We start from the raw sequence: 71889 nt of genomic DNA, 5'->3' as shown, positions 1-71889 counted from the left end.
AAAAAAAGGAACAAACTACGTAAATCTAATAAAGACTAAAGTCACGAATCTTCCTAAGTTTACTTGGTGGGCTTCACTTAGCTATCTAGACATTTTGGGGATGGTCTTTCTTTTTTCTTCTTCTTTTTTTTCTATTTCCTTTTTTTTTTTTTGATTTAAACGATAGATGGTGGTCTTTCTTTCTTTCTTCTTTTTCTTCTCTTTTTTCTATTTAATTTTTTGTGTGTGGAGTGAGTTTGGCCCTCAACATATACATATTAGTTAGCTCATGAAATAGTTTTCCCTGATATTAAATGAAAAGTAGGTTAGGCTCAAGCATTGATAATTGAACAAACTAGATCAGGACTCAGCCTATCTCATTATTATAATGATATTAATCTATTTTACAACACGAATTATCCTTCAATTTTTGGTTTCTTTCAAACTGTTTCCAAATTATTATTATTGATTTTAATATCTTTAATTAGTTTTTGAGAAAAATGTTATCTAAATTAACCATATTAGAATTGAAACTTCTAATTATCCTTCTGATGGATGATAACTCCTGCTAGTGTGTAGGGATATGATAGCTTAATCATAGCTTAAGCAATAGTATAATGCAATAGTAAACAATAAGATAAAGGAATATGATAGCTGCATTATTAACATGCAATATGGATCATGTCACATGAAATTGTTGGACTCGTTTGGCCATAAATTTTCTTGTCTGCCAAATAATTTGGAGCTTGAAACTGACATGCCTTGTATTTGCTACACCGCCAGCTAATATATGATTATGACGCAATTCTAGTGAAATGCATGTCTTATACATTTTACAAGTTACAACCTAGTGCTTATGTGTATTTACAAAATTTGACTCTACCATTTTTGCCACTCTTCTATCTTTTTTCTTCTTGCTTCTCTTTCCCTGCTCTTAACTAAAATACCCTGCTGAGTGCTGAGTTCAACCATGCCTCTTCATGGTCAACTAATTTTCACCTTAAGGAGATTTGTGTTTCGTAATCTAGCATAGACATAGCTTATTAAATGCTGAGGTACCGTTAAAAATGATGATATTAGAGATATTATAAATTTTACCATACATACAGCAAAAACTAATTAAAAAATTTATTTAACGTTAGTTTGTAAGTCTTTTGAAATAAACTAGTAGTAACTTCAACATCTTTATTAAAGATTATATGATTTTCTTGACAAACATTATTTGGCAGGTATTAGACTTACTAAGAACTCAAAGCAAGCTAGACAAGAAATTCATAGAGATTCTACCAGGGGAGCAATCTACAGTTGAGACTGATATCTTGCCTCAAGCTACTACTCAAGCTGGTAAATTTGACTTGACACAACCACAACAGTCAGATCAATCTGCAGAAGATAATTCCAGTACCATTTGGGAGAGTGTACAGGAAATGGTACTAGTTGTGGCCAGTTTGATTGCAACAGTGACTTACCAAGCAGGACTGTCCCCTCCTCAAACTATTTTTAAGGAAGACAAAAAACTAGACCCCAAATGCATCTTCCATCGATCAAACAGCGCAACAAATACATGGCCATGTGCAACATATTACCTATTCATGTCTTTCAACACTGCTGGGTTCTTTTCCTCTGTCTTCCTCATATTCTTTTATGGAAACAAAACTTATGTGAAAGTCTTACTACCAATTGCCCTAATCTCCATGATGATAACTTATATAACACTATCAGTCACCGTGTTGTCAAATGGTCTCTCCTTGCTTATTGTATACTTGATAACTGTGGGCATTTTCGCTTATTGTGTCTTGGCGATTGAAGTAGTCAAAAAAATTGTTCAAAGTATCTATGGTTTTGCGGCAGAAAGAGTTAGTCATATATCGACATTAGCTCGAAGAAAGTGGAAGCCATCTTCTGCAGATGTCTCCAAAGAAGAAGCTTGACCAGCTAGGTCTCATGATCATATTGTGAATTTTAAGTCTCCTATGGATCCTAATATACTCCACCTTGTTTATTTATTTTATTTTGGTTAAATATTTGTAAACATTTTAGGAAAGCCTACTTTAAATTTTTAGTTTTTACTTTTAAAGGAGTATCTAGTATATATATTTGTACACATTTTACAATTTGTGTTGAGACTACCACGCCTAGTTGCATTTTCTATTTCAAATTATATTGTTCTTAAGTGCTCTTCAAAGATTCTAAGTGCTCTGCAAATATTTCTAGGTGTTATTGTTTTTCAAAAGTGCTCTACAAAGATTTCAAGTGCATTAAACATCACTCGCGTGAATGACCAGAAATCATTGTGGAAGCAGGCATGTTTAAGAAATCAAATGTAGAAGAACACTTCGAATACATAAATAAGCTTCTTCTTTTTAATAATTCAGTTTTTTTCTTTCTTTCTATCCCAAATAATGTATCTTTCTCAGATTGAAAGCAGTAAATAAAAAGAAAATTAGGTTATCTCTTTTTCTCCTGAAGTTGTCAAAATTATTTGTAATAATTTATTGGCTGCAATTGAAAGGTCTTATCAATATCCATTTATCCATATCTAGGCATAAGTAACAATCCATTATACAATTTCTTTTATTTAATTACCTCTTGTGAAAAAATGGTCCCCAAAACAAAGGAATTAATTGTACAGTATGCAATAACACAAGTCATAACAGAAGAGGGATTAGAATCATAAGCGTTTGTTGGAAATATCAGTAAGTGTCAATTGAGCTATAAGACACTTGATAATACGAAAATAAGCATTTTTAAATTCATAGTTATGTTGTCACAAGGAAAGATGAATACACCAGCTCCTGAGTTATAATAGAAGGCTGAGAATCCAATTCAGATTAATTTACATTTTATTTCAATAATAACAGGCCTTCGATGTTTTAATATACTTCTTAACTTGGAGTATGGCAAGATTCATCCAATCTTCAGTCACCTGAATATACAATGAAAGTATTATTAGTGAGATAGATTGAGCTACACCAGAACCATATACTACTTAATCCGATTCCGAGATATTAACGTAATAAGTTTGTACAGAAGTACCGACAGATCAATAAGTACACCATTGTTGCTATATAGATTAATCTTAAAAGAACTATATTTTAATTTACAAAGCTAAATAAATCTTAAATGACAATAGTTGTGAGGAAAGAGTTTAAATGACAATAGTCGTGAGGAATAATACGGGAGGGGGTGCTAACTGCTAACTATGACATTGAAGCAATGTGCATCTCTGCACCACACAACACACAATCATACAATCAAAATTGATGAGCACGTTGCCCACCTTTTTTAGGAGTATGTTTCTTACCTACGAAAAGAGAAAAGAGCATGCCAATACAGAGCAGTGATACCATATTATTTGAAACTAACAAGTAACTAAAGTAAACTCTAATGCCAGTTACCAGCAAAAGCGTATTCTAACAAGCATTTGAAATGGTCAGAGACTCAGAGTACAATCAATGGGGGCTGCTATTTAATCCAATTATAGAGTCAATGATGTCCTAAATTTTATCAAAGGTAATTCATGTTTTTCAGTAAATATATATATAATTATAATCATCAATTCCAACGCTCTATACAGAGTTTGGGGTTCCACTAAAACACTATATAAGAGGGTTGTTAGTAGATGCTATTGATTGATAAACGAATGTAATATTTATCCAAAAACAAAAAGATAAATGAATGTAAGCTTTCTATAGGATGCTATGGTCTCAGAGCTCCTAAAATGTTTCATGGCACAAGGGGAGAAGGAAAGGGAAGAGAAAGGTTATCATATTTTGTGTCTCGTTATCTAGGAAAAGTTGAGTAGAAATCATATAGAGGGTTCCACTACATTTAAACTCTCTCTCTCTCTCTCTTGTCCATTCCTCTGTTTTCCTCAAATTTGGTAGGAAACTAATGATGGGTCCATAGAAAGGGCAGTCATTCAAATGACAATTCCTTCTCAACAGTATTCAAACTCCAACTCAATTCTACATGAATGAAACGCGATGCAACAAAAACACAACTTAACTTTTCACATAATCCCAATTCCTTTTTCTTTTTTCTTTTTTTCTTTTATGTGTTTTTATTCAAATAAGCTGATGTAATGTCAGTTAAGTAAAATCTGAAAAGGAAATAATAGAAATATATCTAGATATACATAATTGAAATCCACAAAAGGATAACACATATTTATAGCATTATAAATCCTCAAGAAAATGATACCACAAATTGAAACAGGACAACTGTGTTCTGAAACGAATACCTACTTAAGCACTATGGTGTGTAGGGGCATCACCAATGAGCTTAAATTCCTGCACCTCCTTGAAGTTCAACCATGGCTTCTCCCAAATCTTGGCTTCATAAACTTTCTTCTTCCCGCCATCCTCCACCTCCAACGTTAGAATGTATATTGTTCCAGAAACCACCTGCTGTTTCGCATTCACCACCTTCTTAAACTGCAGCAGTGTATTCTACAACACACAGCATAACATAATTAGACAAATGAACATTTAAACAAATATTAATCCCACCACCAAAATTTCAGCAAAACCAATCATTCATCTATGCATATGTGTGTATATATATATATACATACATATGGCGTCTCTTTACCATCAGGCCAAAGAGTTTCTTTTTTGTGCAAGTGGGAATGCGGAATTAAATCCCATTGAGCTGATTAAACCCCCACACATAATTGAGATGCATATAACTTTTAAGGTCGTGAAAAATTAACTCATTCCCATATTCTCAAATGGAAATTTCACTAACAAACAAAAACAACAACAGCTTATGAAAACTTTTGTTGAAAGTACGTATAAAAAAAAAAAAAAATCCTGACTATTGGAAATTGGAACAGTAGGACTACAATACAATGGGACCCACTTTAAGAGTAAAAATAAAAGGTAAAGTATGTCATCGTTTTTTCCAATCCCAAAAGCAATCTTAATCTCAAAATTTTGGGTTCATTATGAATCCTTTGGACATATGTATTCGTTTCCTCCGTTCCATTCTATTTAAAATCATATTCACTCCTTAATTTCATTAGTCCTCTTTTAATTACTTGTACTAATGAATTAATTGGAAACTTCACAAACAATTGTAAAAAAAAAAAAAAAAAATCACCAATAAACGACAGACGATCTAGAATAAATAAAAATCCCTATGTTTGTAGAGGTGGTAAAGAACTAGCATATATAAAATTCCCTTTTGCTTAATTTCGGTATAAATTGCAAAATATAAACAAATAAAACATAATATGAAAGATGATAACAACGTTAAAACATAAAAGTGATATAGATAAAGTACCGCTTTCTTGTTGTGGTCGTCGACAGCAAAACGAGCGAGGTCGTCGATCTGCAAGCTGTTCTCATGTCCCTTAACATCTGACACTCCTCCAACTAGTGCTGCCATTTTTCTCTTTCGATAAACAAACAACCAAACACTCTTATTAATATTTATTTTTTTTAAGCTTCGATTCGATATGTGTATCTATTGGTGCTTGTATATAGGCTTTAAATAGGGAAAAAGAGAGGCTCTCCTTTTTCTTTACTTTATTTTATTATTATTTTTTTTTTTTGAATGGTATTTTTTTTTTTTATATTATTATTATTATTATATATCCAAATAGAGATTCACAAATCGCAGCGCAGGCAATTACAGGTATTATTAACGCGTTTGATGAAATCGTGTACGACCGACACTTCTCTTCTTCTTCTTCTTATCGCGACGTGACGTGGCATGGGGGTCAACGTTGATTAGTACAGTAGTATAGGAGTTACGTGCGGCATTATTCCTACGAGTTGTTCCTAATTCCTAATTCCTAATTCCTATCCTTAATGCCTAAGAATTGGAAAAGTCAAAACGAGAAGCCCATAGGCCGACGTGGATCAATTTGCCAAATATTATTGCTGTTTGAGCCGCAGCCCACAGGATTGGGTGGAGGCGCAGGGCAGCAAAGTAAAAAACACTTTACACCCAAGATTTTTTTTTTTTTTTGGGTATGATAGTAAAACTTTTCAAGCAAGCCACCAAAACTGTTGGCTCAAGGCCCATTTGGTATTAGTGTTTAAGAATTATTGTTCAGTTTTCAGTATTGTAAAAATATGTACTTAAGTATTATAGAAATACATGTTAGAAGTATTATTATTGTTTAAACATTAAAAATGGTTGTTTGAATAACATTGTCATTTGCCAACATTGAATTTGCTAGTGATAAAGATCTGATGATTGGGCCACCAAAACCAACAACAAAAACGATGGCTTCAACAACCTGAATATTGGTACCTACCTGGCCATCCCTGATAGTAGATACACAGATACACCCATGCCCAAAAAGAAATACCATACACGTTCGCCAATTTCAGGCCTAAAACCACTTTAACTCATAGGTTGAATCCTCGCTTACATCAAAAATCAATCGATGTTTTGGTCTGAAGATAAAAAACTATTATCAAAAGCGGACGCTATAAGTTAAAACTCTCTCAAAAAAAAAAAACATTACAAGAGAATATCAGTTGCCTAATAGTACATACCTTACAAAAGATTTTTTTTTTTTTTTTTGAAAGCAAAGAAAATAAATGTTGTCTACAAAATTTTCATAATACTTTCACAATAGATTATAAGTGGTAGGTTGTTATTTTATATTTAGCTATTATTGATGGGTAAAAAAGTAACGTTAATAGTAAGTTCAAATTATAATTATTAACAATTTACCACCTAGAATAGAATTCGTTGTAAAAACGTTGTAAAAATATTGTGGATCGCAAAAGAAAAAACATATATATATACACACACACACATATATATATATATATATATATATATATAGTTTTTTATATGAGTAAAATGTAGTTAATGATACTTTTTTTTACAAGTAGTTGGTGCAGTATATTAACAATTAAACTCAATACATAATTTTATTGAATTAATTATCTTCATCTTTAGTCTTTATACATGATAATATTGTTTGTGTTTTAGTAATCAATGTAGTTAGGTGTTTAAATTTAATTGGAGATTCTAGATATTATACCTAAGTTTTGTCATTTTTCTTATTAATGATATTATAAAAGTAGCAATGTATATTACTTTTACTAAGACAAAAAAAAAAAAAATGACAATGTATAGGACACGTATAAAATTCTACTACAGATGAACCACCCAACTAAAAAAAATTACATTATGAAAATGTGAACTTGATATATGCAAAACATTATAACAGCATGACAAGGTACATTATGAAAAAAAAATTCCACAAATGTGACAACTAACAAAATGTATAATATATTATTAATATCACACAAGTTAACCCAAGTTTGCCTTTATATAATATGTTTGTTTGTTTAGACCCCTTAAAATAAATTATTTTACCTAATATATTAGCTAAGTGTTCGCTTAGGTTAATTATGAGATCTAGGTTAAACAGTAATAAATCATATCATGCACAGCGAAAAAGAAAATAACGCACAGATATGATTACCTAAGAAAACCAATAAAACGAATTGTCTTAAGGTAAAAACATAGGGAGGATTTAACCTAATTATCCTCAAGGTAAACAAATCCACTATAAAGAATTGAAGTTTGCAAAAGATTTGACCCTAAATCTATTGCTACCACTAGTAGAATTTACTGTCACGACCACGTGCAAGTTCCGACTTTACAGACTCTTCTCTCTTGGATTTGCAATACACAAGCTCCCATGCTTATGACTATGAGATCTCATTCAAAGGTTTGGATCACCAGTTGTTGATCTTGTAGCAGCAGGGACGGAGGCATTAATTAACTAGGGGGGCAATGGCCCCCCCTAAATCTTTTTTAAAAATATATTAGTATATATATATATATATATATATATGCATTAATTTTAGCAATTTTGTTCTATAAAATTACATTTTGCCCCCTTAACAATATCATTGATTCTTTTTAGAGTAACGTTACAGTTACAAACTTATCTACAATATTTTTATAAACTATTGAGGTACAAATTCTTATTGGTTTGCATCTGGGTCTATCACTTACATCAATTTTTTACTTACTAATAATCATTCATTATATCAGCAATATACCTTTAGTACTTTCCTCATTTTAAAGGCCATCAAAAGAATTTATAAATCTAAAATCTAAAACAACATATAATAGCCCAAAAACATTTGTGCAACAACAAAAATCACCAATAGCAAAACTAAAAAAAATTAAGTTCAATTAACCAATTTTACTCAAAGAAACAACTGGCTCTTTAAAAAGTTTTAAACAGAATAATTTTTTCTTTACCCAGTAAACGCACACATCAAAAACTCAAAAAAAAAAAAAAAAAACCTTCGCAGTTAAGAAACCGCTGAACTAGAGGTCAGAGTCGCCCCCCTTAACTCAAAGTTTTGGTTTCGTCCCTGTGTAGTAGCAACTAGATTTCACCAACACTTGATTGCAAATCTTATTCCAGTAGACACTTGTAGAGTTTGAAGGTTACAGAACTTCTCAAGTCTCACAAGAGTAACTCACAAGTCTTGCAAGAGTCTTCAAAACGTAGTTAGAGTTTTGTTTTTATACTTAGGAGTGTTGGACTGAAACCCTAAATGTTTTCATGGGCTTGGGTCTGATTTAAATTTTGCAAAAACTAGTTAATTTTCTATGATTTTCAATCAATTGAGTTTCACTCAACTTGAACTCTTCTTTCTGCAGCTTGAATATTCTTTAAACTTGATTTGTACCACCTTGAGCAATATCTAACACCTAATCTAGACATGTTTTTGTTCTCGGTTTGCCAACATAAACAAAATAAAAATCTAAACATTTATAGTCCGTTTGGATTGAGAGGGAGTAGAGTAGAGTAAATTTAACTCAAAATTAGCATATTTTTAGCTAACTCCACTCTACTCTACTCCCCCTCCTTCCCCCCCTCCATCCAAACGAGCCTTTAATCCTAAATCTTTAGAACCTAACATAATCATTGATAAAGAACAATAATGTTCACTAAGGAAATCGATTGTTTCAACTAATTTTTTTTAGATAGGAACTAAATTTGTTCTTAAGAGACCAATTGGCAATTGCTCTTATGGATCATCGAGAAAAAGATTGTGTGTGTGTTAATTCATAATAATTTATTTATTTTACATGTTATATGATGTTCATAACAACTTATGGGACTAACAGATATAACCACAAGACATACTACATTATTCTGACCTGTTATTGTAAACTCCCTTGTACTAACTTTGGCATCGGAGGCGTTGTGGTAGACACCACACCGGTGACCATTTTAGGGAGTTCTTACTTCCACCGCGATGCAAGCGAGCACCCAACCCCATCTGGACGAACTCCCTACAACTGACGAACCTTTGCTTCATCAGTTTAGCGCTGTCTGTGGGAAACGACATTTTCGTACTACAGTTCGAAAACATAGTTTCTACCAACTTCAATATTCAGATGGAGTCCAACCAGGATTCAGCGGCCTTGGCTCAGCAAGTCCAAGCTCTTGCGGCCACTGTTGAAGAGCTCACCAGGCAGAATCAGGAGATGAGACAAAGGCTTCAGTAGGAGGAGAATCGGTCCAAAGCTGTCGAGGAGGATGAAGGAGACAACCATGGGAGAAGCGACCGACGAAGGACCACTACTCTAGGCGAACAAAATTCAGATCTTCTTCAAGAAATGAGGAAAGAAATGGACAAGCTAAGAAATGCCATTAAGGAGAAGACAGATCGGAGCCTGGATAGAATGGTCAAGACAATAGATTCTCCTTTCACCGTGGCAGTTCTGGAACGACCAGTGCCAACGAAGTTTCGGTTGCCTTAGCTTGAGCCTTTTGACGGGCTTAAGGACCCCCAGGATCACCTTAACACCTTCAAAATGACATTGGGCCTCCAACAGCCCCCTGATGAAATAATATGTCATTCCTTTCTTACCACACTTAAGGGAGCTGCAAGAGAGTGGTTCACAAGATTGCCAACCTCATCCATTGATAGCTTTGAACAATTAAGTAGCACCTTTCTGCGCCATTTCGTCGGAGGACAACTTCCTAAGAGACCAGCGGACCACCTACTCACTATTAAGCAAGGGGAGAAAGAGATCTTGCAGTTATACGTGAAACGCTTCACTCGAGAAACCCTAGAAGTGGACGATGCTGACAACAAAGTACAGCTAATGACTTTTAAAGCAGGGCTGAAGTCTAGAGATTTTGTGGTTTCGGTTGCAAAGAATCCACCTAAGACGATGGCAGAAATGTTCGTAAAGACGCAAAAGTACATGAACGCAGAAGATGCATTAGCAGCCATAGTGGACGAAGGAAAGCCAAGAAAAGAAGGAAGGAAGGAGGACGAACGCAAGGGACAAAAGAGGGAACGTCCAGGCCGTCAAGGCAGTGACAGAGATAAACTGAAGGACGAAAAAGCTTCATGAACGGTAAAATTCACCCTTCTAATTATGTTTGTTGACAAAATTTTGACGCAGATTAAGGATGAACACTACCTCTAGTGGCTGAGACCTTTACATTCATTCCCTAACGTGTGTGACAAGAACAAATACTGCCGGTTCCACAAGGATTATGGCTACTACACGGAGGATTGCCGGGACCTGAAAGGACAAATAGAAGAGCTGATACAGAAAGTAAAACTGCAGAAATATGTGAAGAAGGGAGAGTCCAACAGGTTCAGAGACGGCAATAAGAGCCAGCGCGAATCCTCGTCCAAGAATGAGGATCGTCCGTCCCAACCACCCCAGGATGTGATCGGGGAGATAAGTACGATCGCAGAGGGGCCATTTACGGGAGGATTATTCAAATCCCTTAAGAAAGCATGCCAGAGGCAAGTGAATAGCATCCATATAATACCCCCATTCAAGCAAAGACGGACGAACCAGGATATGTCTTTCAACGAGGAGGATGCTAAGAGAGTGAAGCAGCCACATAATGACCCCTTGGTTATAATGCTCACGATTAAAGGGTTCAATACCAAGAGGACCCGTAGACAATGGTAGCTTCGCAAACATCATCTACCTACCGGCCTTCCAGCAGCTAAAGCTAGATCCTAGAAGATTACGCCCATTTGACTCCCCCCTCGTTAGCTTCAGTGGGGACAGGGTATACCCTAAGGGCATAGTGACGTTGAAAGTCACAGTAGGGACCTACCCGAGGCAATTGACCCATCAATTGGACTTCCTGGTGGTAGATTGCCCCTCCTCTTATAATGTAATTATTGGAAGGCCTATGCTTAACCAGTGGAAGGCAGCTACGTCCACCTACTGCCTAAAAGTGAAATTCCCAACTGAGGACGGTGTTGGTGAGGTGAAAGGAGATTAGGTCTTAGCCAGGGAATGCTACCAGGCTGTGCTGGCTGCAAAGGAAAACCATACATGGACGATCGAGGAGAAAAAAGAAGACAAAGTAGAAGCCTTGGAAACAGTAGAACTGGTTGAAGGAGAAGCAGCCAAGATGACGAGGATAGGAACGACTTTAAGCCCCAAGATGAGAGCAAAACTCATTCAATACCTCAGGGAAAACATGGATGTCTTCGCGTGGAGTCACGAGGATATGCCCGGTATATCCCCTAAAGTCGTCCAACACAAGCTGAACGTGGACCCTGAGAAAAAGCCCATCCAACAAAGACGACGAGTCTTTGCCCCTGAACGAAACCAAGCGATCGCGGACGAAGTTAACAAGCTGTTACTAGCAGGCTTCATTCGGGAGGTTTACTATCCTGAATGGCTGGCCAACGTCTTACTGGTGAAAAAAGCAAATGGAAAATGGAGAATGTGTATGGATTTCACGGACCTGAACAAGGCTTGCCCAAAGGACAGTTTCCCACTGCCAAGGATAGACTAGCTTGTGGATTCTACAGCCGGAGATAAGCTACTGACGTTCATGGATGCTTTTTCAAGATACAACCAGATAAAGATGGTTGAGGAAGATCAAGAAAAAACTATTTTCATCACAAGTCAAGGGCTCTATTGCTATAGGGTGATGCTCTTCGGATTGAAGAATGCAGGGGCAACGTACCAAAGGTTAGTAAACAAGATGTTCAGTAAGTAGATTGGCAGGAACATGGAGCTGTATGCGGATGATATGCTCGTCAAGAGTAAGGAGGAACTAACACATTTGGAGGACTTGAAGGAGACATTTGCCACCCTTAGAGAATACCATATGAAGTTGAATCCTAGCAAGTGTGTCTTCGGCGTAGCCTTGGGGAAGTTCTTGGGATTCATGGTGTTCCAAAGAGGGATAGAAGCCAACCCGGAGAAAGTTCGGGCCATCCTGGACATGACATCTCCCAAGACCGTCAAAGAGGTCCAAAAACTCACAGGAAGAATCGCAACCCTTAACAAATTCGTCTCTAAAGCAACGGATAAATATCTTCCCTTCTTCAAAACATTGAAGCAAGCTTTTTCCTGGACTGACGAATGTGAAGTAGCATTTCAGGAACTCAAACGTTACCTGAGCAATCCACCCCTCTTGAATCCATCCATGGAGGGAGAAAACTTATATTTAAACCTGGTAGCGTTAGCCTCGGCCATAAGCGCAGCCCTAATTCGAGAAAAGGACAAGAAACAACTCCCGGTTTATTATGTTAGCTAAGCTCTTCAAGGAGCAGAAGCCCAATACCCCAGGATCGAAAAGATTGCGTTCGCCTTAATAGTAGCTTTGCGCAAGCTGCGTCCATATTTCGAGTCGAACCCTATCGTGGTAATAACGGACCAACTCATCAAGAAATCCATGAACAAGCCTGAGGCGGCAGGGAGGATGGTCTAGTGGGTAGTTGAGCTCAGCCAGTTCAACATTAAGTACCAACCCAGAACAGCCATTAAGGCACAAGCTCTGGTGGACTTCATTGTTGAGTTCACCCTCCTAGAAGATGACAACCCCGACAATGAGACAGAACTATGGACGATCCAGACTAATGGTTTGTCAGCTCAAAAGAAGAGGGGAGTAGGAGTCATCATAAACACCGCTGACGGAGAAATGCTTAGATCCGGAGTTCAACTGAAGTTTCCAGCCACCAATAACGAGGCCAAGTACGAAGGAATACTGACGCGGTTGCGACTCGGGAAATCACTCGGGGCTAAGAACTTGATCATCCAGAGTGATTCGAAATTAGTAATAGGGCAGATCAAAGAGGAGTATGAAGCAAAGGAGGAAAGAATGCATAAATACCTCAAGCTAACGAAACATCTAGCCCGGGAATTTGATAAATTGGAGTTCGTTCAGATCCTAAGAGGCCAAAATATGGCAGCAGGTGAGATCGCGAAAATGGCCTCGTTAGAGGAAGGGTTAACGGGTGTGGAGTTAGACATGGAGATTTAGAAACGACCCAACATTGAAGAAGTTCCAGCATTTGCAATCCAGAGCATAAACAGCTGGATGATACCGATCGTGTCTTTTCTCCAAGATGGGCACCTTCTTCACGACGCCATAGAGGCCAAGAAGATCAAGAAGAGGGCTGCCAGATTTACGATCCTAAATGACACTTTACATAAGAGGGGCTTCTCTATGCCTTACTTGAAGTGTGTCGACGAAGAAGAGGCCAAATACATCCTTGAAGCAATCCACAAAGGAATTTGTGGAGACCATGCTGGCCCTAGATCCCTAGTAAGTAAAGTCATTCGAATAGGTTATTTCTGGCCAACTATGTAGGTGGACGCGGTGGAGTTCGTTAAGAAGTGTGATAAGTGTCAGAGGTTCGAAAATGTCCAACGACTCCTAGTAGAGAAACTGATGACGATAGCTTCCCCACGGCCATTCGTGCAATGGGGAATTGATATCGTCGGCCCGTTTCCCCTGGGAAAAGGACAGGTAAGGTTCCTACTCGTTGCTATTGATTACTTCACAAAGTGGGTCGAAGCAGAAGTGATAGCGACCATCACAGAGGCACAAATTCGTAGCATCGTGTGGAAGAATATAATTTGCAGGTTCGGGATTCCAAGGACGATCATATCAGATAATGGGCGGCAATTTAACAGCTAAGGCTTCAAGGACTTCCGCTCGGACCTAAGCATCAAGAACTAGTTCTCATCCCAAGGGCATCCCCAGGCGAATGGGCAGACGGAGGTGACGAATTGAACATTGCTCAAGATTATCAAGGCCAGGCTGGACAATGCAAAGGGTGCCTGGCCAGAGGAATTACACAATGTCTTGTGGGTGTACAAAACCACGGCAAGAACCCCAATAGGAGAAACTCCCTTCGGGCTTACTTATGGCACTGAGGCGGTAATCCCGGTCGAGGTAGGAGTGGCCAACACCAGCTGGGAAGTATTCCATGAAGAAAACAACGATGACCAGCTACGAATCAACCTGGACTACTTGGACGAAATAAGAAACAAAGCTTCCGACAAGATGACGAAGTATCAGCAGAAGAAGGCCGAATACTACAACAAGAGGGTCAAGCTCAGACGACTTGACATAGGCGACCTCGTCTTGCGCAAGGTCACTACAGCGACTAGAGATTTTACCCAAGGAAAGCTCGGCCCCACATAGGAAGGACCCTATCGAGTCGTCCATTACTCCAGGCAAGGCAGTTATCACCTGGAAACCCTAGACGGACAGAGACTCTCACGACCATGGAACATTGAGCACTTGAAGAAGTACCATTAACAGATGTAACAAATAAATGTACTCATTCCTGAAGTTAATAAAAGAATTGTTCAGCTAATATCTTCGTGCAAACAGGTCTGGTCAATTGTAAGTCACCAAAAACTAAAGATGGCTAAGTAATAAGATTCCGTCTAGACGGATGTACATTACTGACGAAACCAAAAAAAAAATAAACAAAAAAAAGGGAGCCTAAGTAATAAGATTCCGCTTAGACGGATGTACATTACTGACGAAGGCAAAAGATAATCTCAAAAAAAGCCTAAGTAATAAGATTCCGCTTAGACAGATACACATTACTGACAAAGGCAAAAAATAATCTAAAAAACGGCCAAGTAATAAGATTCCGCCTAGACGGATGTACATTACTGACGAAGCTAAAGATTATCTCAAAAGGGTAAAGTAATAAGATTCCACTTAGATGGATGTAGATTACTGATGAGTCAAAGAAATTGACAAATCCCTAAAAAGTGTAAGTCACAACAGAAAGACGACAAGCAAAACTCTCGGGAGCAATCGCGAGGAAAAGGAAAAGTCACTGCTAAAAATACGGACAAATGCAAAATACCACAAGTATAACACATGTATGCAATCACAAATGCAAGTAAGTACATAGCCATAAAAGCCCAAAAACAATGGGCAGTTACTTTTGTTTTTACATCTAAAGGCTCATAAACACTGGGCTAAAAATATTGTTCTCAAGGTAAATTAAAATAAAACTGTTTTGGAATTTGAGCCCAAGACACAACGGGCACCCAAAAAAAAAAAAAAGAGAAATTTTTCACAAGTGTCAGGTTCAAACGTTCGCGGCAGCATCGTCATCAGCATGGGCATCAACGGCATGGGCATCAACGACTGGTGTGTCAATGGCAGCAGCATTCTCGGGGGCGTTAGTCTTAGTTGTCAAAGATTGAGTAGCCTCGTCAGCAGCCATCTTCTTGTCCACCTCTTCCATGTCCAACGTCTCCAAGTCTACTCCAGATAGGTGCTTGATACAATATCTCCTCTAAAGCTCAAACCCCTTGAAGTACCAGCTGAAGAGCACAGAATTGTACTCCTCAGTTTGCTGGAAGCCCTCAGTGGCCCTGGCAGCAATGACTTTGATATTCTCCCTGGCGGTCGCAAGCTGCTCGTCCTTCTCCAAAACCAACTGCTGCTTAATTTTGAGGTTGTCACTTAGTTTCTTGGCCTCCTCCTTGGCATGATTAACATCACCCATCGAAGCTATCAAATCTTTCTTCAACTTCGAGTTCTCCACCTCTAGAGCCTTTATCCGAGAGAGCGCAGACTTGACCTTAGCCCCCTGAGCAAGATACTCTGAGAAAAGATGAATGCTCTCCCCCAACACCTAAAAATTTTTAATAAAAAAAACGCGCAAGGGAATCGAACCTCAGAACACGTAAAAAAAAAAAAAAGGGAATAGAGAAGAGATAAACTTGCATGAACACGTTACATGGACAAGCTTATGAAGGTGACGACCCACCAGCTTATTTGGAGACGAACCCGAGAATACCTTCAAATCTTCTGTAGTCACGACCCTATGAGCCTTGTCCATCGCTAGCCTCTCATCGTCCCAGATAGTAGACGAGCAAACACCAACTTTCCTCCTATCAGATGTGCGCGGCCTCTTAGAAGCGAGGGTAGGGATCTCTTCAATCGAGGTGGCAGGGAGGCCATCCTCGTTGTCTCGATGCCAAAAATAATTGGAGTGATGGAAGTAATCGGAGTGTCGGAGGGACCCGTCCCTTTGACACGTACCACCTTTTTTCCAATGTTGGACAATGGCTCGTCCTTCTTGGACCGCATCTTCTCGTACATATCTTTGTTGAACTTGGTTGTCATCTCTGCAAGAAGGAAACACTTGCAAAAAAAAAAATCAAGTGCCGATAAGGGGGTCAATACTGACGAACTTAACACTTACTCTTCTTTCCTTCAATGTCGATAATCCGCAGGACGTAGGGGGACGGGTCAGGACCAAGATTATAGAAGGTAAGCGTCCGCGGGTCTACCAAATCGTCACAGTTTTCGATCGTCTGGGAGTATTCAATTGCTTTTTCAACACGATCCTTGTGCCTACTTTTGAGCTTAGGCCATCTCTTAATCGCACAAGACAGTAAGCAAAGAAGTTAGTGACGATAACAGCAGACTCAATGAAATTAAAAATAACAAGAAGAAATACTAACGCACCTAAAGTCGAGGTTCCCCACCGACGGAGCAACCTCGAGACATCACCCTAGTCCCTGCTAGAGGGAGTCTCAAAATCGTCCTCGGACACAAAGAAAAATCTGGACTTCCAATACCTGAAGGATGAAGGTAAACCCCTAACAATCCTTATTCTCCTCTCTCAGGGTACTAACTCATAGTATCCATACTCTCTAGACTCTTTCAAATGGTACAGATAGACGAGTTCACTCACCTTAATCATATCTCCGTTAGTGGCCAACCATATTTCCATACAATTGACCACTATCCTCCATGAATTGGGCATAAGTTGCCCGGGAGTAATACCAAAGTAATCTAAAAGCTCCATCATGAATGGATGGATAGGGAACCTAAGTCCACAAGTGAAAGCGGCCTCATAGAAGCACACTTCACCAGGAGAAAAGTGGCAAGCCCTTTCCTCGTCATTGGGCCGATGAACATGAACCCGCTCCGAAAATTGGAACCTATCCCTAAACCTACCCACAGTGTCAGCGTCTAGCCCACACACCTCCACGAGGGCGTGAAAAGCCGTAACCTCTCTTAGGGTCGAAACGGTCGTATCTCCCCCTTCCGGGTCACCACTAGACGATAACTCAGTCTCGAGTTCACTGGACCTAACCTCAGACATTAATCCTTGCTCCCTCACCAAACCCTCGAACTAGTCAATCGATTGACAAAGCAAAGGAAACAACTCAGCCGAGACAACGCCCAAGCTATTACCCTAAAAAAAAAATTCTCAAGGTGTGGGAAAACACCTAAAGACACCCCCAAATGCACGAAATGGAAGGAAACTGAAGGGCAAGCTATCCTAACCTCAGAGTTACTAATCATGGACACCCAAGAAAGACACAAGAAAATAGGAAAATACTAAAATTCCCAAAAAACCAAGAAACATAAGCCAAAAGAGAAGAAAAGAAAATTAGATGTTTACTACCGCCAAAGAAAGAAAACAAGAAGAAAAAGAGAAAGAAAAACATAACTCAAAAAAGAGAAGGCGAGAAGCCCAACACCAAACACGCACCGGCTCTAAAGAGAGTGGCAAAGAAAAATTGAAGGAGAAAATGCTCAAAGAAATAACTGAAAGCTTGGGGAAAATGAAAAATAAAGTAAGGAGAAGAGAAGTTTAAAAAATCAAGGCAAAAACTGAAAACCAACGGGAAACCCAAGAGTCATACAATGAGAACATAAGCCCCCTCCAACCAGAACATGCCACGTGGCCATGACTAGTGTGACGCTGCCACTACGCATTCAATGCGGCATGAAATCCCAAGAGTCGCCTGCAGTTAAAAAAAAAAAACCTTTCATCTTCTATGGTCGTCATGACACATCATAACAACCACAGAATCCAGGGGTAGCTAATGGGACTGACGGATATAACCACAAGACATACTACATTATTCTGACCTGTTATTGTAAACTCCCTTGTACTGACTTTGGCATCGGAAGCGTTGTGGCAGGCACCACACCGGTGATCATTTTAGGGAGTTCTTACTTCCATCGTAACGCAAGCGAGCACCCGGCCCCATCTGGACGAATTCCCTACAACTGATGAACCTTTGCTTCAACAACAACAACCTTGCTAATTAAAATGGTCATGCATGTTGTTGCTTAAAAATATTTTTACAGATTAAAAAAAGATATAATTTATAGTTCGTTGGTGACAAAGTCACAGAATTCATCATTGAGTTTAAGGGTCCAAAGACAGTAAGTTCAATTTTTTTTTTTCCATAAATTGTTGTATTATCATCATATAAATTAAAATTTTGGATTTAAAAAATATAAAAATGATAATTTTTACTTCATTTTCTTATTTACTTCTAGGTCTTTACCAAGGATTTGTTTGGAAAATCCGTGTGGACCTCGAAGAAGGATATCCAAACAAACCACCAGTCATCAACTTTGTAGACAAAATCTTTCACCCAAATATTGACATTGAGTAAGAATTTAATTTTAAATAAAGTTAACGTTTTTTTTACTAATGAGCTTTACTTTCATCATTTGAGTTCTGGGTTCATGTGTGTGGACGCGTTGGAAATTGAAAATTGGAATTCAGACTTTGGTAATATATATGGGTATAGATGATTTCATAAATTCTAGAAGTTTTAATTTAACTTGATTTTCTTTATAAGTGATTTTTTTTTTTTATGTTTTTTAATTTAACTTTGTTTGGCGTGTGAGTTGGAGAATTGGAACATGTTTTTGAGTTCGTAATCCCTCAGATTTTGCTCCAACCAAATGTGGAAGATGCCTAAAATTTTGAGGCTGCTGATTTGTACATCTGATACCTAAAGGAGTACAAAGAAAAGAGAAATGATATATCTACAACATTTTTACAACAAATTTTAAGTGGCAGGTTGTTACTGGTTGTTATTGTTGGGGCAAAAAAGTAATCTTAGTGTTAGGTTCAAATTTGAACCAATAATAACCAACCACTTACGATTTGATGTAAAAATGTTGTAAAAATATTGTGGACGTAATTTTTCTTGAAAGTAATTTTTCTTTTTCTTTTATTCAAAAAAATTTTAATTAAAAAGTTTATCTAATTACATTAATTTCTTTCTATGTTTATAATTGAAATAGTGAGTTCTCACTGACTTAAAAATTAATAATTCTTGTAGGTTATTGCTACCAGCATGCTAAGCCCATTTGATGGTTGATTTGAGAGTATTATCAGGAGATGATTTGGTCATATTTCTAAATTAATAAATGACTTACTAGTAGTTATAAATTTATAATAATACATATACTAATTTTGGGAGTCAGGGACCCAAGTTTAGTATCATGATTATCTTAGTATTTTAAGCTAGCTATTGATAGCTCTGATTGTTCTTGAAGTAATGGTGATATGACTTATTTAAGTGGAATGAGAATTCATAATAAACTATTAATAACTTTTGTTGTCTCGCCTTAATTAATTCAATCAGCATCTAGCAACTTTAGAACTAATATATGTGATTTTCTTCTCAAAAAAAAAAAACTAATATATGTGATTTGGAGCATAATGATGCGTTCAATAATACAATAATGCATCCCTTTCCCAAAAAAAAAAATTCCCATTAGAGTTTTGCCAAGCTTTTGCCTAAACTATTGTAACTTAACTAAAATCTCATAATCTTTCTAAATTTCTAGTGGAGACATCCCCATTCTTTTAAATTCTCAATAAATATATGCGTGTGTGACCAAGTTTTGACCAACTAGGTTGTCTATTAGTGGACGAGACCCAGCTAGGGATGACTATGAGCTAGGTTTGGATTGGATATACATAAATCCGACCAGAAAGTTTTACCCTGGATACTTGAAACCCAAAACTCAATTACTGCCTGTACCCAAATTTCTTGCTTGTGGATGCAAAGACCCTAACCGAATCTTTTTTTTCTTTTTCTTTTTTTTTTGAAATTTTTATTTTGGCTTTAATTTTACAAATAAATAAATAAATTTTAAGTTTAAAACGTGATTTTCCATACCAACCTCTTTAAACTAAAAACTATTTTTCTTAATATTTTTATAATGGATGTATACTTTTTTCTCCATTGGTTCACATCATGGAATGTTAGGGGATGATATTGGGCTCAGGTGCCTAGCTAACAGGATACAATGAAAATCGAGTGAGTTTAAACTTTAAATTAATAACTACACGGGGAGATAAAGCCAATCTCTAACAGAGTAGTTTAAAATAAGCATTACGGGTCCGTTTGGATACAGCTTATTGCTGAAAATTGAAAACTGAAAACTGAAAACATTGTACCAAAATAATTTTTAAATGTATGAATAGTGTTGTGGGTCCCTTTTTTAATTTAAAAAAATCTGAAAAGTGAAGTTTGTGAGTCCTGTGAACAGTACACGGGACCCACAAATTTGCTGAAAGTCAACAAAATCGGCTACTGTTCATGCACAGTAGCATGAACAGTAGCCGCTTCTCCTATGAAACGCGTGAAGCAGAAGGGCAAAAAAAAAAAAAAAAAAAAAAACGCTGAACGCAGACGCCCCTTTTTTCATCCGTATCCAAACTCAGCCTACATATGCCATTACATATGCAGAGCACCATTGAAGTATGGGATCACCAACCAGCTCGTCAAAATGAGCATTGCTTATGGCCAAAAAGAAACCCTGCCACATAGATTTACAAAATTCAACCTGAGCCAAGGCTATTACAAAAACAGTTCTGTGTGAAATCTGTGAATTACAACAATTCGAATGCTTAATAGTTAATACAATCTGGTACATAACATAAAAAGATAAAAACGGTTACACACGCCTTATTATACAAACATTTGTTTGAACTGAAGCCGTGAGTTAAAACACGATTTCAATTTTAAAATCGTATCTTTAATCATAATTTTAGTTCCAAAAATGGACGTGGAACAGAGTGTGTAACAAACACTACCCTATCATAAAATCCTTACCGTATAATGATAGTTCAAGCCTAACACCATCAAATTTTCCTAAAGCAGTAGTTTGATTAATTAGAGAGTTCTACAAAACTACCAAAATTAACAGAAAATTAAAACATTTGATGCTCTGCTGAAACAGCATAAAAACCTAAGGCTAATTAATCTTCAAATATATGGACCCTTGTTATATTATATTTATAGTCGTGTGGTCTCAGATTGGTCCTCCTCAAATATAGTAGATTTTATTTGTTGTTTTGGGACTTGGAAGGTGGTTGAGTGGTTGATGTAAATATTTTATTGGTTTAGTGCTACCATTCAACACTTAAGCTTAACCTTCAATTTAGTTGGGAAGTATTTCAATTTGTATAATAGTCATTGTTGTGATTTATATAAATTTCAATACTTTTTTTAGGATGTTTCTCACATATGCTATTTATTTTATTATTATTATTATTATTATTATTATTATTATTATTATTATTATTATTATTATTGATGAAGCACGAAAATCAGTAGGCTGAGCATGCAGTTTTGGTGTTGGCGTGTGAGTGTATTCTCTTATCTCATCCCCCTTCCCCTATATATGTGTGTGTGTGTTTCTCAACAAAAAAAAAAAATCAGTAGGTTTAAATACTTCGGGCTACGGTAATGGTTGTGAATCCTGAAAAGAAATAAATGACTGTCAAAGGTGACCGGTGTGACCCGGTTAAGGACCCTCCGATAGTTAAGTCAGTTTTCTTTCTAAGACACAAAGAAAGAATATAGTAAATGGTTAGAACTTACCTTGGATGAATGAAATTTACTCCTTTTATAGAGAGTTAGACACGGGTCGACTTGTTTGGATCCATTACTATCATGGGTAATGTTGGCGGTTGACAAAGAAAATGGGTTACATGGGGCGTCATACATGGAATTTCTTCCACATATCATGCACGTGTCGTATTTTGCCCATGTGAATCTAATGGGGGATTTTCTTCAAAACTCACCAAGTATGATTCACTCACCCATGCACAACTCGTCTATAGATATATCAATCTATGGAGGGTTCCCTTCATTGTATGACTTGGTTGTTTATGAACGAGTTCCTCCATATGTTCTTATTCCTGGACAAGCTAGTGTAGTTTCTTCTGTGTTGTGGACAATGACACAAGGACGAATAGTACTTAGTTCTCATCCTCATCATTTACCAATAAATTAAACGAACTTTCATATTAATTTTGACCATAACAAACATATATTTCATTTTAAAAAAGAATATATATTTATTTCTAAATGTTATTATTACTCTCTCAATAATTTATAGAACTGAATTTGTATTTTTTACTAAATTTATTTGTGATTAAGAATTGTGTTTTATGTGAAAATGTATTGTTTATGAATTTACTTTTAATATGATCTTGTGAATTATATTTGTAGGATAAATGTCTTTAGATAGTATTTTCAGTCAACTTTGTTCAATTTTACAAATTTTATATTTTAATTAATTGTTAAATTAATTATAACATTATCATAGTTCAATATCAAATCATCATTGAACTTTAAAATATAAAACCTATCATTTAGATCAAATTTTAGAATATCAATGTAAAAACAATAAGCTCCAACTGATTATATAGCTATGAACAGTCACGAGACTATTACATCCTCAATCACACCACAGAAAATCTCGAGTATGTTAAATTGTTGTATCTCGCACAATTTTAAACTGTAAAGGAACAAAAAAATTTCAAGTTACATCCCTATTGTTCCCTTAGGATGTTAGAGTCATCAACAGACATTAAACGGTTGTCTTTGCATTCATTCTCAAAGATCGGATGTATTCTTCACCCGTTTCAACAAACTTCAATATACAGTACACAAGTTGATATGGAGCGATACTAGAAGATGGCTCATTTTATGGATTTAGCCTAAGCTTGAATGATGAAAAATTGCCAATTTCTACAAGACATTAGACGCCTTCATAAGAGTCTACTCCGTGTTTTACTAGTGGCCTTTTTGACACGATTCATTTTAAAATATGATTCTGCCATGAGTATGTAATGAGAGTGATGTTAATGTGAGTGAGCAGAAGAGGCTGTGACTATAAGTAGTTGGGTTTTTCTCTAAATTAAATTTGAATACTTTCCTAATTCATGTACAACTTAAGAATTATGGATAAAATTCCTCTTTTGAATTGTCCAATTTTCTCTCAATTTTATTCAGACACAATATTCATATTTTAGAAAATGCCATGTGTCTTATATTTGAGTAAAAATAGATAGAATTTGGAGAATCCCATGAAAGGAAGAATGGGGTGTAGATATCAGGTTATACTCAAATAATTTTCTCTTTTTACACACAAGTGTGTGTTGGCATTATCTTAATGGCTAGAAAAATATTTAAAAAATAAATAAATAAAGAAGTGCAATTTATGACCTAGCTAGTCGCGAGATGGTTGCAACTTGCATAGTCAACACTCTGATACAGTTCTTCTAGCATGTGTCATATTAGGTTATACTCAAATCACTCTCTCTTGCCATGCACAACACTCATGTAATGTGTGTTAGCATTATCACAATGGCCAAAACAAAAAAAAACAAAATAGAGTAGTGTAGTTTGCTAGGTATCGTGACCTAGCAAGTCGCAAAATGGTCGTGAATTGCATTGTCAGCAGTGGTGGCTCCATAAAATTTTCTCAGAGTATTCTTTAAAAAACATAAATTACACAATTTAGTAAAAAGAGATAGAGAAAAAGTCACTTTACTCCCTTGGCCTGGCCCCCATCCACCCCCCACTCAACAGACAAGGTCACAAGAGCCAATCAACATTACACACAAAACATTAAAGAATATAAAATATTCACAATGCACAAAATTCACAATACATAAAACGAAAAACTCACAAACCGATAAATTCAAAATGTCAAATAAAGGCAAAGCTATTCAATTCCAAAGAAAGAGAGTCTCATTTTTCAGTTCAAAGAGAAACAAACTAACAAAGAGAGAGAGAGAGAGATCCACTCTCACTCTTAGAGCATAGCAGAGATGAGACAGAGAAAAAGGGAGAGAACTGAAATACCTTGAGGGGCACTGGGCAGGGGCATCGGCAGCACGTCGAGGACTAGAGGCCAAGCCTTTCTCCAAAGTCCGATCCGATCTTGCCATCACCGATCAACTAATGTGCTTTGGGACCACGGGCGAGGTCTTGTCATTGCTGAGTTGCTTTGTTGTTGTTGCTGTCAGCGGCAAAGCCATGGAGGCGCTACTTGCTGAGAGCCTGAGATGCTGGGCTCAGTGGGCTTAGGATGAGGGTTTTTTTTTTTTACCTTTTAGGTTAGTGTAAAGTTCTGTTTTTACAACTATTGTGTGTTGGCTTTAATTCTGTGCCAAATTTGATTGTAATTCTGTTCAATCTTATATACCTTGTATTTTATGTGGGATGTCTTTGTAAGGGTTGTGTGTGAGAGAGAGTGTGAAGACTTAAGGCAACATTGAAGACCAAAGAAGTTTTTGTGGGTAGCTCACGAGTAGCCTTCTTGCGAAGTGAAGCATGTGCTTAGCACATGACTGGAATGCGAAGAGTCATGACAGATGGTGACAGCTAATTTTCGCGTCTTGCGGGTAAGCTTTTCCACGAAATACCCGCGAAACATTCTGTTTTGCTATTTTGTCATATCCGTTCCACTACATCCTCACCCACACTATATATATCCTCATTACCCACATATTGAAAGGAGTATTTTTCAGAGAGAAAACCCTAGTCACAACCCTTGAGAGATAGAGATTGTTATACCCACAACAATCTACACAATCCATTGTGGTTTTCCTCAACTCCTACCTCTCTATATCCATATCTTTGAGAGTTTGATAGCCTAATAACTTACCACACCCATTCTGAGTGTCAAGTGAGGTTTTGGTGCTGCTGGGAAGTATTGGAAGAAGCCAAGCTTTGGTGGATGCAATCGGGCGCATTGCGAGATCCGAAAAGGTAGACAAGATACGGTTCCAAGAAGCCTTGTTGGAGTAGGAGCTTGGAGGACTTAGGTGTACTGGGTAGATTAGGTTTGGAGGGTCTCTTGCTATTTGTGTATCCCAACTTATTGTCTAGTGGATCAATTTACGGCTTGGAGGATGGCGAAGAGGTTTTTCGCCGAGTTTTTCGGTTTCCTCTTCAATAACACATCGGCGTGTTATCTTGTGTTTGCATTTCTCTTCTCTACTCTTTTAGCTTTTATTTTACTGCTGTGATATGATGAATATGGCTTAGAGTAGCTTTTTTGTTTGTTCGCTCAGATTTACTCTATTATGCACTTAGTTTAAGTTAGAGTAAAATCGAGCCGTAATATTTTAATTTGGGGTCTAAACTGCTCTTGTGTTTTTAACACAAATCCGAGCTTTTAGTTAGGATCTCAATTTTGAGGTATTGGGTATTTAGGATCTGAATTTCCTGAGGTCGAGGTATTGGGTTTTTTTTTTTTTTTTTTTTTTGTGGCGCATTAGGTATTTAGTTTATTAAAATTTAATTATTATTATTTTTGTTGATTTAAAATTCTGTCTGAGTAGTGAGTGAGATTGATCTTGGGCTTTTTTCCTGGATCTATTGGGCATTTGGGCTTGCTAATTGCTATGTTATCATTTTTTTTTTCCAGATTTTAGTTTAAAATTTCTTTTTGGGCCTTTTCTTTTTGCTTGAAAAGCCCCAATATATTGTTAAATAGAACAAACTATGGAGCAAAGTTTAATTTCATTGGCATAAAAAAACTGAGGGTGTTCCCAAATTTTTTTTTAAAGGGTAGACAAATATAAAATTTTATATTATTATATATAAATTTTTTTTTTTCAGGTCAGGGTGGTCCTGTGACCACCCAGTCCTTCACATGCTGCCGCCCTTGCTTCTCAGCACTCTGATTTGGTTCTTCTGTTATGCTTCATATTAGGTTATTGCCACGCACAACACTCATAGAATGTATGTGTTGGCACTATCACAATGACTAGGAAAAAAAAATTAGAGTACTGTAGTTGGCGACCTTGTTGCGAACTAGTTGATTGCAAAAAGGTCGCGACTTGCCAAGTCATGCACTCTGATCAGAGAAAATGGGTGAGTTTTGATCGGTTTCTTGATAAGGGGAGAAGATAATATTGGCCTAAAGACCAAACTAACTAGAGAGTCTAGATGTCAAATATTAAGAATTAAGTCAAAAAAATTCAATTGTGGTGAATAATGAGAGTCTTGCCTATCTATCTAATGTCGATCTGTTGGAGACTGGTGTGTACAGTATTGTATTATATATATATATATATATATATATATATATATATATATATATATATGAGATAATTTTAAAAATAACTATGTATTCATCATTCATTTTTTAATGTTTAGTTAATTTAATTTATATTAGTGATACACTTAAAATAAATTCTATTACCAATTGATTATTCTATTGATAGGGAGATAGTGGAGGAGGGGAGGGGAAAGGAGTAGGGATTCAAATCATACCATAGACATAGGGAACCATAAAAAATATTACTTAGTGAACAATAAAAAAGAAAAGAAAAGAAAAGAAAAAACAATGACTATCACTTGAACCCATACTAAGCTTCCTATTATATGATACGATAAAATTGATATATTGCACACACATATAAATGTATTTATTGTGGGTTCTAATTAATTTAACTAGTAAAGTATTTGATGGTTAAATAAAAAATCTGGGGTTCAATTCTCACGTACATAAAAAACTTATTGGTGTCTTGGTTTAATGATAAAAAGTTATCATCAAGAGCGAATGTCATAAGTTGAAAGTATCTAAAATAAATAAATGTATTTATCATATGTTGTAATATATACATATATATATATATATATATTTTATATCTATACTACTATTTAAGGGGCTTTTTGTATTTCGATTCCTCAATTTAGATGCCCAAAATATCCTTAAACTCATCTGTTTCTAAGGCTTAAATAATAGGGTTAGACATGTAAAATTAGTAATTTAAAAATTCCTAATTTTTAGCTAAATTAGAAAAAGAAAAAAAGAAATGATATGTCTACAACATTTTTACAACAAATCCTAAGTGGCAGGTTGTTACTGGTTGTTATTGTTGGGTTAAAAAATAATCTCAATTTTAAATTTGAACCAATAACAACTAACTTCTTGTGATTTGTTGTGAAAATATTGTAAAAATGTTATGAACATAGTACTTCTCAAAAAAAAAAACTTTTTTTCTCCCATCTCCACATTTCTCTCTCACGTTAGTTTTCCATTTTTTTTTGGGATAACTTTCCACTTTTTTTTTTTTTTTTGATTGAACGATTTTCAACTTTTTTAATTAAAAAAACCATTTTTCCCCTTTTTTTTAACCGATTAGATTTACCATGTTTCACCCCTAAAAAATTGCTTTTCCAACCACGTTTTCCACTTATACAATTACTAAACTCAATTTTTTTCCTTCTACAACAAATTGTAAACCAAATTCATTGTAAAATACATTTTTCATTAGTTACTTTTCAATTTCGCAGTTCACTCTCTCCACTAGCCACTATTGATCAGTTATTATGTAGCTATATCGCAAAATAACTGCACTTTCTTCTCTAATAAATTTTTAAAAAAAAAAATAACTGCACTTTCTTCTCATCTCTTTTTTATCCTGTAACTATTCTGTTTTTACGTGGAGAGAAGAAGAGGCTGCCAAAAAGAGATTTGGCCAATGGAAAAAGAAAGCTAATCTTGGCCATTCTTCTTTTCTATCGCCACTCTAGAGTCTAGATCTAGAGCCATTCTGAATCCACTCATCTACTTGACTTTGGTAATTGGTAATGTCCTCCCATTGAAGAGCCTCTTCTATTTTTTTTTTTTTTTTATAAGTATTTTATCTAGCCTTATGACATTTCTGACCATATTAGCAGTTCTAAATGCGCAATTTTTGTGAGAAAAAGTGTAAACCTCAAATTGAAATAAGTTAAAAATATATGATACTAAATCAAAAAAAGAAGGTCGTGCATGTGACGAGACTAGTGTATGTGTGTGTGTTATGTGGCTCATTAATCATTCATTACTAATATAGTTTTATTTATAAGTTTTGGAAAAGTTGGGTTTTTGTGAAAAATGGATACATTTGATGATGGTATGCATCACCACTGCATAATACTCTGTGCTAATTAATGGTGAACCTCATGGGGACATTATTCCCTCACGGAGAATCCGCCAAGGTGACCCTTTCTCACCATACTTGTTCTTGATGTGCACATAAGGACTAAATGGACTAATCATGAAGGCAGCCACTTGTGAAGATATTCGGGGGTGGCTATCTGTAAAACAAGACCACGACGAATCCATTTGTTTTTTGTAAAAGATAGTTTGATTCTTTGCAGGGCCTTTGAGAATGAATGTCAAGCATGGTTGGATATTTTGGCCACCTATGAAAGGGCCTCGGGTCAAAAAATTAATAGAGCCAAAACTACTCTATTTTTTAATAAATCAACTAACCATGATATGCAGCTTGCTTTTAAGGATGGGAAGCTAAACTTTTGACCCAGGAAGAGGAATCTTGACCAAGTCAGTTGCTCAAGCACTCCCCACTTGTACAAGGTCATGCTTCAAGTCACCCTATGCCATGAAATTGAAGCTCTCATTAGCAAATTTTTTTGGGGGCAACGAGGAGAAAGCAGAAAAATTCATTGGTTGAAGTGGGAAACTATGTGCAAGCCAAAGTCACAGGGTGGCTTGGGCTTTAAAGACCTGGCTATGTACATTGATGCTTTTTTAGCAAAGCAAACTTGGCACCTCCTACATTACGCTCAATCCTTATTCTACCAGGTCTTCAAAGTTAAGTTTTTTCCAAATTGCTCGGTGATGGATGCTAAAACACCAAACAATGCAAAGCATCATCAAAGGCAGGGAAGTCATACAACGTGGAGCTTCTTGGAGAATAGGAACAGGTACCTCAGTTAATATTTGGGGGATAACTGGCTTCCAAGTCCAACCCGATGTAACCCACAGATTATTTCTCCTGTCATGTCGGGGCTGCCTTCACACACTGTTAGTACCCTCATTGACTAGGAACAACGATTTTGGAGAGATGACATTATTGATAGGTGCTTCTTCGAGTTTGAGGTAGCAGTGATCAAAAGAATCCCTCTATGTAATTCAATCCAAGAGGACATCTTTATTTGGTCGTGGAATCTAGATGGGGAGTACTCAATGAAGTTCGGCTATCAGTTCCTGCAGCGTGCCTCTTAAGTTTAGCAGCCCAGCCACTCCACGGTTGGAAACTTAAAACCATTGTGGATGAAGATTTGGGGATTACATGTCGCTGCAAAGGTAAAAAATTTGGCGTGGCATGCTTGCCAAAATTCATTACCCACGAAGATCAATCTGATGAAGAGAAGAGTGGTGGCAGATGGTATATGCGATGTTTGTAAGCTTCACCAAGAAGACATTGTCCACGCTCTGTTTCACTGTCCGAAGTTGGAAATCCTCTGAAAATCAACACCATCATGGAATCATAGCACTCTTAAGCAATGTGGTAATTTCATTGATATGCTCGGTTTCGTATTTGCAGAAAGCATGACCCGGACGTGTTCATCTCTGTGATATGGGCAATCTGGAATAATCGACGCAACCATCTGCGCTTGAGCAAACCTGTGATACCCTTGAACTAGTTGCTACAGGTGGCTCGAGACAGACAGCAAGAACGTGACTTACTCCAGGTGAGCCCCCCGACGTGTCGACCTCAACACTTACCAGCTTCTTGGATGCCTCCAGTACTCCCTGCTACAAGATCAATGTCGACAATGCTACGTTTGATGATGAAGGCAGCGCTGGCTTGGGCGTCGTAATCCGAAATGGGGATGGGCAGGTCATGGCAGCGCTATCCCAGCTAATATCGTTGCCCCTAACGGTCATTGAGGTGGAAGCTATGGCAGCGCGCCGAGGTGTGACTTGGCTACTCTAATAAGCATGGACGGAGGTAGACTTGGGCGTTGGGGGGGGGGGGTGGCGGCCCCGAATTTTATTGCTACTTATTTTAACAATTTTATTCTATAAAATTACACTTTCTCCCCTTAATAATATCATTGATTCTTTTAAAAATAATACTATAATCACAAACGTGTTTACAACATTTTTACAAGCTGTTGAGGTAGTGAATTCTTATTGGTTTACATTTGAATCTACCACTTACATAACTTTTTTATTTACTAATAACTACTCATTACATCAACAATTTGTAAAAAAAATTGTAACTCTAGCATTTTCCTCTTTCTAGGGGCTATAAAAAATTTTATAAGTACAAACCCAAAAAAAAATTAGCCCAACAACAAAAATTACCAATGGTAAAGCTAAAAAAAATTAAGTTTAAACAACCAATTTTACTCAAAACAAACAATCTAACCCTTTAAAAAATTTTAAATAAAATAACTTTGTCCTTACCTAAAAACAACACACACATCAAAAGCACAAAAAAATAAAAAATGAAAAATAGAAAATCCCTTAGCAATTAGTTAAGCAGCAAAGCCAGAGGCCAGAACTGTCGCACATAGCCAACAGCAAAGCTGCCCCCTAACTCTAAGTCCCGGCTCCGTCTGCTAATAAGTACTCTCAAGGAACATCACAAGTCTCTTGCTCACTATGGCCATATTGTAGTTGATATTCACTATCTTGCTTCACCTCTTTTTTTTGCTTTTGTTTTTGTTTTCAAGCTATCTCTTGCTCGTAGACTTAGAGGGTGTTTGGATTCAGATTATTTCCGCGTTCACGTTTTGTTTTTTTTTTTTTGTTTCTACTGCAGAGGGGGACATGCGCGCACTGTGTGCGTACTGTGCGCGCACTGTTCATGTACTTTTTCATCAATTTTTTATTAAAAATGGGTCCCGCATCACTATTTACACATTTAAAAATTATTTTGCTACAGTATTTTCAGTTTTTAGTTTTTAGTTTTCAACAATAAGTTCTATCCAAACGGACCCTTAGTAACAAGATGGCTCATTCTCTGGCGAGAAAAGCAATCTTTCCCCCCCCCCCCTTTTACAGGCTGACTTTAGCAGTCTTATGAAATAATACGTGTTCATCTTGATTCTAATATATATGAATATAATTTTTAATTAAGTCATAGCAACATAATAATTAATGTTAGTTTGTGTGTGTATTATATGTTATAAAATGAATATATTTTTGTCATATGCTCACTAATTATTAATATTTTTTTCGCTTTATTTACATGTAGTTTTTAAATAATTCGTGGATTGCAATGTTTTATCATATTTTATATAATAAAAGTTGGACATCAAATTTTACTATACACCGTGTTTGTGCAAAATGGCTCAATATATGTATGTAATCTAACTATATGTCATAAATTTAGTGTGTTTGTGTTATGCATCTCATTAGTTATTAATTAATATAGTTTCAATTTTTTACATATAACATTTAATTAAGCGATTCATAGTAGAGACAAAATACTAGCGTATAACTTATTTTTAAATTTACCAAATAATTGTCTTGTGGAATTTATATAGTATAACTTTTTTTTTTTGGCTTATAAAATCAACTTAAAATGTTAAGCAAAACCCAAATGGAATAAAGAAAAGTGAAAATCTAAAAGAAAAATGTTAAAAGCACAAAATATTTTACAAATTGATGATGTGGTAGGTTATTGGTAAGTAAAAATGTAATATTAATAATGGACCTTGAGAATCAATTCTTCTCCAAAAAAAAAAAAAAAATCAATTTATTGCATCAACAATTTATAAAAATATTCTAAAATAATTTGTCCCGTAAGATAATTCAAGATATAATATCCAATATCCATGCAGTCAGCTCCCAAACGAAACGGGAATCCAATATGATTTCAGTTGTGACAGTATCTTTAACTTCATATATAATCCATGTTCGCATACATATGAGATACGTGACTCTCCCTCAGTTTATAAGGTTTGTGATTTTCAATTTAAAATCCCTGATATTGTAGGATCGATTTCAGTGTTACCAGACTTGGCGACCGAATCAGGTACATGTTACTTGCTTTGTTTTATTTTAATCGACATATGTGTTTGTAATTTATTTTTTACATCGATTTCTTATAGAAAATTTTGGAATTCATCTTTCTGAGAACCATGGTTTGATTTAGAGTTTTGGTCTTACATAGACAATATTAGAATTTAGAAGCACAGAAAGAAAAGAAAAAAAGAAAAAGAAAAAAAAAAAAAGCACTGATAATTGCTTGGTACTTTAAGGTATGGTTGTGGTGTTAGCCTGCATAATTTTAGCAATATTTATGACTTGAACTTAATTGTTAAATTAATTTTCAAACTTTAAAATCTAATTTACAAATTTTAGCTTTTTGTTTTTTCTTCTGGTTTTATACTTGGGCTAAGCTTAGGCGTGCACTAGACCTAACCCGTGTCCCTTAAATTAAGCCCTCTTCAAAGGCGGCCTGTGCTGAGAGTGAGACCCCAAGCTAAGGTTCCCTACATATTATGGTCGAGATTCCCTTATGGCTTGTTTGGAAGTTTAGGGAGGGAGGAGAGTAGAGGGGAGGAGAGTAGTGGAAATGAGAGTAGAGGGAAATTAGGATGGAAGAGGAAGGGAGTAATTAGTAAGAAGAAGGGAGTAATTAGTCCTTCCTCTTGTTTAGATGTTTTAAAAATTAGGATGGAAAAGAGAGAAAATGATTTAAAGTGACAAATTTACTCCTATTTAAAAATTGACTTACAACATTGGTCTATGATTAATTTATTAGATTAAATAATTATTTTTAACCAATCACAAAAACAAACAAAAAATCACAAAAACAGCAACAGTACACATTGACACGGTTTTGTACAATACTACAATGGCGATCTTCGATATGCTGGAAAGCACTGGCACAAGAGTGACTGCAGCGATGACCAACACCATGACTACGACCACAACAATCTAATGTAGGCTCAGATGTTCGAAGGAGGCCTAGCGCCACGGTTGTCAGGGAAGTGTCGGATTCAACATCCAAAACGAGCTTACCGGAATTGTCAAATAATTCGGCGTTCAGAGACGACGGGAAGAGCTGTGAGTCTACGATGATGATAGGAATCAGAGTACCGCCGTAATAGAGTCGACGAAGCCGACTAGTATTGGTAATGGCAGTGGCAGCGGTGGTGGTGATAATAAGATTGGAAGCGATGACGATCGCGGAACTGATTTTGCTGCGGTGAAGCTCGTGTATCAGCCATTGACTCCGGAACATCGGAAAAACAAGTAGAGTCCGCTTAGCTCTGACGCTATCTTCAAACAGGTGCAACTAGCTTATTTAGCCGACTTCTTCTTCGCATATAAATTTCTAATCAGAGATTAGAATTCTATAAATTTTGAAAATTGCTCAGGTTTTTGAATTCCAGAGTTGAATTTGGTGAGAATTGTAGTGGTTGAATGATGACTTTGCAAATCAAGTTGTTGTTTTTGTGATTGGTTGATTAAATAATTAATTTGTTAAATAATTAATTTGCAAATTTTCCTTTTAGTAAGTCGTGAATTTATTTTTATTTTTATTTTTTTCATTCACTTTAAATTTTCTCAAGAAACAAACAAAGATTATTTATGTAATCGGTTTGTAATTTTTTTAATTTAGAAAGGGTAAATTAAATAATTTATTTGGTCAATAATTTATCTACTCTATTCTCCCTCCAAATCTCTCCAATTTGGGAGAATTAAAAATGAGAGGTTAGAGGTAGTTGAAATCCCTCCCCCTCATTCCTTAAAAAACTTCCAAACAAGGTAATTGAATTACTCTCCCTCCTTTTACTCTACTCCCCCTCCTTTTTTAAACTTCTAAATAGGCCATTAGTTTTGTAGGGTTAATCAATTCTTAGATTTTTTAAAATCCTTTTTTAAGTGTTGTTTTATGATAACAATTTTTTTTTTAAAATGTTGTACTTGTACCCACTGATTTTAGTTATGATTTTTCATAGGTTTGATAATTTTTTTTTTTTTTCAATTGGGCTTTTTAGGTATTCCATTGACTAATTATGCATGCATGTATGTTAAACGCACTTTTTTTTTTTTTTTTTTTTTAAAATTTTATGTTAAATGGATTTCAGATTGTTTATCTAACTAGTACCCCTGCGGCTCTGCTGTTATTCCAGGTTGAACTGGTCAGTTCAGTTTGGTTTTTAAAAATTGCAGTTTTCTTGCTTATAAGACATTGATGTTTTTTTTTTGTTGTTGACAATATTAGATCTAAATATAGTAGTTAGTACAGCTACAATGGCATTTTATTTTTTCTTCTATAATTGCACTGGATATTCTCAGTTTTCTAATTTTATTGACATAATGTTTAGTTATAGTAGCAGTAGCTCTGTGCCTTTTGTATGGGATTTTTTTTTTTCTTTCATTTATCCTAATACTGAATTTCAACACTTTTCCTCTGTTCTATTATGAGTTTCTATCTTATGTGCCAAAAGAGAGAGAGAGCTTTCCTAGTTGGAGAGCTGAGTATAACTATCAAATTATCAAAATCTAAAATATAGTTAACATTATAAAAATGATATGATTAAATACTTTATATTCAGCCCTTATTTAATTATTGAATTATCAGATACTTTTTTTTTGAGAATGATAATTATCAAATACCTAAAACAGAATTAACATTATATAAATATGAACTTGATCCAAAACATTATAAAAGCATGACATGACACACATACAATGATACAATTCTACTGCAAATGTGCCAACTAAATATCACACAATTTAACCCACATTAGCCGTTATTTTAATCATTGATAGACCACAAAAATGTTAAACTGTTCCACTTCTTACATAAGGCAGCATAAGAAGGATACCCAAAAAAAAAAAAAAGGCTCGGTCATATAATTACTTTAAAGTTTTTAACTTTTTCCTTTTTTTTTTTTCATTTCTCGAAAGATGCCGGTTTGCATAGTCTTAAAATGAAAGAACATAAAGAAAAGTTAGACCAAAGTACACTTTTGATCCTTAAATTCAAAATACTTTCATTTATTTCCCCATTTTTCAAATTATTAGATTTCATTTTCATTTTAACCTTTATGTTTTTTTTTTTTCAAAAAGAAAAGAAAAAAAGGCGTAAATGTACTTTTACTCCCTACATTTTGGCGTATTTTCATTTTAGTCCCTACATTTTAATTTTATCACTTTTAGTCCCTAATTTAATTAACGCGTTCCATTTTGGTCATTTCCGTCAATCAACCAATAGAAATAGCTAAGGTGGCAGCAGAAGAAATTAAAATATTATAAAATAATGTCACGTCAGCATCTATTTTTTTTATAAATAATTTTTCAATTTTAACTGAATAAAAAAAGAAAATTTAAAAACACAAACTCAAATTTAAAAAAACAAAGAACACAAGAACACAAACCCAGAAAATCAAACTCAAGAACACGAATTTAAAATTAAACCCATTGAATCAACTTCCTTTCCCACTTAAAATCAAATCAATAATACAATAAAATTTGACAAGAGAACAAAGACCAATGCTAAAAGACCCATGCTGAAAACCTATAAGTTTTTCTCGTTTTTCCCCAAAGATTCATAGCCAAAATCATAAAATCAAAGAAAACCCAGAAATCTCAAACACTTAAATATCCAGAAACCCAAAAACTCAAACAAAACCCAGTTTATTTCAAACAATCAACAACAAAATCAACCAATCTGGCCAACTCGGCTCATTGAATCAAACAAACACACAACCCCAGAAAAACCCAGCCAGTTCACTCACTCAAACTGAACTGAACTGAATAAAAAATATCAATAACCCAGTTGTTTATCTGAAGATGCTTACACAATGACCAAACTCCCAAACTCACTTTCCTCTCCTCCCATTTCCAATCCTTCTCTTCTTCTCCTTCCCCTTCTCCTTTTTCTGATGATCCTGTTTCTCTCTCTGTTTCCTCGGAGCTCCTTAACAACCCGAACTCTGACCCGCTTCCGATCTCCGAACGCCTCCACCTCAAGTTCTCTCACATCAACTCAACGCCTTCTCTAGTCCTCTCCACTCTCAATCTCTCCCCTAAAGCCAGCTGTACAGTTCTCGGCTTCCACCAATGGCTTCTCTCAAACCCTAACTTCACTCACTCCTTCGTTGACTACTTCGGCCACCGCAAGGACTTCAAGGCCATCAACGAGCTCCTTTCCTCTTCTCGTCTCTTGTTGTTGCTCGACCCTAATTCGGATTTGATTTTTTTTTTTCTTGGTTTCATTTTTTAGGTTTGGGTATTTGATTTTTGGGTTTGATTTTTTGGGTTTGATTTCTTCCGTTTTCAACTTCTTTTTCTTCGATTTGATTCTACTTTACATTTCTTTACTTAGATTAGATCTGTGTGTATCAGTATTTGAGTTTAAGTTTGAGATGAGAGAATAGAGTTTGAGTTTGAGATGATTTTTTAAATTCTGTTTTAATTCATGTGAATTTTAGTTTTTAATTTAGTTTTTAATTTTATTATTTAGTTAAAATTAATAAATTATTTTTTTAAATTTATATGTTGATGTGTCATGATGATGTGACATTTTTTTATAATATTTTAATTCTTCCAACAGCCACCTCAGCTATTTTCGTCGGTTGACTAATAAAAAGGACTAAAATAGAACGCGTTAATTGAATTAGGGACTAAAAGTGGTAAAATTAAAATGTAGGGACTAAAAATGTAAGGACTAAAAATGCATTTACACCAAAAAAAAAAGAAAAAGAAAAAAGAAGTGCAATTTTATAATTATTGAAAATACAGGGACTAATGAAATCAAAGTCAAAAGCAATTCAAACGCCACCACCACCGGAAGCCTATATAACCGTATCACTGATTCTATTCGTCTCTTTCGAATCGTTCCCCTCACAGTACTTGAAAACTCAGTGCTAAGCTAAGTACTCTCTACTCATGGAGGTCGCAACTGTGGAGAATAACAATGAATCCAAGGACCACAACAACAACAACAACAACAACAACAACAAAACCCTATTCTCATTCTACTCCAACTATATCTGGAACCGAGTGCTTGCTTTCTTGCCCTCCTCTTCTTCTTCTTCTTCTTCTTCATCATCATCATCGGCCTCAAATGTATTCGCCAAAATCTCCAATCTCTATCGCCAAGCCGCTCGCGTCGGCTCTCGAACTCACGGCGCTTGCCTCCCTCTCCCATTGCCTTCCAACTCCTTCGACTCTGCTTCACTGTAAGAATCTTTCTTTTTTCTATATGACTTGTTTGGTTCCTGAGAAAATAGAGGTTTCACATTTGCGCATTAGTAATCGCTTTATTGAAGATTGATTCTGATTTGCTTTAATGTACCGAAATGTCTTGATGTGGAAAGAATTTTTGATTGGAAGCTATAAAGATTAAAGAAATTGTTTTTTTTTTTCTTTGAATTTTTCATGAGCAAGCTAATGAAAGTGTTTAAATTTATTTTTGTTAATGGAACTTTAGCAACATTCATAAGATTGCATTTGTTATATTCTGTAAACATTGAACTATGGATTAAATAAATTCTCTACTATGCGGCGTCCAGGGTTATGTCAGACACGTCTAGAGTTTATGAGGTTTTGGAGGATATTTTGGAGCACACATTTTTGAATTTGCATAATGTTCAGACGAATTTGCAGTTTTGGCAATCTAGGGCGGAGGTTAGTAAACCGTGGATGTGATGTACTGTGAATGATAGTTTATGTACTGTGAATGATCGTCACGCTTGCACGATTTTGTTTTAGGGATCCAATGCTCGTAAAATGTACTTCATGATTTTCGAGAGAGGGCCACTGGCTTTTATTGATGGAGCGGTCCAATTGATACGTGGATGTGCTGATGAGGGCTCTTCGATGCAGAATATATGCCATTCTGCATCATCTCACATATCTGAGAGAATAGCCATTTTAAGTAGCTTAAGATGTGCACTTGCTACGTTCTTGGCTCAGGTTTGCTCAGTCCTATACTACCCTTTTGTATTTTTAGAATGAGTAACCTTAATTTAGTATGTCTTTTTCTTAAATCATCTTATGTTGTTCATATTTATCAATCCTTTCCTTTTTTCCTCTCTTGCTTGGTTGTAAGTTATTCAAAACAATTGGCACATGACATATGCTGTTATAAGCTGAATGATCTTGAACCAATACTAGGAAGGTCTAGGAGTGATTGTGGGTCAGTTGGGCTTGGGTTTGCCGACTGATTCACCAGTTGAAATCGCCCAAAAAATCATTTTCTATTTTTTTTATTTAAAAATCTATATATTACTCTCCAAGGGTGGGTCCAAAGGGCCCTAACTTGGTGAGGTTCCACGTCATAAAATAAAAAACCTATATATTAGGATAATCTAACTGGTTAAGTAGGTTACCTTTATTATTCAGACTTCTTTTTTTTCCTTGTATTATAAACATTATTTCTGAAGAATACCCATAAATAAACTTATCAAAGAAAAAATGCTGTAAACAACCTTGATTTCTTTAAAATTAAAATGTTAAATTGTGAGGGTAAATTTTTTCAAGCTTCTTAAGGTATTTTCTTTTACATGCTTCCATTTTCTAAGGCTTTTCCCTTTATTTCTTTCTAATCGATGGTTAAAGAAAAAAAAAACCTTTATGAAAAATGTTAGAAACAAAAGCTTTGATTGTTGTAGAGGGTATCACTATCAGTTTCTTCACCCCCCCTTTCCATACTGATATCCATCCTATATATACAAAGTAACACCAAATTTAAAGAATTTTTATTTTTAAGAAAAAATTGGCCTGGTGTAACTTTAAACATATCGTGGTTGGGGAATGGAATTTTTTTTTCTTGTTTGACTAGCCTCATTGGGGAAGGATTCTTACAATAGATTAAAAAAATTGATGATGTGGAACCTCACCAAGGCAAGGCCTTCGGACTTATCCATGGGGAGAAAACCACATATACACACCCCCAGCCCCAAGAACTGTGTATCAGGTAATCCAAGGGATCCTAGTGGGGATTTGAACCATGAGATCTGGGTCTACAACTTATCCCAAGCCTCCCACCACAGGAATAATAAAACGAAATATAGTTATTGTGGATTAGTGTTTAGATAGAAGAGTAATGGTGAGATAGTAGATTATTAGTTGCTTCATTTCTGTATTGCTATTGATTTATGGGTTTGTCTTTGTGGTATTCGGTGTGAGATGGATTATGCCTAAGTCAGTGTTTGTTTTACTTCACATGTTGGCATCTGAAACCTACTTTTTATAGAAATAAAGGTTAGAATGTGGTTCCATCATATTTGACGTGGACAATATGGCGGAAAGAATAAAGTCTGGATTTCTTCGATCCTTTTTTGGGTGTCAACAGTAGTCCATTGGGTATTTTAGATTTTTTGGGCTCACTGTATTAATGATTGCTAGATATATATTGACAGCAACTGAATTCGCTGTTTTTTCATTAATAAATTTTTCTTTACCTATAAAAAGAAATGTTTAGCTAAGGTTGTGGTTTCACTCTTTCTCACCCATCCAGTCACTTCCCTTCTCCTGCACTCGCATGATACAACACATAATCTATTTCTATACATATAGACACATATATACAACTTACTTTGCTACATAGTTATGTATTACATATCTGCACGTATATCTATTGTTTTTTTAAGGCAGTCTTATCAGATTTTGATTCAATTTCTTTTTATAGATTTACATGGAAGTTGACAGATTTGGAGAGAAGTTAGTGAAGGATCCTGAGAATTCATTGCCCTCATTATTGGTTACAATTAATGATATATTTTCAAATTTAGAGGCATCAATTGGACATCTACAGGCAATGCATCAGGTGACTATGAACATAAGACTTATCATTTTTCATGATTATCCTTGTGGTGATTGCTGATAGCTTTTGCATTGTTTTCATGTCTTTAATTTTTTTCACCATGCAGTTTTCAGAAACTCATATTTGCTGTTATTGTTGTTATTAATATATATTCTGAAGCTTTGCTTGTCCCCCCCCCCCCCCTCCCCTCTCTTTTGGAATGACTACTTTGCAGAGTGATTCTTCTGTTGAAGGGAGCTATTCACTCCCACTACTGTTTGAGAAGCTGCCAGGAGTAAATCAGGAAGGATCACAGTGGACTGACTGTGAAGTTAGAGATGCTATCAACTTGATTTATCAAAATCTACTTAAATTGGACTCCTATTTATCTGATATTGTAAGAACTTCTGTCATCTTTTTATGATTTGTACATAATTGGTACCCTTAAGATTGTTTTAATTTTTTTTAACAGATGGTAGCTTATATGTCATCTCATAAACTGTGTGTTATGTTTTTTGTTGGTGATCATCTTATTAACTTGTAGTACCTACAAATTATGCACCCAAACTTTCCAAAAATGGGTGACTTCTATGATGAAGACATGAATAAAAAGTCTCTAGGCTGTTGTTTCTTTATAGTAATTTTTTATTTAAATTGGTATATAATTATAGTAATCCACCATGATTTAGGTTGGCCTTCTGGACATCAAAATGCAGACTATGGCTGGTCTTCAATATACATGACTGTTAAAAAAGTTTCTTCTGACTAGAAAAGTCACAACATTTATGGGGGAAATTAATAACAAGCTCTTGGACATCTATAGTCTAATGTCATAATGAGAATTCTGTTAAAAGAAATCCTAGTCGTGATTAGACCCTAGCCTTCAGGCAATTCCATTCTTAGCTTAAGTAAAATTGAAAGCCCTATATTAGCTACTGCCATAGTTGTGCTGACACTGTTTCCTACATTACATATGAACTTGTATTGCTATTGCATTGTGGGCAGTCTGTATACAGTAACTCTATTTTTTATTGTTGCTATTGCTACCCTTGCATTACTTTGCTAGATTTTGACTACAATATGCTAAAAAGTGTATATTTCAATGCAAATTCATCATACAAACATTCGCTTTGGGCAGAGAGTTAAAATTGATTTATGATATATTACCTAGATGTCTTGTGCTATTGAATATTAATGTGGTCGAACTTCTCATGACATTATGCACCATGCTCTGTGTACTAAGTGTCCGTTTGGATACTGTTTATTTTGCTGAAAACTGAAAACACTGTAACAAAAGAATTTTTAAATGTGTGATAGTGCCGTGGGATCCATTTTTAATAAAAAAGTTGCTTAAAAAAAGGTTTGTGGGTCCCATGAACAGTGCACAGGACCCACTAGTGTAACATAAAGCCACTGAAACACGCTTTTCCAAAAAAAAAAACATAGACTTGGATACCGCGTGAAATGCGGTATCCAAACGCTCACTAAGTCATTTGTATTAGTAATTATATTGCTTAAATTCAAGTTTGTTATTGTTTTCATATTTTATTAGTTGTTTTGTTCATATATTCTTTAAAATAGATTTGGGTGCTACTATGCATTTTCTGATATTGAGTAGCATTGCTTGTTTGAAGTTGTATGATTCATTTAAATTTGAAATCTTCATCATTATTTAAAGCCACATTGACTAGAGAGCTTGATGGGAAGTGGAAACAATGTAAAGAAGAGTAGATTCAAGAGGTCAATGAGCTGTAGCTTAAATGGAGCTTCCTCCTCCCCTGTTAAGAAAAGGGTGAAGGGTTATTACTTATTATTTAAATAAAAAAAAGAGGAGGGTGAAGGGTTTGGTTGTGAGTCCAAGACCATGCATAAGTAACTTAGCAATTAAAAATGAAAAGAACATGAATTAAGATAAGAGAATTAAAATTATCGCCCAATATCATGCAGTTCAGTTGAGCTCATTCAACTTTTTTACCACTATTTGTATAATACTCCGAATAAGGAAGCACATAATTGCCAAGTCTTAATTATCTATGGATGTCGCCTAAATTATTTTATTAATATTAATTATATTGAGGTAATATCCAGTATATGGTTGGTTAGATATATAGTTATATTGAACTAAGATTAAAGTTAATTAATATAATTTGCATTCATTACGTACATGCACATGATGTTTGCTTAAATGAACCAGATAATTTTGATATAGTTCTTTGTTGATTGAAGGACACTAGATAGGTCAAACTGGGTTACTTTAAATTTATTTGGAAACATTGTTGAATGTTTGATAGCAGAGTAACTTATCAAGTTGGCTTGGCCTGGACAATTTTGGGAGATTAACAAGCTCATGCCTCAGTTTATGTAGTTTAATCAGATCAGATTTAAGACTTGTAGTGTGCTTGCATTTTTGTTCTCTTAGGTTGCAAAACATCGGAAACCTAGGAAGATAACTTTACACTGGATCCGCTATACGTGTGGTGCAGTTGGCCTCTCTGTTTGTTCTATGTGGGTCCTACGGCATAGTAGTTTCATGGGGAGTTCTGACATTGACAAATGGATTGGTGATGCCAGAGAGTCAACAGTTAGCTTTTTCAATGATCATGTTGAACAACCGGTATATTCATTCTTTCCACTTACTTTTCCACTTTGCCCATTTCTTACAAAAGTATGAAAAGTTCTCATCAAAACTCTTCGCTGACCCTAATACAGTGTGAAGAGGATTTTGGGAAGTTTGTTAATTCTGTTTCATTAATAATCATGCCATTTGGAATCTAGGCAATCATTTTGGGATGGAGAGAGTATAACTTTTCTTTGTTGATGCCATAACTCTTTCTTTTTCTTTCCCCTCCCACCTCTACTTATCCTTTTCATATTAGATTTTTCATATCTATAAATTATTTAATATTTTGAATGATTAATTCAATCTTTTAACAGCTTTTGTCAATTAGAGATGAACTTTTTGAGACATTCAGGAAGAGGCACAAAGGTGTCATGGAGCCTGAAGAAGTTCTGTTAACTTCTAATTCTCTGCACAGGTCGTTATTTATTAACCATTTTCAGTTGAATATTCTATATAAATGCCGATCATGCATATATTACGTTTACTTCGATCATTAAAGTTCCCCTCCAGATTTTAGACACACTTATTTCCATATATACTTGCATAATACACCTATGTATCCTTATTGATTTATGCATGAAACAGAGAGCTTTTGTGATAACTTAAACCTTCCAATAGATTAAAGGCCTGTGATGTGAGTGGTAGAGGTATTGCCTGAATTTGTTAATGTTTTTCAGTAAGGAAAGAAGAAGAAGAAGAAGAAGAAGAAATTAAATGGAGTATTTGGGCATATGCCCAGTTTTATTGTTGTCAAAGTAAGCTATATAAGCACATGTAAACATAGCATAATTAGTCCATGCAGAATTAATTTTACGTATTTATTTTCTCTCTACCATTCTTCACAATTTGGCTATTGGGGTAACAAGATGACAAAGCCCTTGATGTTACACCTCTAAATATGTTTCAAAGCAGCAAGGAAGTTTTATACTGATCTTAAGCTATGTCTTCCAATTGGGTCATGAAAAGAATTAAGGGGGTTTAGCAAATTTTCGGGGGTGGCTTTTGAAGGTTGTGAAAAGGAGGTTATGGTTTGTTCATGGCCATTGAGGAAAGATGGAGAACAAATGAGACAGACATGGCTTCTCAAAAGATGAGTTAAGATCAATTGTGAAGGGTGTGACATGGTTCTAGCAGGGGGTCATGTATCCGAGGGACAGAGCTTATGGGGAAGTCAGTTTGTGGATTGGGACTATCTGGAAGTAGTTGGGTCCTGTGAGATTAACTGGTCCAAGAGAACTGGTTGACCAAATTGAGTTTTAGAGAAAATTGAAGTAGTCAAGGGTATGTTTTCTATCTCATGTACATTTAGTTGTGTGGTAGAGCAATATGAATGGGTTTTTTTCTGGGGCTTATGAGCTTAATTCAAACCAAGATAGAAAATTGTTATGTGAGGATTTAGCAGGAATATACTGTTGGGGATTGCCAAAGTGATTGGTGGTGACTTCAATGAGGTTTGCTTTTCAATAGTTCAGACAGGAAGAACTCCATTAGCTATGTGGGATTGTTTGGACTTATCTCTTATCATGGCATGTTGGATTTGATCAGGGGGCTTAATATTTTTGGTTCAGATGTATTGGTATTGAACTATTAGTATTGAATTGTGTGACAAGGCTATTGGTTTTCAAATTAATTTAATCTATGAAATCTATTTTAGTTCTCATTTGCAATTCTTGAATTGGGTTTTTTTTTCTTTTTCATGCTGAAAATTCAGCTCTATTAGTATTTTGCATGTGACGCAATGCGGAAGCTTGAATGGGCTTTGATACCAATTTTGATTTAGGTTCTTTAGGAATTTAGCACTAAATTAGATTTCTTGATGAAATCTTGAAGGGTTCTTGTGTAAGGATCTATGTTTAAGGGCTTAGGTAACAAAAGTTTGAATCTTGAATAGCAATTACACTTAGTTAGAAGGCTATCACACGCTCAATGCTTAAATAACGTGTTGGAATTTTATTAAAATCAATTTCACTATGAATATTAATGACTACAATAAAACCTTTATATAGGCTATTGTTAACTCCTTTCCTAGAAGGATTAGGACTCTAAAATCTAAATAATCTATTTCTAAAATGACTAGGCTGGCTAATAACAAACAAAAAGTACTTTAGAGATCTATAAAAGGGCTCAAACATAAAGTAAGACCCATGGGCTTTTGGTGCAGCCAAGGACAGCCCATTCCTGAAATTGAGAAATTACCAAATTGGCCTTATTCTAGTAAACTTGCTTAAAACTGATGCAACATCTTTCAAACCTAAAAATACTTAATACGAAGACTCAAAAATAGCTAAAATAACCTACAAAAGGTTCCAAGAAAGCCCCACATCAAAACTAGACCACAAATATTGAATAATTTGGTTTTTCCCTCAAACCCTTTGCTATCCACATCAGACTGTTCATGACTTTGGAATGCCTTGTGTAATTTTGCTGAACTGGGATGGCATGCCCAGCAGCTTGGCTCAGTTTGGATAATGATGCTAATGCCTTTTCAATGCTTATGATTGGCTTATACCATTATAAGTTATGGAATGGAAATGCTCTGGCACTTAAGATGCTATAATTGTTGTATTTCTGATTGTTGAAAAATTTTCATCAGCGAAGCATATATTTTGGCTTTTGCTTGTTAAAAAGGAACGCGTACGTGGCTTGATTTCTGTAATATAGCTGACCATTGTATTGAAAATAATTGAGGAAGCAGCAATTTATGTATGCAACCACATGGCTTTGCCCTTATTAAGAAGATGTAAAATGGAGAATGATAATTTAAGCAAGTATATATATTGTTACACATTATTGATAGAGTACAAAGACTTTTGTTGAAGTAGAAAAAAGATGGAGGAGCAATACAAGTTGGAAAATTAGATGAACTAGAGATATACTACATGCTAATATGGGTTTGGTAAAGAGCCTATCTCTTTGACCATTGCGTCAAACTCAAACTTTCTTCTTCTTTTTCTTTTTTCCCAATCAGTTTTCCAAATAAGAAATTACCATTTTTATGGAGACTAAATTGAATGACTTATGGTCATTCTAAAAAAGTAAATTATTAGACTTCATATAAGGTGTTGCATATATCATTTTGTCGATCAAGCAAATTCCCATTTGTTAGTATACTTCATCATAGAGTGCTAGTGGAATGCATTGGTCATTGATATCTTATTTCACAGCGAACATAATTTGGCATTAACATATTTTGCTTTTATTGAACCTTACCATATTTATCTGCTTGGTTTATAGAATGTTGTTGGCGTTCAGTGAACATACCAAAGGTCAAAAGATCCCAGAGAATGCTTCAGATCAGGAACTGCTTGAAATAGTAATGTTCAGGTGGGTCTTTCTGTAGTGCTGTTTGTTTGGTATTAAATAGAATGAGAAATAGGCATGCTTGGCATAAATTTGTATTTTGGCAAAGAAAATGGTTTATAATATTTCATCACAAAGCATTTCATGGAAAAGACTCTGATTTGATCCATCAATTATCTGTTTAACTGCATACTCATTTATACTTGCAATTTATTATGATAAAACCAAAATTTACATAATAGTCCAATATAAAATTTATTATAACCTATATTGCAAACTAATTATTATTTTTTTCTATGTAAACTAATAATTATAAAAGCATTGTATCTGATAGGTATCCGCCATGGAATTGCCTGATACATATAGGGTGCATAGCTACCTATATATGTGAATCAATTTTCATCATGGATACGGTAAGATATGGCTTGGATTCAGAGGGATGCGATAGGGATACTGCATGGATACATTTGCGGGTTAAAATGTGGGGGTGGCACCACACTTCTTAGGTGCAAGCTTCTTATATGTTCCAGAGTTAGTTTCAGCAAGAGTGAGATGGTGTTAGGAGGTGAAGTTCTTGATTTGCAATGCATATGTACGGCAAATAGTTCCATGAATAGGGAGAAGTTCCGTACTAGTTAGTGCTTCATGTGTAAAATAATTGGTGAATTTGTGGACCATTGATCTTTCAGTTGCTAGGGAGTGTTGGCCGCTTTTCTTTTGGCTTTATCAGAGTGAGCTGGGAAATGCCTTTTCTGTTTTGGGGTTATTTTTGTGTTCAAGTTGGGGGTTTGGCTAGTCTAGTTAAGAATAATTTGAAGAGAGTTGGAATTGATTAAGGGCCTGTTTGGCACCTTAGTTTTAACATATTTTCAGCCATTTTAAACAATATTACACACATTTCCATACACTTTTTCACCCACACGTATATCAAAAACACCCAAACAACATAATTTAAACTACTCTCCCAAACACCCCCTAAATAACTGAGAACAAGCTACTAAATCATAGAAATTATAAGTATATGTGGAAAGTTTAGATTATCCAAGGATAACCCGGGGTGCCTCTGTGGTAAAGGAGAGTGCCTGGACTAACTATTGACCTCTTTGTTCTTGTTAAAATTTTGAATTACTTTGCTATGGATGTACTTGTATTGTGTAACTTTGTGGGTTCCTTTTTTTTATTAGAAAGAGAAGTTCATTGGATTCTTGATGTAGGTATGAAAAGGAGCTAATGCATCCCATTCAGAACCTTCTTAGTGGGGAGCTTGCTCGTGCTTTGCTTATTCAGGTAATATATGTATCATTTTTATGTGCTTGTTCTTTATGAATTAAATAATTTTACTTAAATTTTTATGCCATCACAGGTTCAGAAGCTGAAACTGGATATTGAGACGTGAGTTTTTTTTAATTGGAATCCTTGGGTTAGCTAATCCAATTTTTCTTGATTAATTAGTTTGTAACAATGATTTTTTGAACAGGGCAATGCTTGAGCTGGACCAGATTCTTAAGGCTAATGAAATCAATTTTGCTATACTAGCTGCCTTACCAGCATTCTTTCTCTCTCTTATTTTGCTCATGCTAGTGCGTACATGGTTTAAACGGGTAGGATGACTGTAGATCTCTTCTTTTTATTTTTTTTTTTTTTTAATTGAAAATCTTTTAAGAATTACTTTCTAGTTATTTTAATTATTTGGTAACAAATCATAATTTTTATTTCTTTCATTATAATTATGGTGGAAATTATATTTTCCCCAAGCTTCCACAAATATGTGCCTTTACTATTGATCAGTTAGGAAAGTTCTTTGACTTGGCAGGAGAAGCCTGTGATTGCCATTTTTGGTAATTGGTTAGAATGTACTGGTACATTTGAAAATTATGCTTAAAGATTTGGAATCGATTCATTTTGGTTGTTGGTTCCAGATGAACAAGACAGCTTGATGCTGGTAGATCCAATCTCAAACTTACTGATTTTTTTTTTTTTTTTGAAAAAGGCCAGGAGGGTTTTCAACATCCCTCCATTTCTTTGTGGTCTCAGAATTAAGGTCTGCAATCTGCATAACCATGAGATACTGATCGATCCCCATCCATTGCATTTCTGGACATTAATTCCTGGATTATTCTTGATCAAAGAGGCCTCTAAAAGAGGGTTTTTTTTTTCCCCACCCTGTTTAAGGCTTAGCTTAATCTTCTTCTTTTTTCCCCTTATGTGAATCAGGATACCAGAGCAGAAGGAAGGGGGAGAATGGCTCGGGTCCAACGGAGACTGCTCATTGTTGAGGTTGAGAAAAGGATTGTACAGTACCAAACCTATGTTGACCAAGGGCAGGTACAATGCTAAATTAATTTTCCTTTACATTGAAGTCTCCAGTGACAACTCTAAAGGCAGAATGCAGATTAATAAAATTATAAAGATAAAAATACAAGTACATCATTTCTTTAGAATAGCGAGTAAACTGGGTGTATACACCAAAGATCCAAGAAACTCTTAAGAGATGTAAAGAATCAATAAAGTTTACAAAATGATTGGCTGAACTGTATCAACTAAGAGACAAGAAAACAATGAACAAACAAATGTCGATTTTATCTTCACAACTGACAGCTTGAATTGTGAATGTTTGATTTCTCTCCCTCTACTGAGTCCCGAAAAAGCATGATGGAACTGTATACCACGCTCTCTGTCTGAAGCATCATGTGCACAGATTTAGGCATTACCCAACACACTCCGAACATCACGAACACAAGCTCCTATAAGTATATAACTCCCTAAGAAAAAGAACAGTGCACTGGAAGATGACCTGGACCCTCACCGCTCTTGCACATGCAACACGAGACCATGACCATCCCTTGTTTAATAAGATTATCAGTGGTAAGAATCTTTCCCAATGATGCTGCCCACACGAAAAGCTTCTCTCATAGGGGGGCCTTCACAGCTTCACCCTCCATATAGCCTTCCAAGGAAAACTTGGTGACTTGGCGTGGCACTTCTTCTCAGAGCTTTTCCTAATACAAGTGGACTGAAAAAGAAAACACCGTTTCTCTTGAGTTTCCAACTCACTTGATCCATCTCAAGCTGGAACTGTTGAGAATGCAGCAGAACAAACATATTGTTGGCAGATTAATTCCCAATTCTGCACTGACCTCACAGGATTCTAGAGCTCTACTCCAGTGTCTGTCACCAAATAGTCACTCATCATTTCATGTTTGTTAACTGCAATTTGGAATAGATCAGGCAAAAGTGAGCTAGAGCCTCATCCATACACCAGACATCATGCAAAAATCTCACTCTAGTGTATTGCCTAGTCTGAATCTAACAAGATTATAAAATGATTCCCAACCTGTTCTTATACCTTTCCACAAGCCCACCCCACGTGACATACAAACTCCTATGGATGTCTGTTAACTTTTTTTTTTTTCAATAAATGAAGTGTGTTGCCAAATTTTTTTCTTTAATGAATTTTCTGTCACCAAGTTGCTCCCCATAGATGATACTCCCCATAGAGAATTCGCACTATAAGTCTTTTAGATTAGCAGTAGATGCATAGCAGAAGAGTTTACTTTTCACACACTAATATAAATTCATTTTCAAAGAAACCAAGCTGAATGTATATGTGAATCAAAATGAATGTGGAAAGTGTTATAAATGGTCTAATTCAAAGCATATGCCAACTTTTTTTTTATTTTATGTTTTTATTACAACAAATAACGACAATAATAATTGGAATGAGTTGATGTTAAAGTATTGTTATATAGTTACTACTTTTACAACTTGACTGCTCTATTGTTGTTTGTTTATTCTTCTTTTTAATTTCAAATAAATGCGTGCTAAGCATATTTTAGCGATTTATCTCCACTGTATTTAAATAATTTCTTAAGCATTGTTTAGGTGTTAACTAAGTTTGATTATTGAACCGGCCCCCTCCGACTCTCAACCCGCCCCCACGCACTCAACCGAACCTGTTATTCATAGATTTTTTTTTTGGTAGAATAAATTAAGAAGAATAAAGCATCTCACTGGCTCTAATAAAAATATCTTCACTTCATGTTCCTATAAAGATTAGCTAGAGTTTAAATCCTAGTAAGTATCAGAAAGAGTTAAGCCCATAGAAGCCATTAAATCTACTGCCTAATTGGATTTTCTGAAAATCTAATTTATCGTCTCTGTCAATGTTGTGCCACAGATTATGGAAATCCTGAATTAAGTTTACAATCTTACATGGAATGTTAACACAATTAATAGCACCGTCTACAAGGAGGCCCTACCATAGGCTGCCTCTATCGCTATGAATTACCACCCGCTCCAAGCTTCTTCACAAATCAAAACCATTACTATGCATTTTTCCTCTGGTTGGCAAAATTTCTGTTTATATTTAAAATATGTAACCCCACATTGTCCTGTATGATTGAGTAGCATAGAAGCATGAAGTCTCTAATGAAGGAATTGTACTAATGGTTCAATGGGAGAGTATTATTATAGGTCAGTGAGCTCTAGCTTGAATGACACTTTCTCTTCTTGTAAGAGCAAGGTGAGGGTGAGGTTGTCGGTTTAAGAAAAGGGAGAATATTTTTACCGGATCATTTTTTTTCCTGCTTTTTTTGGTGGTGATGGGGGAAGGGAGTGGGAGGGGCGGGGGATGCATTGTCACAAGTCTGGTTTTTTACTGTTACACATTACTGCCATTATCAGTCATGGTCATGCATAGGACATAAGAACCATGCACATAGACATATACAGGTATAGGTGGCTTCTTTTGACATAAATATACAACATTATCACTCTTCATCTATTTTATTGCATGGCTTATCTTGTCCTCATAAGAAAGAAAAAGACGAAATGACATAATTCAGCAACATTTTGTTTGATACTGTACTTAAACAAGTATTCCGTTGCATGTTTATTGAGATTCATTCTGATTTCATACCTCTGGTATTTCATGATTATTGTATTGCTTTAATTGTGAGTCAATATGAAAATGTTAACACACTATTTGCTTCAATAAAAACACCATTACTCCTGCCCAAAAAGAAAGCATAATCCAGAAAAGCCCTCATATTGCATGTGTTCTACAGGAAAAAGATGCGCAATGCATGTTTGGATTGGTGTTATATACTCTGGATCGCCTATATCATGCTGTGGAGAAGCATGCAAAAGCAACCGGGGAATGGCAGTGGTTAGTTTTTCTTCTCTGTTTTACAGGCTATTTCCCTGAATTGCTGTTATCTGCTTAGTTGTGTCTCGCTCTGTGTGTGCATGTGTGTGTTTGTGTTTGTGCGTATTTGAGAAAGAGAGGGAGACTATTGATTGAAAAATCATGACTTTGGACAAGAGCTAATCGGTAATATTTTAAACAGCTTGAGACAGGATATTATTGATCTGGGAAAGCCTGACCTTAAAACTACATATAAGCTTGTAGTGACATCACGCCTGGAGCGGTTATATGACTGCTTGCTTCCTTCACCGAAACGTGGGTAGGACTTCATTTTTCAGTTCGAAGTTTGAGGGATAACTTTGCACTTTGCATTTTAAATATCGGCAATGATTAAAATAGCAAATGCACTTGCACAATTGCAGTGCCATTTTGTATTTTATATATATTTTTACTTTTTCTTGTTTTCACTTTCCTCGTCTAAACTTTACTTCAGATACCCCCTCCCTCGCCAACTTATTTGGCTCAAAGTGTATGTAGAACTAATACATCACAAGAAGAATGACGTATATACCGGACGTATGAGATACATTCTCTTCTTTCAAATTAAAAAAAAAAAAAAATGCTTCTAAATTTATTTCTACATTTTCATTTCTTGAAAAATAAAGTGACTCTTGGTCCTTTCAAAAACCAAGGTTGGATACTTGGATCCCCTTTGTTCTCATTAACAATTTTTTTTTTATTAAACTAAAGCATACAATGAGATTTTTTTTTTCTCAAGAAATTATTAAGAGTTGTCTTAGTATCTACCGCATAAATTAATGTCCAACATCGGAATCAGCATACTACCAAATAAGACTAAAATACTCTCAATCACCTCAAGTCGAATAACATGATCAATTGACTCAAAAAAAGTGAAAAAAGAAAAAGAAAAAGAAAAAAAGAAACTTTTTTTTTTTTGAGAAAGAAGAAAAAAAGAACTTGAACAATCCAAACGACACGTGTCTATGTCCATCCAAGCATAATAAGTATCAAATAACTAGATATATCCGTCTACGTATTTATATGACTCAAAAATAAATACTTGATAATTAACCTCTTATTACAACCAAAGATAGATATATAAAAATGTGAGGAAATATTAAAAAAAATTGATGAACTGATGAACATGTTTCGCATGAAGAAAATTTTGTTCATGGGTGTGCACATCGATCAGGTAAATTTTTAGATGACATCTCAATTCTCTTTTTCTTTTATTTTTTTCATATCTTTTTCCTGGATAATAAATAGTTCTTATATGCTTTTCAAAACAGTTCAGTAAGCATTCTACAGTATTGTCTTGTATGTCTGGGTCTTTAGCGACTATATAAACTTTGGCATCACAACTTTCTATTTTTGTAGTATACATGCAGTTGAAAAAAATGATATATAATACACATCTTAAAAATACTGCTTAAAGGCCCGTCTCTTTTTACAGGTTTCAAATTCCTTTTCAAAGCACTTGTATAATGGGCCGGTAATTCTGCCATCGTCAAGTTCAGAGAAATGGACAAGGTCATTAGCTTGCACTTGGAATAGAATTAGGATAATCAGCTCGAATATCATCATTAGTTTTACCTTATCTTTCTATCTATATTTTGGTTTTGGTTGTCTCCAACTCTAGAATTTTATTTTATTTTTTTAATTTTTACTATTTATTAGGAAGTTAAAAATAGTACAACGATTTATAAGCATTAAAACCCCAAACTTTCTATCACAACTGAATGACTTGCTACCATTGAAATAAAGACATTCTAGTTTGTTCATTTATTTATCTTAATAAAGAATTAATAAAAGAAGATTTTTTTACAAATTATCATTTTGAAAATAGAATATCTTTTGAAGTTAATTAAATGTCTTTTTAGTTAGGAACATGAGGTTTTATGATGCTTTTTATGTGACTCCTAGCAGAAGTCATATACTTATAAAAATTAAATTATTTTGGAGAAGGAATGTCTGTTAATTCTTGGCAACGACGGGGTGTTCTCATTAAAAATCTCAATTATTAGTTACTTGAACAAGGGATCGATTCGGTCGTAACATAATATAATAATAACATGAATGTATCATTCCTATCAAAAAAAAAAACATGAATGTATCATTCAAAATAAATGTATATTGTGGGGAAGATGGGCGTAGGAGTGTATATTTATATGCATAATGGGCCGGAGGCCCAAGCCAAGGACATTCAGCGGTTCGAGGATGAGTAAACATCTTACTAAGGGTCTGTATTAATTCATAAAGAATCAAAGTTTGATCGTGATCATCTGAGAAGTTGGTCTGAAGAGGAATGTCTCCTCGAGTTAGCTAGGTAGAGATTGGAATGAGTATATGCCATACACAGGCAATGTCCCATGAGACTCTATTGATAAGGATGTGCAACACAGTAGTATAGGACAAAGGAAAACCATGAAATATTTAAGGAAAAATCTGATACCACAGCATTGAATGCTTTGCAGTTAATTCTCTGACCGCATTAATGAGGAAGTGATATCTGAGTAGCATTGTTCAGCCTTATAGCTATTTTCAAAGGTTTTAGGAAGGTATTGATGGGACAAGTATCTTGACCGACAATCTGATCCAACGTGGAGGGTAGAAAGAAGAAAGGGAACTATAAAAGGAAGAGAAAAACCCTAAGATAAGGGGATCGAGAGAACAAGAAAGAAAACATAGTAGAAATAAGAACAATATTTGTAATCTATCTTTAAGAAAGATAAATATAAGATTTAGTTTCCTCGGCTTGAGTCTGAGGATAATTTTCGTTGCACAAACTAACCCATCTGTGTCATATTGAGATCTAGCCCATTGTCTTTGTTATCTGAACTCACTAAAATTTAGATTTCTAACCCACTTTCTACAAATTCATTGTATTGAGCTTTTTGTGCCTATTCCTTTCCTGTTTTTGGGCTTAAGTGCAAATTGTGTCCTTACATATACCATTTTAAATATATTGAGCATATCATAATTAAATAGTCAATACATATATCATATAATAATAATAATAATATTCTTAATTTATATATATATATATATATATATATATATATACACACACATATAAAGCTGAAGTTAAACATTTGTTGTTGTTACGCTCTTGTTGAACCAAATCAATATAGCATTTCAATGCATTAGGTCTATTTCGGTCTATTTACTCCACTTTAGTCCAATTCAGTCCATTTTAGCCTGTTTGGTTTACTTTGGTCCATTCAGCCCACTTATGTCCATCTTAGTCTACTTTGGTCTTTTTGGCCCATTATAGTCCACTTCCGTCTATTTGGTCCTTTTTGGCTTGTTCGGTCTATTTCGATCCACTTGGTCCGTTTTTGCCTGTTCGGTCTAGTTGGTCCATTTTGGTCCACTTCAATAATGATTTGGGAGGAGAGGTTTGTGTAAAAAGAGAAGTTGCCTCATGAATTTAGCAATGAAACATGCTAAGTCCATAATATTTTCATAACACTTTCACAATAAATTTTAGGTGATAAGTTGTTACTCGTTCTAATTTGAATCTATCACTAAATTTTTTTTTCCACTAGTAACAAATAGTAATAATTTGCCACTTAAAATTGTTGTGAAAATATTGTGAACTTATCAATTCTCTTTAATAATCTCTAAATTATTGTATTGATTAGATAATACATAAATTCACACACAAATCCAAATCCACACAAATTTACAACATACTTAGGTGTCAACTTGTAATTAAATTAAATCACTTCATATGGGTGGCACTTATACTTGATGAAAATGTAAAATTATTATGTACCAATCAAAAGTTAAGTTGATATCCAAGCATATTATGAAATTGGAAGCATAATTGGTTGAGTCTGTAAAATTTTTCAGCAAGTGAATGATGATATCTAATACTTCGGCTATTGCAACATGGTCCTCACAACATTGTTCTTCCAAGAGGAACTATTTGAGATTTGAAATTTTTTTAAAAATAAAAATAAAAATCAAGAGGTGTTAATTGAGTTGCAATAGAGGAGGGAATTCGAACCTGAGAGACTATATGGCCATATAAGAACACTAGCATCAAGCGTGCTAGATGCTAAATTTTTAGCATGTAACACACCAAACATAACAAAAAAAAAAAAATCACCTTCATAAGATGTGTCCAATGTCAAATCTACAATGATGTTCTAACAATAAAAATGTATCAGCAAATGTGCTATTTATTTTTTGTTCAAACTTTCTCTTCCATACAATATATCTTAATTAATTAAAAAGAATAAATACAGGATATTTACATAAAGTAGTAAAAAAACAAAATATGTAATGTGTAGTGTATAGTATATTGTAAAATGGTGTGTTAAGACTTAAAATAGATAAAGTAACTTTTTAATGTGTCAAAATGACATTTTTTTAGAACGCCTAATGCTAGTGCTACCATTGTATTTATAAGATATGGAATAAGTTACAATAATAAGTCTAGAGTCACCAATAAATTGACGACTATAAATTGTGTCAAATTATTATGATAGACATTTTTTTTTTCAATGAAAAATTCACATATTCTCTCACAAACTCACCACCCACTGGAATTCCAAAAACAAAATCACTATTTTGGTGAAAAAAAAAAACTTAGATAGGTGATGAACCCACTTAACAAGTAAAATCTTACTAATTCAATCGTGTGAAAATTGTGTCCTAAGAGCATTCCTGTCAAGTGTTGCAAAACTGTCATTTTAACACAGCAAAAAACCTACTTTGTTATTTTACCACATCATTTTACAATACATCATTCATCACACGTTCCATTTTTCAATTTCATACATTAAAATAATATATTTGTAACACAAAACTCAGCCAATATAGAAAACACAAACAGTGGTAGTGACCACCACCCAACAACCAACCACCGCCACAACCAGTAGCCACCAACCAACAACCACTGCATCCTCCAAAACCCAAAACACAACTTAAAACAAACCAAATAAATTCCAGTCAAATACCCACAATAAATCCACAGCCATAACCACCACAAATCAAATTAAAAATAAAAACAAACATATAAGAAAGGTAGAGAGATCCTGCAGTGGTGGCTCTCTTTGTCGACGGTGGTGGCTTTAGATCGGCGGTAGAGGCTAAGATCGACTTTGCATCATGGCTGAGATGCACATCAGACAAGCGGTGCTGCAGCTTCAAGCTGTGACTGAGATGAGTTCAGATCAAGGCGGCATGGCAGCTTCAGATCGAGGTGGCAATGGCGGCTTTAGACCGGCAACGATGGAGTCTTTAAACTAGAGGCGATGGTGGCGGCTTGATCGATGAGGGTGGCTTGATCCGCAATCCCAACGCTGCTGTACCGTTGATTTGAGTGTGAGGGAGGGTGAGGGTTTGGATATCTGATATGAAGAAGAAAGAGAGAGAGAACACGGGTTGGAGAGAGACAAATTTATTAGTAGAGAGAGAAAAAGTTGAATAAAAAAATTATTTGTTTGGTTTGGCATTTGTGGCCGTACCATTCCAAATTTGGAAAAATATTATTCACTCGTGCCAAATGTTTTAGCATTTACAACACCTGCTAAGAAGTTTTTTTTTTGATGTTTAGTGTGCCAAATATTTAGCATTTGACACATCTGATGATAATGCTCTAAGCTCAAGTTGTTGACGTGGCATCCAATCTTATGATTATGGATGAATAATTCAATTACCAGACACTTCTACACACTATTTGCCACAAATGTCCCAAGTAACCGGTATCCAATCACAATCTACCAAGTCAAACAGTTGCGACAAAAATCACAAAAAAGAAAAAAAGAAAAAAGTTGTGAATCTAGAATTATACGGTATTAACAACAGTTGTAGGCTTGTAGCTAGCGCCGCCCTCCTGTACCTGGTTGATATGATAAGGAATAAATTGGCAACAAACTCAAACTCTTTTTCTTCACTCACATGCCGTCTACTCTAACTCTCTTCAACTTGTGCTGCAATTCCATCATGGGAACCGTTGTTCACAAGCTTCCATCTTTCAAATTCCTTAACCCTACCTCTTCTTCCTCCCACTACTGCTCCACAACCACCACCACCACCACCACCACTCGGACCTCCAAAACTTTTCGGGCCGGGTCTCGCAGGCGCTCCTTTTCGATTTCCGCTTCAGCTTCAGCTGTCCGAGAAGACAACCCGGCTCTCGGATCCCTCTCTCTCGGCCACATCACCCGACCCGATTTCCCCATACTCCACCAGGTAACTACTCCACCCAATTCTTCTTCTTCTTCTTCAATTCCATGCCAAAATTTAGAACCAAAAAAAAAAAAAAAAAAAAAAAAAAATTGAAAAGCCTAAACAATTCTCAATGTATTCGAAATTTACTTTGAGTTGAATCCACTATTTTGGGGCATAAATGAATTCTTAGAATCATGATCAATCTGTTATTGAATTGGGTTTTTTTTTTTTTAGCTGTAGTTGGATTGAATATATGATAGAATTCTTGCTTACACTCACTGCATTTACTACAAAGTCCTTAACTTTAATTTTTATATGTATATATTTTGGTTTAGGAAGTAAATGGTTCAAGACTTGTGTACTTAGACAATGCCGCAACTTCTCAGAAGCCGACTGCTGTATTGAATGCTTTGCAAAATTATTATGAAGCTTACAATTCAAATGTGCACCGCGGGATTCATTATCTAAGGTACTTAATTTATGTTTATTGCAGAATATGCAATGTGGGTTTTGTTTAAAGGGGAAGTCTTTGGTGAGATTTTTCATCGCGTGTTGAGGCTTTTGGTTCTGTTTAGTTTTTTTAAGTAATGGAAGTGGCTTGATGGGTGTTCTGAATGTAGTGCGAGGGCAACGGATGAGTACGAGTTGGCAAGAAAGAAGGTAGCGGCTTTTATCAATGCATCGGACTCTGGAGAGATTGTTTTCACTAAGAATGCTACTGAAGCCATCAATCTGGTAGCATACTCGTGGGGAATGTCGAATTTAAAACCAGAAGATGAGGTGTGCTTTTGTTACTCCTGTAATACTTGTAGCTTTACGTATGTGAGTTTCGTTTTTTGTGAACCTTGTGTTTTTTCATACTTATCATTTTTCAATAAACTTTTTCTTACCTATCAAAAAAAAAAAAGAAAAAAAAGTGAGTTTCGTTTTTTGTTGTATGGCAAAAATGAATATGATCTCAATTTGATGTTATATTGATTTAAGGAAAATGGTGTTTCTTGTAAATTACATGTATTTATGATTTTTTTTTGTTAGGGTGAATATTGTGTGGAAAAATAGGATTAGGGTTTGAAATAAAAGTATGAAAAGGTTGATCTTGAAAGATGCTTGTAGCAGAAAAGTATGACTGAAAATGTAAGGCAGCCTTTTTTGGGGCACTACATTAAGAGTCCAAATCTTCTATCTCACTCTTCCTTATCCACTATATACTCCACAAATAAAAACATGCCACATGTCCATTTATTTTATTAAATGCTAAATTTATGCTTTCTATTGTTTCAATTACATAAATATGATGGGTTATTTATTTAAGGAAATTGAAATAATAGAAAGCATAAATTTAGCATTTAATAAAATAGATAGACATGTGGCATGTTTTTATTTGTGGAGTATATAGTGGAGTAGTAATAGTGGGACAAAAGATTTGGACTAGAAGATTTGGACTCCTACATTAAGTGTTCAATAGTAGCAAAAGGTTGGTGAGATTAGGGAGTTTAAGGTGTTAAAAGGAATAAAGAAAAGAAAGGTTTGGAATTGAACTAACAGTGAGAAAGGGCTCAAATCAGCGGCTCTTCTGCCTGCTGTGATTACATAGTAATTTTGGATTTCTGGGTTGTTTGAGAGCTATTTGATGGAAGAATGGTTTAAGTTCTTATGTTTGCATGGTATTTGAACTTAGACTGTACTCTTGAAGAATTTTCTTTCTGTAATCTTGCCTTTCTTGAACTTCTCTCTGCCTGCATCCAGCAATTCTTGTGACTGGTTGGACTGTGGCTCCATTCTTCTCCACCAATTCCACATATCTTCTTTTAATTTTTCAATTTCCATTACCCTCTGGTTGCTGAGAAATGGAACAAATGGGGGCATAAAGCTTTTGTAGGTTTGAGATAATGCAACATCAAGCCACACAGGTGGAATGGTCTGAGTGAGAGAGAGAAAAAGGAAAAGGAAAAAACAATTGAACATAAAATTTGTGAACATTGTTTCTATTTCTTCTTAATAAAAAAAAGTTTTTTATTTTAATTTCTCAGTACATTGTTGGAAATAAATCTCAATAGACTCACAGTTCCCCATCTTATGTCAGCTTCTGTTTTAAGTACTTCTATGAGATTCAGCAACATCATTCTCTAGTTTCTTTAAAGGGGGAAAAACATGAAATGACCATCCTTTCATAAGTTTTACATTGAGCCCTTTCACAATATTATTTTTCTTGCAGGTAATTCTCACAATTGCTGAACATCACAGTGCCATCGTACCCTGGCAACTTGTAGCTCAAAAGACCGGTGCTATTTTGAAATTTGCGAGTTTGAATCAAGATGAAGCCCCAGATGTAGACAAGCTAAGACAATTGTTTTCAAGGAAGACGAAAATTGTAGTTGTTCATCACGTCTCAAACACACTTGGTATGTTTCTCTATCTTGAATCTCTTCATTTTAATCATTAATTTTTCCTTATAGATGCTTTGAGCTGAGGCTGATGAATTATTTTCATTTGTATTCTGGATAATGCTGGTAATTAATATTGTTGATGGTCTGAGAATTGTTATTGGCTAGGCCTTCCTTATCTTTTGATAATGTGTACCTTGTTGCTGCATATCAAAGCAAAATGTTATGACCTCGTTGGATTGTTTGGCTTTTTACCCATATTAGAAGCCCATAGAGAAACCTTTTGCGCAATGAGAAAATGGGCCAGATTCTGATGAAGAGGCAAAAAGAAGAGATCCAACAGGCAACAGCCCAAACATATCATCCAAATAAGAACAGACCATGCCCAAGCTGATACACCTTTCATACCAAATGGGTGATATCTTTTTTGAAGGATTCAAGTTCAACCATAGATAATCTCTCAAATTATTAATAAATAGATGGAACCAAGAAAAGATCTCCTCATGTGCAAAATTATAGAAGATTCCGTTTAAGACCAAACAATTCCATCAAATTGAGTATGATTGTATGTGTGAAGCGAGAATGTCAGCTTTAGTAATGCAAACATTGGCAAGAATCCAATGCCCCAAAGACCTAAGGGTTCCTTCACAGGGTTAGTTCATGGAGGCTGTGTCAAGGGCAAAAATCAAGACCAAAAGTGTAGGACAGAAAAAGATTGCAATCAACTTGATAATGTTCGCGTGACATTGCTTCTTTGGTCCGATCCAAGGAATCCCTTAGATATGATGTAAAATGGATATTGTTCTGTCATTGGTTATAAACTGTCCCAATGCCACGTCTTTTTGCCATGGCTTCTAAATTACAGCACAACAGGAATATGCTAAATATTACACAGCTTGACTTTAGTGGTAGTGCTACATGCCCGAGTGATTTTCTTATCAAATAATAAATGATTACTAAAAGAATCATCTTTCAAGTGCACAATTTATTAATGTACATTTTGATATAAGAATCAATTGTCTTGCCTATTATCTTTGTCTAAGAAAATTTGAATCCTGTTTTGAGTAGCCTATCGTTTATTATGGATCATTGTTAAAGAATGGTAAGGAATGAACCGTGAAGACTTTTAAAAAAAAAAAAAATTATTATTAAGGGAATCTAGGGCATAGATGTATGGATTTCTGGGTTGTGCATTACCATTTTCTGGTTGCTAGGCTTTTGCTGATTTGGAATAGACTTTGAAGTAACATCTCATCATATTAACATTGGGAGGTCCAATGCTTGACTATATCATATGAATTATACTTTAGTAAAATATAATTAGTAGGGGTCACTGATTACTTACTCCTCTCCCACTGTTCCCCCTTTTCTCAACCCTCAATTTTTTCCTCACTTTCGACATGCCCCATGTTTCTGAATTTTAATTTGATATTAAGGTTTTCCTTACGAGCCCCACATATTAGTGTTCTGGAAGCCTATAACTTACTTTCCTTACCAACCTGCTTTTGTTAATATTGTTAATGTGACTGTTAGTTTTTGCTTAGCCATTTGATATGTATGATTTGTTATGTCTATTGGGTACTAACAGAGTAACAGGTTGCTCTCGTTGGTTTAATCAATTGAATAGCCTTGTTCTTTCTTCTTTTCTCTTTATTTTTCTGAAAGTTGTAAGTTTTTATTATTTTTATGCAAGTGATTTACTGAAACGAATATTTCTTTCATTTTTCTGTAGCTTCTGTTCTTCCTATCGAAGAGATTGTGCTTTGGGCACATGATGTTGGGGCAAAAGTTCTTGTGGATGCCTGTCAGAGTGTTCCACACATGGTTGTCAATGTCCAGAGCCTCAATGTTGATTTTCTTGTTGCTTCTTCTCACAAGGTTAGGGTAACGCCTTTTATGCAAGTTCTTAGCTTTGTCCGAATATAATAAGTTTAAGGAATATTGTAATAAACATTCTTCAGATGTGTGGGCCTACAGGCGTTGGATTCTTATATGGCAAGAGTGAGCTCTTGTCTGCTATGCCTCCATTTCTAGGTGAGTTTCTACCTTTAGAAGTTAAAATTTAAGAGCTTGTCTGTTCTGGTATGTTCAATTCTTGTCCTGCAATAATTTTTATTTCCCCACCAACACCTCCCCCCCAAAAAGAATAGATTTTTATATTCATATTCCTGATAGCAATGAAATGGGTGTAATTTGAAGCTGATTATAGTGGTGATTCCCCCCGTCCTCCTCTTTCTAGGTGGTGGAGAAATGATCTCCGATGTATTTCTTGATCATTCCACTTATGCAGAACCTCCATCCAGGTTAGTGAACTTATTCATCTTCTTGACCAAATTCATCTTATATGTGAATGTTCGCATAAGTGCATGAATGCTCAAGTTGGTGCCTTGGTGGCAGTCTATATATCAGATCCTACTTTTACCAAGACTAAAAATCGATTAGAGGATAGCTTGAAGTTGTCCTTAAAAATTGAGGCTTGTGGCGAATTCCATTTTGTGTAGCAGATGCCAATCAGTTACCATACAACGGGATATGTGTGGGAATTACATTTTAGAAAAATGTGGGAATGTGCTTATGGAGCCCATTGGAAAAGAGCAAAGTAGGGTGTGGAGATATGTTCCACAAAACAACTGAATTCCCCCACATTTCTCTGGCCATTTTTTGCATGTTTCCCTATGGTTTTTTCTGCACATATCTTCTAACATTTTCAAATTTGACTCACATTTTCTCTCTAGTACTAAGTGATTGATACTCTGCCTACACTTTATATATATGGTTTCTCTTTTAACAACATTGAGATTATCAAGTTTGGTGAAATCAATATCTGTCATAAAACATTATATGTCATGGTGATTTTTCCTCTATCCTATCTGTCACTGGAAAACTTTTGAGTTTCTTTTCTGATTTACTTGAGTTTATTATTTTAGTTTCTGCATGGATTGTGTGTGTATCTATATGTCACAAACTTTAATGTCTGCCAGTTCATTCCACCTATATAGTCATGGTGAGCATGCATTATCTTGCCTGTGGGCTCTACATAGGGTTATATTTTGTAATAGACCCTACACCATAGTCAAATTCCTCACAAACTTTAGTCTTTTTGTTGGCTTCTCATTCTTTATGAAGCTCCTTGACATTGAGCCCAAGACCATTCAATTTGTACTTCATGCCATTCGTACTGCATTTTCCATGTAGATCCTAAATATTCAGCCAGAGACATAGTTATTACTTCTGTTACATTCAACCAAAGCAATTGTCATGACCTTAAGGTAGTTATATTTGTCAAGATTTGCTCTTCCCTTATTCTATCATTTCATTGTATTGCTACTTTTCTGTCATCTCCTCTTTATTTCACCTAATGGAAATTTTATTTACATGCTAGCTCATGTGTTAGCTTTCTAACTATATACATCTTCTTTCTTCAGACATTGAACTCTTACATCTATAATATACCACAAAGTTTTTTCTTTTTCCAGGCACTTTAAACTTAATACCAGTAGCAATTGAATATGAAGTTTAGGATAAAGTTTAAAATATTTGGACTATGCTATAATTTGTTGTTTAGTAAGTTGGATTTCCCCACCTGGATGACTTCTGTATCTTAGTATGTGAATGTTATTCTATCGCGTAGCATATCTTTATTGTATAATTATTCTTTAACTGAATTAGATTTGAGGCCGGAACTCCTGCAATTGGGGAAGCAATTGGTTTAGGAGCAGCAATCGATTATTTATCGAGACTTGGCATGCAAAAGATACATGATTATGAGGTTAGTTGAATTTTTATGCCTTATCTCTTATTTCATGATTGCAATATAGGACACAGAGACAGAGCTTGATACGTGGAAATATGTGAAAACCATGTTGTTGAAATAAAATTGCATTGATTAATTTGCATAAGATGTAATGGAACTTGACCCACACCAGTTGGTTCTCATCTTTATGGAAGCTAATCTTAAGATGCTGTTGGCAGACTGCATTATTTGATGTTTAACTCAGCTTCAAGCAGGGGTTAGAAAGAACAAAAATTATGTCTAGAAAATTTTGCTTATTTATCATTTAATTAAAATAATTAGTGGCTTTATATGCAATTTATTTTACAGATTGAGTTGGCTAAATATCTGTATGAAAGCCTGCTTTCAGTCCCCAATATTCATGTCTATGGCCCAGCACCTTCAGAAAATGTCGACCGTGCTGCTCTCTGCTCTTTCAATGTGGAGAACATTCACCCTACTGATATTGCAACTTTTCTTGACCAACAGGTATGGGAACAGGCAAAACCTTACAACTGTTGTAGATTTCCAGTGTTTATGATCTATTAATATCGTTTTTCCTCAGCCCTCTTTTAGTTTATAATAAACCATGGAAGATTCAAGAAGCCTAAATGTTTAAAAACTTCTGCACACATTTTCTGTTGTAGAGAAGAATATTATTTTGGAACAGCAACTAACCTATTTAGTTTCAGCATGGAGTGGCAATCAGATCAGGTCACCATTGTGCACAACCCCTTCATCGCCATTTAGGTGTCAATGCAAGTGCACGCGCTAGCCTCCACTTCTATAACACCAAAGAGGATGTCGATGATTTTATCCAAGCGCTCAATGACACAGTCAACTTCTTCAATTCTTTCAAATGAGTTATTTGCTTAGTTAGAAAGCTACTTTAGATTCTGTGTCAATAATTCTGCTATTGCATTTCTTCATTTTTGTTGGAGTGGTCCTTTTAGTCCTGCTTCTTCAATTAATATTTAGAAGGTGTATCCTATATTCCAATGATACCACTACCCACGATGTGATTCATTTTGTAAAGAAAGAAAAGGCATAAGATTATCAATTGAATCCATCTCTATATATTTATGAAAAGCAAAATTAGAGAAAGTGTAGTCCTAGCATCCATAGGATTGCTCAGTGTACATCTGTGACTATGCTAACGATGCAAAATTGTACCACTTTAATAGCAGAGTTGTGCTAAAATAAATAAATGGTCACATGAAACAAAAGCTGAGAGTAAGTGTGACCTTGACATTCCTTTTTGTTTTTATTTTAGATTCGTTGCCTTAACATACTTGTATCACCTCATTAGTAGGATTTTGCTAAATCAATAATAAATACTAAGGTACTAATGTTATAAAAAAAATGATGATATAGAGCACCTTTCCTATCTTGCCAAACAATCATCTACTCAAGCAACCATTCACCACCCAATTTCGTAGCTGTTCAGTTGCTCACTCGGGATTATGGCCGTCAATGAACTAAGTTGTTTATGAAAAGTTCAAACTCATTTTAGGAAATGGCCTGTTTGTGTTTTGTTTATTTAGCAAATAAACCAAGTTTAAGCTCAAGTTTTGACTATTAAATGAGCCAAGCTAAAAAAAAAAAAATTGTTTGTGAATAAGCCTATGAACATAAGGCCAAGTATATATATTATTATAAATTTATATGTATACTTATCTAAAACTATAATTATATAAACTTGAGATTAAATTGTGTAGCCAGGTTTGTAGATAGGTTCATACAATATAAAATTATTGTTCATAGTTTATCAAAAATACAGAGTGATTCAAAGCTAAAAATTATACATTAGTTTTAATAATATAAAGTTAGTGAACCTAACTTTTATAAATTCATAAACGAAAATCATTCTATCTAATTAGCTCAATTAGTATAATTCTAATTGTTTGTCAAAAAAAAAAAAAAAATTCTAAGTACAATTTAGTTATTAATTATTTGCATTGATTTGTGAGGAAAAATGGGTGTTTATTCATCTCACATTCATGATGGACATCATCATAAATTTAATGAGTGAATTTTACCACGAATGTGAGATGAGAGAGTACCATTCTCCGTGCTCTAAGTGTACCTATAGTGTATCTCAACTTATTGTCTAGTGGATCAATTTACCGCTTGGAGGGCAGCAGAAAGGTTTTCCGCCGAGTTCTTTGGTTTCCTCTTCGATAACACGTTTCAATGTTATCTTATGTTTGCATTTTTCTTGTGGGTTCATGTTATAATGACGAACAGTCAATTATAGTTTGCCCCATGAAATAGTTATGAAAAAATGTGTATGAAAATGCGTAGTACTAACAATTGGTTTCTTCCAATTTCCATGTAAATATATTCACAATAATATTAGTACTACGCATTTTCATACACGTTTTTTCATAACTATTTCATGGGGGCAAACTATGATTGACTATTCTTCATTATAACATGAACCCACAATTTTTTCCACTACTCACGATTTGCCACGTAGAATAATTGTAACAAAGAAAATGTGAAAATGTGTAATACTAACATTATGGATACTCTAGCGCCCAAGAGCTAGTTAAAAGTCAAGGCCATAAATATAACAAATTTCACAACTCTTTTTACACATTGTCATCTAGGACTACCACTATCATCACTTTATAGCACATCAATTACCGATTGCCACATTAGCAAATGTGAAATTTATTGTCAAATATTGCGAGAACTTAGAGTTTCTCTAGTGCACCGCGCACCTTTGGTGCGGTGGTCATTTTACAAGTATAAATACTTATGGGGTGCGAGGAGCATGGACCGGAGTTCAAGTTTTCAGGAGGGAGCTTCACACACATATACACTTAGATTAGGCTAGAAAAGAAATTCTATATTTTATATATATATATATATATATATATATAAAGAGTTTCTCCAGTGGAATGGAAAGACAATGTACTTAATATTTCATTGGTAACTCATACTTTCAAGTGTCATAAGTTCTAATAATTAAAAGATTTTCATATCGTTGGAGAGAGAAAGAGACCTGAAAAAAACACATGCTGGAAATTTGAAAGAACAGCTTGTGGAGATAATAATATTCATCATATGCTTGACACCTAAAGACATTTGAGGAAAAACTATGATACAAATGGACATAGAGGAAATTTGACTTAGTAACCTGATAAGCCGATGATGCTGTCCCAAAAATAAAACCTTTGGGAAAACTGGTCCAGTTGGTTGAAGCAGTGTCATAGCTTGGTGAGTTAGCAACGCCATTAGTCAATAAGCTAAGAACTAGAACGCCTAAGACTGGATAGCCTTGAAATGCCATATTAATTGATTTTGGTATTTTTTTTAGCACTATTTTTTTTTTTTTTTTTTTTTTTTTTAAATTTATAAAGGAGCGCTACATAATCTAATTTATTTAGAAAATAAAAAAATAGAAATGAACGAAAGAAGAAGAAGAAAAGGATAGGCAATATGTTAGTGATCACAGCTGTCCTTCAACTAATTATTTGACATTGACGTAGAATTATAGATATCCTCCAAAATAGATTTTTCCCTACAAAGATTTTGTTTATATAGGGTTATTCTATGATATGAACCTTTACTGTTTACTCAAGTTTGATGATTCAATCCTCGATCGCATTGTCACATTCGGTTGATTGATTAATTAGTATGTATAAAGATTTTCTTTCTTTGGAGGTATGGTATCTAAAAATAGGCAATCTGCTATAGTAGGTTACTAAAACATTACATTTAACAGTTCCATTATTAAATTAGATAGTAATAACATCACATGTGACTGTACTTTTGTAACATTTGGTGATTATATTTTCTTTTCTCTCACATTTGATAGTTCAATTGTCACATTAAGCAGTACCAATATTACGTATTACCATACTTTTGTTACCACTCAGAATCTAGACGCTACCACTCTTTATTTCCCAAAAGGTACTTCCCTTTTCACTGGTACACCTTTCCCACCTTCCATTTCCTTTGGGGAGGGTCCTTAACACTCGGTTGACAAACGGGGTGTAAAGTTTTAGATTCCTGTAAAAAACTAGATTGCTTAACCTAATAAATTAATCAAATGAATACTTAGGTTTATTATTCAGATTTAAGTTAAAACAAAACAATCATATTATGCAAAACAGCGAAAAATATAAAGAACAGGAAGATTTGATGACCCAGGAAAACCAAACGGGTAAAAAACTTGGGGAGGATTTAACCTAGCTATCCTTAAGGTAAAAAACAAATCCACTATGAAAGAATTGGAGTTTGTACAATAGAACTTAGACCACTAACATTCTATTGCTACATCGAGTAGAAAACTTACTACTACGACCCCATTATAGCTTCGAGTCCACGGACTATTTCTTTCCTTAATTTGCAGCAACCACAAGCTCTCCTACTTGTGAATCATGATCTTTTTGAATGTTCTTTATGCAGCAATTGAAACGATTATCAAGTTCTTGACATAAATCTTGATCTTAATAACCCTAAGTGTGTATAAAGGTTAACACCTTTAGATCTCACAAGAGATTCAACACACAGCACAAACAAAAAGACTTAGAGAGCTTTTGGGTACAAAACCCTAGATCTACAAAAGAGGAACACTCTTCTCTTTCTGAAAAGCCCTTTTAAAAACGTGCTTAGGGTTTCTTTTATATAGTAGAAGAAGTAGACTTGAAATCCTGATCCAATGGGCTTGAACTACTGTTTGGGCTTAATAAAAATTCTGCAGATACGACTCTTGATCGATCGAGCCTGTCTCTTGATCGGTCGAACCAGGCAGATTGTGAATTCTTATTTCTACAGCTTGCTTGTTCTTGAATCTTGACTTGAATCACCTTGAGCATTGTCTAATAATACATATAGACTCTAGGATCTATATCTAAACAAGTTTGTGTTCATGATTTGCCAATTGTTCTAAACTTTTAGAACCTAACAATCTCTCCCTTTGGCAATTCGTGACAAAACTTACATATAATATGAAATGCTCAAATACAAGAACAACCCAATACAATAAAAATGCCCAAATAACAATTCACCTAACTACTATCTATCAATTGCAAAAGTAGACAACAGGTTCAAATGAATTAACCTGTAAGTTCCTGAAATACTAAACAAACCATAAATGCATGTGTGGAAAATACAAGTAAACCAAAAATATGAAACACAAAATAAAAAACAAAAGTAAACTAACTCTCCCCCTAAGTTAGATATATCATAAACTTTTATTGTCTCCTCCTTTAAAAAACAATTTCATCTCCTCCTAAACAAAACTTTTTAAAAACTTTTTTCCAAATTTCATCTATTTCTCCCCCTTTTTGTCACGTATTGACAAAGACAACTCAACCAAAGAGTAGATTGACAGTAAACATGAGAGAAAAAACAGAACTAAGGAAAATTCAAGCTCTATAGAAAATAGAAGTAACTCCCCCTATGAAGAGCAACAACTCCTCTTATGAAGAACATAGGTTTTAAAAAAACAGATTTCTCCCCCTATACAAATAGGAAAAACAAAACAAGTTTTGGGAAAAACAATTTAGAGGAAAATTTAGGAGGTGGGGATAAATAAAAAGACACAAACCAAACTCCAAAAAAAAAAAAAAATTGAGGACTCGCTTGAAGAAAAATATTCTCTCTTTCAATATATGCAAACTTGACACTATGTGACCCATAAACAGTTGCATAAGTAAAAAAAATATTTGCACATTGATTATTCATCATATCTCTTAAGAAAAATATTTTCTGCAGTTCACACATAAAAAATAGCATATACTAAAATGTATAAAGGACTAAAAAATTAATCAATCAATTTTTAAATCAAGTTGAATACCCAATTTAGCAAAGTGTATGCATGTTATGTGTGAAAACAATGAGAGATATGACTGCAAAACTGCAAGATGGATACCAAAAAAAAAAAAAAAATGCAATGCATGTGAATCCTAAACACAAATGATGCATGAAAAAAATTTTGGTCAAAAATCTAAAAACTGAAAATTTTTCAGTTTCAATTGATCAAGCATTGATTGAATACCAATTGAGTCAGGCAGAGAGCAATGATTAAAAATTTAGGAATTTTCGATCAGTCGAAAAACACATTCGATCGATTGAAATTCTGAAAATTTGAATTTTTGAAAAACTACAGAAGATTATGCTGAAAACAACTCAACCTAAGTAATTTCATGAATGAAATGCATGAGAATGAGTTTAAACGCTTTTCAAAAATATGAGTTTTCAACCCAGAACTTCAAAACACGGTTTTTAATCATCAAAAACACAGTTTTTCCCAACCCTTAAACATATTTTGCATCAAACACTATAGAAAACATAATCTTGGATGGCAAAGCCAATTTCACACATAATTTTATGTACTAAGTTTAGCAAAGAATAACTTGTGAAGTGTGTGCAACTAGTAACAATATGAGATACATGTGAGGTGATATGTAGATAGTAATCGATCAAAATTTCTATATTATTCATCACATAAATTCGAAAGTGACTATCACCTAAAGAGTTATATCATATAATTCTCACATCTCCTAGAAAACAAGCTTGCAATCATGGAAGTTTCTTATAATGTCTCATGATGTACACACCAATTTTATTTTAGTTGAATTTATTATAGCCCAATAATGTACACACCAATTTATTTTTTCATTTGAATTTATTATATCCGAGGCTACACATTGTGTTCTTTTTGTGTATGTTCTACACTTTCTTGAGCACAAAATCTTATGATATGTATTAAGATGTTCATGATTGACTAGTAAACAGTGGTGAGATAGTTATTTATGCATTTCTCTTAGGATTTTTTATTCCTTATAATCAAAAGCACGTGACTTCAAAATCAAGATCATGTGATCAAAAATTATAAACAACTCCCACACAACATGCATTACATAGCTAAAACTAGCAAAATGTAGTAAAATATGCTCATCCAAGCTAAACAAAGTACACAAGCATGTTATGTAAAAATACTATGGTCAACCTCAATTACATATCCATGATGTGAAATACAAAAGAAATAAAAATCTTTTTGGTTAAAAAAAAAATTTATGACCAAAACTAAAAAGCGCACATTATGCTAAATGTTTAAAAATGCAAATGCAATGCATGACAGTGCAAAACTAAGCTATAGAGGGTATACAAATAAGAAATATCAATTTCTTAATTAACCTATGAGTACATGTACAAACTAGTACATACTCATACAAAATCATAAATAGCTTAGCACTTATATAACACATACTATTCAAGTTTCTCCACAATGTCAAGCATGTTCTAAATCAATAGAGAGATATCATAATTCATGTAATCCTCAAGAAAATAAAACAAGACTCAAAATAAAATATTTTTGTCTTTTTGAAAATTTTGAAAATTTTTGGATTTTTTTTTAAACAAAACAATCTAAGAAAACAAAACAACCAAAAACTAAAAGAAAATATGTCCACAATTAATTGAAAGAATTAAATCAAGGATGAGTAAACAACACTCACCTTAGCAAATCTTTTCTCACCCATATAGCATGAGTCTTCATTTGTAGGTGAAAATCCATGAGAAGCAGAGTGTATCTAAAGGATTACACCAATCTTTTGAGAAAGACTGAAATCCTGCAAATTCCTTTCACAAGCCAACAAGCTTAAATTTTTCAAATGAATATGAAAGAATTTGTATGGACCTATGGCAGGAGACATATCATCACATATCCTAAATTAAAATACAAAATTTTTAAATTTCAATTTATGACAATTATGACGAATGTGACTGGAGACATCACAAAAGTGACAAATAAGAACAAATTTAGGAACATCAGTATTCCTAACAGCAAATCTAGTCTCAGATTTTGGTTTTTGCCTCAACAAAGAACAATTTGGTCTAATATGACCAACAACACCACAAAGGTGACATGTAGGCACACAAACAGATTTCTTTTGCACACTAGCAGTAGGTTTAGACATAAGTTTAGAAATTTCAGCGTCTACATTAGAACTTTTACCTTTATCTAACCTAGCAAAATAAGTCTTTTCTTTATTATTCCTCTTGAAAGGAGGGACATAAACTTTCTCAGTTTTAAGCTTAAAAGAAATAAAAACACTTCTGTTATCAACAACAAGCTTGGTACTAGTCAAATTTTCAATTTTAGCCTTAGATTCAACTAACTCTTGTTCCAAGCTATTCATCTTTTCATCTTGAGGGGAAATTTGATTTCTTAAAAATTCATTCTTTTTATTAGATTCATCTAATCTAACAACCAATTCCCCTTTTTCAAGATTAGCCAATTTTAACTCTTCCTTGAATTTCTTAGCAATTTTCATAGATTTAGTTAATTCCCTACAAAGAGTTTCACAAGCATCAAAAAGATTAACAGAAACAATAGTGTCATTTTTATTCAAATCATCACAATCAAAAACAGTTAGACGCTTAAAATTATCCATGGTAATAGGGATCAAGGATCAACTCTTAGATTAAAAGATCTAAACACTAGAGCTAACCTGCTTTGATACCATTTGTACGTTTTTAGATCCTTTAAAACATCAGTTGTTTAACCTAGTTATTTAGCTAAGTGATTACTAAGATAAATTATTCAGATCTAGGTTAACACATTCAAATCATATCATGTGAGGAGTGCAGAAAAGAAA

At 34.9% G+C, this 71889-nt stretch overlaps 6 protein-coding genes across 11 annotated transcripts in view; 5 read left to right on the top strand and 1 right to left on the bottom strand.

Moving 5' to 3' along the window:
• LOC142607781 (uncharacterized) overlaps window positions 1-2137 on the top strand; it is a 4490-nt gene extending 2353 nt beyond the window's left edge. Inside the window, exon 2 of the mRNA XM_075779408.1 lies at window positions 1209-2137. Coding sequence (XP_075635523.1) covers window positions 1209-1910 — 702 coding nt within the window. The 3' untranslated portion in view covers window positions 1911-2137. The remainder of the gene's footprint in view (window positions 1-1208) is intronic.
• Window positions 2138-2706: 569 nt separating this feature from the next.
• On the bottom strand, window positions 2707-5633 carry LOC142607782 (cysteine proteinase inhibitor-like). 2 transcript variants are annotated; one of them, XM_075779409.1, is made up of 3 exons: window positions 5266-5633; window positions 4227-4430; window positions 2707-2905 (listed from the first exon to the last, which is right to left on the bottom strand). In XM_075779409.1, the coding sequence occupies exons 1-2, from the start codon at window positions 5368-5370 to the stop codon at window positions 4227-4229; spliced, it is 309 nt and encodes a 102-aa protein (XP_075635524.1). In that variant the 5' UTR covers window positions 5371-5633; the 3' UTR covers window positions 2707-2905. The 2 variants fall into 2 exon arrangements, with proteins under 2 accessions (XP_075635524.1, XP_075635525.1); XM_075779410.1 differs by having other exon boundaries at window positions 4223-4430; window positions 5266-5631.
• Window positions 5634-9798: 4165 nt separating this feature from the next.
• On the top strand, window positions 9799-10347 carry LOC142606342 (uncharacterized). The gene has a single exon (XM_075777707.1). It carries the CDS (start codon window positions 9799-9801, stop codon window positions 10345-10347), a length of 549 nt encoding a protein of 182 aa, XP_075633822.1.
• A 2953-nt stretch (window positions 10348-13300) lies between these two features.
• On the top strand, window positions 13301-14413 carry LOC142606340 (uncharacterized). The gene is made up of 3 exons (XM_075777706.1): window positions 13301-13528; window positions 13574-13848; window positions 14026-14413. Exons 1-3 carry the CDS (start codon window positions 13301-13303, stop codon window positions 14411-14413), a joined length of 891 nt encoding a protein of 296 aa, XP_075633821.1.
• A 22509-nt stretch (window positions 14414-36922) lies between these two features.
• Window positions 36923-51541, top strand: LOC142605628 (protein DGS1, mitochondrial). 5 transcript variants are annotated; one of them, XM_075777057.1, is made up of 14 exons: window positions 36923-37278; window positions 37612-37726; window positions 37811-38014; window positions 39732-39869; window positions 40081-40242; window positions 42329-42459; window positions 42794-42883; window positions 45700-45789; window positions 46980-47052; window positions 47129-47157; window positions 47243-47366; window positions 47980-48090; window positions 50832-50932; window positions 51114-51541. In XM_075777057.1, the coding sequence occupies exons 1-14, from the start codon at window positions 36986-36988 to the stop codon at window positions 51232-51234; spliced, it is 1782 nt and encodes a 593-aa protein (XP_075633172.1). In that variant the 5' UTR covers window positions 36923-36985; the 3' UTR covers window positions 51235-51541. The 5 variants fall into 5 exon arrangements, with proteins under 5 accessions (XP_075633172.1, XP_075633173.1, XP_075633174.1 ...); XM_075777058.1 differs by having other exon boundaries at window positions 36924-37278; window positions 42794-42880; XM_075777056.1 differs by having other exon boundaries at window positions 36925-37278; window positions 42265-42459; window positions 42780-42880.
• Window positions 51542-56735: 5194 nt separating this feature from the next.
• On the top strand, window positions 56736-64366 carry LOC142608225 (cysteine desulfurase 1, chloroplastic). The gene is made up of 10 exons (XM_075779956.1): window positions 56736-57136; window positions 57451-57584; window positions 57736-57895; window positions 59331-59517; window positions 61232-61377; window positions 61461-61533; window positions 61739-61802; window positions 63169-63268; window positions 63602-63760; window positions 63964-64366. The coding sequence occupies exons 1-10, from the start codon at window positions 56843-56845 to the stop codon at window positions 64132-64134; spliced, it is 1488 nt and encodes a 495-aa protein (XP_075636071.1). The 5' UTR covers window positions 56736-56842; the 3' UTR covers window positions 64135-64366.
• The last annotated feature ends 7523 nt before the right edge of the window (window positions 64367-71889 follow it).

Source organism: Castanea sativa, chromosome 8, assembly GCF_040712315.1.
Source record: "Castanea sativa cultivar Marrone di Chiusa Pesio chromosome 8, ASM4071231v1".
NCBI classification, from domain to species: Eukaryota; Viridiplantae; Streptophyta; class Magnoliopsida; order Fagales; family Fagaceae; genus Castanea; species Castanea sativa.
Note: the sequence above shows the minus strand (reverse complement) of the source record. Positions and strands in the feature narration are given on the sequence as shown.

What these genes read in the sequence shown, in the direction of transcription:
- LOC142605628 (XM_075777055.1), top strand. Translation starts at nt 36,986, where the DNA reads ATGGAGGTCGCAACTGTGGAGAATAACAATGAATCCAAGGACCACAAC. An exon ending in TCCTTCGACTCTGCTTCACT is followed by an intron (nt 37,279 to 37,611) that starts GTAAGAATCTTT and finishes TGCGGCGTCCAG; the next exon opens with GGTTATGTCAGACACGTCTA. An exon ending in CTGAAACTGGATATTGAGAC is followed by an intron (nt 47,158 to 47,242) that starts GTGAGTTTTTTT and finishes TTTTTTGAACAG; the next exon opens with GGCAATGCTTGAGCTGGACC.
- LOC142607782 (XM_075779409.1), bottom strand. Translation starts at nt 5,370, where the DNA reads ATGGCAGCACTAGTTGGAGGAGTGTCAGATGTTAAGGGACATGAGAAC. An exon ending in ACGACCACAACAAGAAAGCG is followed by an intron (nt 4,431 to 5,265) that starts GTACTTTATCTA and finishes TGTGTGTTGTAG; the next exon opens with AATACACTGCTGCAGTTTAA.
- LOC142608225 (XM_075779956.1), top strand. Translation starts at nt 56,843, where the DNA reads ATGCCGTCTACTCTAACTCTCTTCAACTTGTGCTGCAATTCCATCATG. An exon ending in TCACGTCTCAAACACACTTG is followed by an intron (nt 59,518 to 61,231) that starts GTATGTTTCTCT and finishes ATTTTTCTGTAG; the next exon opens with CTTCTGTTCTTCCTATCGAA. An exon ending in AAAAGATACATGATTATGAG is followed by an intron (nt 63,269 to 63,601) that starts GTTAGTTGAATT and finishes TTTATTTTACAG; the next exon opens with ATTGAGTTGGCTAAATATCT.
- LOC142606340 (XM_075777706.1), top strand. Translation starts at nt 13,301, where the DNA reads ATGATACCGATCGTGTCTTTTCTCCAAGATGGGCACCTTCTTCACGAC. An exon ending in ATGCTGGCCCTAGATCCCTA is followed by an intron (nt 13,529 to 13,573) that starts GTAAGTAAAGTC and finishes CCAACTATGTAG; the next exon opens with GTGGACGCGGTGGAGTTCGT. An exon ending in TGGAAGAATATAATTTGCAG is followed by an intron (nt 13,849 to 14,025) that starts GTTCGGGATTCC and finishes TATCAAGGCCAG; the next exon opens with GCTGGACAATGCAAAGGGTG.
- LOC142606342 (XM_075777707.1), top strand. Translation starts at nt 9,799, where the DNA reads ATGACATTGGGCCTCCAACAGCCCCCTGATGAAATAATATGTCATTCC.